This window comes from Scylla paramamosain, chromosome 15 (assembly GCF_035594125.1).
Source record: "Scylla paramamosain isolate STU-SP2022 chromosome 15, ASM3559412v1, whole genome shotgun sequence".
Classification (NCBI taxonomy): domain Eukaryota; kingdom Metazoa; phylum Arthropoda; class Malacostraca; order Decapoda; family Portunidae; genus Scylla; species Scylla paramamosain.
The window spans coordinates 4,851,569-4,923,657 of NC_087165.1; the positions used below are offsets into that span (position 1 = coordinate 4,851,569).

At 38.3% G+C, this 72,089-nt stretch overlaps 3 protein-coding genes across 6 annotated transcripts in view; 2 read left to right on the forward strand and 1 right to left on the reverse strand.

The window, feature by feature from the left end:
- Positions 1-1,317: 1,317 nt before the first annotated feature.
- LOC135107295 (tyrosine--tRNA ligase, cytoplasmic-like) lies at positions 1,318-18,092 on the forward strand. 4 transcript variants are annotated; one of them, XM_064016977.1, is made up of 7 exons: positions 1,409-1,545; positions 3,965-4,115; positions 4,371-4,573; positions 7,069-7,344; positions 10,732-10,929; positions 13,202-13,355; positions 15,419-18,092. In XM_064016977.1, exons 4-7 carry the CDS (start codon positions 7,081-7,083, stop codon positions 17,692-17,694), a joined length of 2,892 nt encoding a protein of 963 aa, XP_063873047.1. In that variant the 5' UTR covers positions 1,409-1,545; positions 3,965-4,115; positions 4,371-4,573; positions 7,069-7,080; the 3' UTR covers positions 17,695-18,092. The 4 variants fall into 4 exon arrangements, with proteins under 4 accessions (XP_063873045.1, XP_063873047.1, XP_063873048.1 ...); XM_064016978.1 differs by lacking the exon at positions 3,965-4,115 and having other exon boundaries at positions 1,478-1,545; XM_064016975.1 differs by lacking the exons at positions 3,965-4,115; positions 4,371-4,573 and having other exon boundaries at positions 1,318-1,545.
- A 29,711-nt stretch (positions 18,093-47,803) lies between these two features.
- Positions 47,804-67,231, forward strand: LOC135107296 (ras-related protein Rab-44-like). The gene is made up of 5 exons (XM_064016979.1): positions 47,804-49,947; positions 56,441-56,648; positions 56,982-57,163; positions 58,004-58,147; positions 61,396-67,231. The coding sequence occupies exons 1-5, from the start codon at positions 48,379-48,381 to the stop codon at positions 61,504-61,506; spliced, it is 2,214 nt and encodes a 737-aa protein (XP_063873049.1). The 5' UTR covers positions 47,804-48,378; the 3' UTR covers positions 61,507-67,231.
- Positions 67,232-69,922: 2,691 nt separating this feature from the next.
- Positions 69,923-72,089, reverse strand: part of LOC135107766 (probable glutamate receptor) — a 34,007-nt gene continuing 31,840 nt past the window's right edge. The window contains exons 5-8 of the mRNA XM_064018099.1: positions 72,068-72,089; positions 71,658-71,766; positions 70,481-70,588; positions 69,923-70,287 (exon numbers count right to left, since the gene is read on the reverse strand). The exon at positions 72,068-72,089 is cut by the window's right edge and continues 229 nt beyond it. Of these exons, the coding sequence (XP_063874169.1) occupies positions 70,237-70,287; positions 70,481-70,588; positions 71,658-71,766; positions 72,068-72,089 (290 nt within the window). The 3' untranslated portion in view covers positions 69,923-70,236. The remainder of the gene's footprint in view (positions 70,288-70,480; positions 70,589-71,657; positions 71,767-72,067) is intronic.

A 72,089-nucleotide genomic window follows, 5' to 3' on the forward strand; every position in this document is an offset into this window, starting at 1 on the left:
ATGATAAATGTTGATGTTTTTTTTCTTTTTTTTTTTATGTAGGAGAGGCACCGGCCAAGGACAACAAAAATTGAAAAAAAAAAAAAGCCCACTGAGGTGCTGGTCCCCAAATAGAGTCGAAAGCGTCTTGAAACCTCTCTCTTGAAGGAGTTCAAGTCATAGGAAGGAAGAAATAAAAAAAACAAATAGGAAGTTCCAGAGTTTCACAGAAAAAGGGATGAATGATTGAGAATACTGGGTAACAGAATAAGGGTGAGAGAAAAAAAGAAAGTCTTGTGTAGCGAGGCCGCGGGAGGAGGGGAGGCATGCAGTTACCAAGATCAGAAGAGCAGTTGGCATGGAAATAGCGGTAGAAGATAACAAGAGATGCAACATTGCGGCGATGAGAAAGAGGCTGAAAACAGTCAGTTAGAGGAGAGGAGTTGATAAGATGAAAAACTTTTAATTCCACCCTATCTAAAAGAGTGGTATGAGTGGACACCCCCTCCCCCATACACGTGAAGCATACTTCATACATGGATGGATAAGGCCCCTGTACAAAGTTAGCAGCTGGGGGAAGGGGGGGAGGGCGAGAAAAACTGGCGGTGACGACTCAGAACACCTAACTTCATAGAAGCTGTTTTAGCTATAGATAAGATGTTAAGTTTTCAGTTTAGATTATAAATAAAGGACAGACCGAGGATATTCAGTGTAGAAGAGGGAGACAGTTGAGTGTCATTTAAAAAAAGGGGATAGTTGTCTTGAAGGTTGTGTCGAGTTGATAGATGGAGGAATTGAGTCTTTGAGGCATTGAACAATACTAAGTTTGCTCTGCCCCAATCAGAAATTTTAGAGAGATCAGAAATCAGGCGTTCTGTGGCTTCCCTGCATGAACTGTTTACTTCCTGAAGGGTTGGACGTCGACAAAAAGATGTGGAAAAGTGCAGGGTGATATCCATTGCTGGCCGCGATAACGAAAAAAAATTATCACGTTAACCGATAAACCGATAACGATAACCTTATCGACGATAACCAATAATCGATAACTAGCGATACATGTATCGCTAGTTATCGCTATATATATATATATATATATATATATATATATATATATATATATATATATATATATATATATATATATATATATATATATATATATATACTCTTTAAATCAAAGAGTCATTACAAATTGGAGGAAGAGTGTCTTGAAACCTTTCTCTTGAAAGAGTTCAATCATAGGAAGGGGGAAATACAGAAGCAGGCAATGATTTCCAGATTTGACCAGAAAAAGGGATGAATGATTGAAAATATTTGAAAATAAATATATTGAGGAAACAAAAAGAACACTGCATGAATTTGAGTGGTAAAGAAACAAAAAAAAAAGTTAAGAGAATAAAACAGAAGACCCAGTCAGTAAGAAAGGACACGTCAAGGAGTGCCGTTACAAAGGCAATACGCCCGACCAACTCAACTCAAGAAAACCGTCCGCGTCCCAAGACCGTGTTCTCGGCCACCGACTGTGACAGCTATCTGTGTGTACCCCATGCTGCTGCTGGAAACAAGGTGAAAACTAATGCTATTTGCATTTCCGTGAGATAGACTGTATATATATACGTGTGAACTCTTCTTGGAACAATGGCATTGTGTAAAATTTGCTGTAATGTGCGTAGTAGTTTGACTCATATGTTAGGGTTAGTTCGGCTATTTCAGGATATACAGCTCACATGGTGTTGATCTCTGTAGACGCTGATGAGGAGAAAGTGAAAATCGAGTGTTATTATTAATGTATTCACAAACGTATGTGTAAGTCGGTAAGGGTCATAATCAATGACACATTGAAGAAACGGTATTGCATCAGACCTCGCGGAAAACACTGCATGCCTTCTTTGGACTACAGGAAACGGTACTGTCGAGACGACAGCTGCGCTTCAATATAAACATTGGAGTAGTCTTTTATCTCATTGTGAAAGGCCAGCCTGGTTAAACAGATGGTTTTATAACAGTTTCAGACATTACACGCTATCCAGTATTCAACTGGTTGGTTACCCTGTTAATCTGGCTAGTCATGCAAATAGAAGAAATTATCTTTGAAATATTGGGTTAGCGCAAGTCTCCAGGTACACCAATCCACTGGAAGTAGTCAAGGGTTTGGTAGAGTGAAGGACAGTTATGTGCATTGTGCAGAATCAGTGGATACAAGTAGGGTGTATTAATGTTTTGTTGGTAAAAAGGTAAATTAGAAAAATTATGGTAGGTGTTTGTAAAAAAAAAAGTATTTAGTCTTATGGAAGGCAGGTAGGATGTGGAAGGGTCTAGTCTTGATACTGATTAAGAAGTGAGTCCAGATGAGAATGTTGTGTTTACCTAAAAGAAGAGATAGAATCCAAGGCAATATCTTGGCCAGGCAATGAATTTCACAGACTGATGCACTTAATATTCTTCATAATAACTTTGTGTCACAATATCAAACTTGTATATCATATAGGACACTAGCCTTGCTGTAAATGTAAAAAAATCTTTTTGGGGATGAATGATATAGCTGTAATAACTCCAAGAATGTGTGGCATCTTGGATTTTCCATTGAGCTCTGCAGCACTCCGTCAGCTGAACCTAACCTGCACTCATTTGTGTTTGTTTAAAGCAGAGTACTGATGCACAAGCTCCAGATTTCATGACATGTGTGATATCATTTTCCAGTAATTAATAACGTCTGTATTTTTGGCCAATGACAAGACATGTTACCTTGTTAGGTTATGTTAGATTAGGATAGATATTAGGTTAGTGTCCTAAAGGGGGAGTCCATGGGGGGGCAGAACCCCACAGTGAGGTTAGGTAAAGATAAGTTAGTGTCCTTAAGGGGGAGTGTCCAGTGTGGGGGCAAAATCCCTCAGGTTAGGTTAATATCCTTAAGTGGTAGTCCAGGTTCGGTTAGTGTCCTTAAGCACACACCAAGGGGGGGCAAAGCCCCAGATATGTAACATTAGTGTTTGTTACTTAAAAAAAATTTCCCCCAAAAAGTGGTAGTGTTTCTCCTTTGGTTGTACATTTTTGAAGCTCCTAATTCACATATTTTCTTCCCTGCCCCAAAAATCCTGTGATTCCACTGTCCCCCTAGCTTGTTTGAGAGGTTTAGGGTAGTAAGGGGTAGGAGAGGGAGATGGAGCTATTAAAAAGAATTACCCACCTAACTGAGAAGATTATCCAGTCATTTTGCCCACATGCCATTTTGCCACACTATGGAGTCATTTCACCCACACAGTGGAGTCATTTCACCCACACTGTGGAGTTATTTCACCCACACTGTGGCGTCATTTCACCCACACTGTGGAGTTATTTCACCCACACTGTGGAGTCATTGGTTACAAGTGGCTTCATATTCCATTTCATATTCCATTTCATTTGTAATTGTCCATACAACCAAAACAATAATAGTACTGAAATAATAATAATAATAATAATAATAATAATAATAATAATAATAATAGAAACCAGTAGTAGCTTGTAGCTAATTGTGCTTGTCACTACTGTCATCACTGTCACCCATTTTTTTCAGTCAATCGGAAACTATAGTACCTGACGCTGGTAAACTAGTTCCCCTCCCTTGTTGGTTATGGAAGGGAACTAGCTCATCATTGTCAGGTATTTGTTCCTGACTGACTGGCCTTGTGTGTGTGTGCGTGTATGTTTGTGCGTGTGTGCGCATTCATGATTCATTTACCATGTTTTATAATTGCTTATGATCGTAGAATTAAAACAGTTCCTGGCAAGAAGGTAGACTGCCCAGACGAGTGTATTCAGTGCCTTGTACCTGTACAGGCAAGGCAAGAAGGTCTGCAGTGTGAAAGGTGTGGGAGGTGGCAGCACAGGAAATGTAATACTAGCGTATCTTGTGCTGATTACTGGACAGTTATGAAATCCAGCATTTCCATTGATTGAAATTGTAATACTTGCACCTTCATTGACAAACTAACCTCCCATCTAGTGGACGACCCAGCCACCCCTGCAATGGAACAAGATCCACATGTCCCTGCAGTTGAACGAGTCTTCATTTGATGACCCACCTGACTTCCCAATGGAACTAGACAATTCACTTGACAACCTAGCCACACAAGATACTGAACTGCAGCCAGAAAGTGAAGTTACATTCCAGCTTTTTGAGAAGGGCACACAGTGAGGTGGAGACAAGCTTGTTGACAGTCATGGGTACACTTACAACAAAAAAAATGCAGCAATCAAATATAAATTACTGGCACTGTACTGTCTGCCCTAAAAGTAACCTGTGCAAGGCACTAGTAACTCAGAGAAATGGAAAATTTATAAAGAACAACTTATGTCACAGCCATCCACCATCAACAGGCTCTGATATCACCACTAAAGTGACATTACAGGTAAAGAAACTGCCAGCACAAGACCTATTTAAACCAGCGTCTGCTATAGTGGATGATGTTCTACAAGAGATGGGGAATGCACCATGCCCTAGTCTGCCTAAGCCAGAGCACTTGGAATGATCATGTGAGGGTGAGAGGTCTTCATATCAGCTGCTGAAAGGGTGTGCTCATCTCAGTGACCCAGTGCGCAGCTGAATCTTCATGTATGTATTTTTCATTAAAAAGTTTCTTTTTTAATTCTTTGTCACCACGTTTGTTCTCGTCCCACAGAGTCATTCTGGCCAGGGGCATTATTCTTTCTTGTAATGAAAATACATGGTAATGATGATATATAAATACTCCAACAATGTATAGCAATTGGTGGACATGACATGGAATGTGTGTGGAAAATTAACTTATATGTGGGCGAATTGACTCTTATATGTGGGCGAAAAATCTTGAGGGCGAATTGGCATGTGGACAAAATGACCATAAACCCTGAGATCCTTCTGGCCTCAATAAAGCAATGAATTTGAGCAGTCTTTTATCTGTGCCTCCTTGTGGCTAGAAAGGGTGTTATGACAAGCAATTCCTCAGGGGAGATGCAATCTCATGGTGAATATTTTTCAAAATTTCAGCAAGTTGGCTCTAAATAAATGACCTTGTACAGAGTATAGATCAAGGGTCCTGAGATGCTTGCTGTAAAGTAACTAATTCAGTCTGTCAGTATGACAAGTCCAAGACTACTGAAATGATTGAAGCAGGTGGAGATTCCCTAGAAAACCTGTGTTCCATACACAAGAGATGTGTTAAAAAATACATCTGATATGGGTTTGATACACTGTGAGCATGATGTCCTGCAATATACAAAGAGTGTGTTTGAGAATATTGGCAGACATACTTGAGGCTTTATTAATTATAGTTGTAATGTGGGGATGGAGCCTGAGTCCACTAAGACACCAAGGTCCCTGTGTGAATCTAGCAAGGATATTTTGCGACCTGGAAATAATAGTTAGATAAGGTACCAACATGCTACCATGGCACAAAACCACATTGGAATCTCAGGACAACACACTTATCTTTGTTAAGGTCCAGCCCCCATGAGCTGGCAACTGAGCAAATGCCTGTGTCAGTGGTAGAGGTGGTGAAGGGCAGTATTTGAGAGAAATTTTCAGGTCATTTGCAAAAAATTTTAAATTCAGCCTGTTTCATTATTGCTCTTGGAGATTTTATGGTTTATTTATTCATTTTGCAATTGTGAACAATAGCAGATGGCAGGTGGTTCACATATCAAAAAGAGTAGCAGTCCTGACACAGAACCTTGAGGTACACCATTCTTGATTTCTCTGGGGTACTTTTGGCACACAAGACAGTTTAATGTATTGTTCTGCCTTGCAAAAAGAACTGATTTAATTTAATATAGAGCCTTGAACATGAATTATGCTAATTTTTTAAAACTGAAATAGCATGATTCACCACATCAAAAGCAGTTTAGAAGAATCATATAAGACTATATCCATCACATCCATCATCTAACCCTGATGTGATTTTCATATGTCATTAGCGACTGATCATCCACTGCTTGTTTGAGAATAAATTATTTTGTTCATGATGGTTATAAATGTTTGGTCACAGTCCTCTGCATATGCTTGAAACAGACTGAAGTTAGACTTGGGTTGAATGGGAACCTTCTTTAAGGATGGGTAACTTCACTATTTTTTTTTGTACTGTATGAGATATTTCATTTTCTTGTATTTGATTTTATTTATTTATTTTCTTTCTTTCTTTCTTTTTTTGAGAAAAGAAAAATGTGAATGTTATTTGACACTGCAAGTATACCTTATAAACAACAGAAGTTCACTTATATGCTTGAAAAATCTTCTGCACATTTCACATGAGGTTTCTTTCACTATACAGAACATATTTTATGGATATTTTTGAAACAGTCTTCACTTGATATAAACCTCTGTTCTGTTTAGGCACCTCATAGGCCTGTTCTTTTATAGGTAATGGAGAAATCCTTGGTTTCCTACTTATAGTAGATATGAATATAAGCAGTCATGACCTGAGAATGTGACAATTTTAGCAATACATTCACTGCAGTTGTGGTCATAGGGACTGAAGGGTGTGCCACCATACTCTGGCAACATACTCATCAACAACTGTCCAAAACCTTTGCATGAGGTGCACTTTGCCTTTTATAAATTTTGTAATTAGATTATTATTATTATTATTATTTTATTTTATTTTATTTTATTTTTTGCACTGGTTTGATACCTCAAGCAAAATAGCATTACCCATACAAATATTTCTTTCATTTAAAACTATGAGATATATTTATATGTAATGTGAAAAACTAAAACCAGATTAATTCTTTTGCAAAGTTTACTGATAACTTTTGTTGCATAGGTTGGTATGTCTGTCTGATTGGCTTGCAGTATTACTTACACTCCTCAGTCCCTCTAACACAATCACTAATCATCAGGGTCAGTTTGCTATTGCTATTGCTACAGCCAACTATACCTTATTATTATAGAAGCATTGATTCCACATAATGAATTTTTAGATGATAAAGATCAAAGATGATATTGTAATTAAAATAGTGCTCACAATAGAAGGAGGGACCAAATCAAAGATGTTCCTTTCTCTCCATAAGTGTATCTATGACAAGGATATATGAATTTCTACACATTACATTAATAGTGTCCTTATTTTTCAGGCAGAACCAAAAATGAGTACGGTGAAGCTCAGTCCAGAAAGGTTACAAGCCATCGATAATTACTTTTGCAATTATAGTTACATTGAGGGATCATTTGCAACACACAGTGACCGTGTGTTGAGTGATTTCTTAACACCGGTCATTGATGATCTGTCACATTATGTGCATACTTCAAGATGGTGGAAACACATTCAAACATTTGAGCTGCATGAGCTCCAGGGTATGGCTCGAACCATAGATGAGATCCTTGATGTACTTGGGAAATCAAGCAAAACGGTGAGTGTTTAATTATTTTCTGCCCTTTATTTAGAATTTTATTAATGTAAGTAGTATTTTCTTATTTTTTTGCTGACAAGTGTGTTAATAGTGATCCATTTGCATTACAATCCTTATATGGACTGGAATTACTGTTGGCCACTTATTGTGTGGTACAATCCTCTTCACTTATTTCTAGTATGAAAAAGGGGAGGGATTTGGCATTTGAAAATGATAATAAAGCATTTAGTGTTTTGATTTTTAAATGACTTTGTACCATATATATATATATATATATATATATATATATATATATATATATATATATATATATATATATATATATACATATATACATATATACATACATATATTGTTACAACCCAAATACCAGCCCCTCAAACAGCTACCACTTGCTCTCGGGCCAGCTTCCCCCAGGCTACTCCAGTAGCCTAGTGCAGAGCAGAGACAGATGAGCCCAGATCACTCACAGATTGTACACAGCATCTGCCTCAGGTTGCCACCCTTGCCTTGCATGCAAAAGCAATATATAAATCTAGACTTATCCCAACTGCTGAAAAGGACTCAGACACATGCTAGAGAGAAATAGGCAAAACTGATGCCACACAATAAAGCTTAATATTCTAGGAGCATACTGTCCCACTACTCTACAGAACATAACAGCATTCATGTTCAAGCTTAGCTCATCTCAAATCTCTCAGAAGATGGACCTTGTCCCTTGCAACCTGATGGATCCAGAGAGAAGAGAGATTGCAGATCATGAGACAGCACAAAACAAAATTATCTTCTGGCCACAAAAATGCACAAAACAAGACACCCACAAGGCCAGTTGCATTTGACTAAAAAGAACACAGGACAGGAGTCAACTTGATTCAGACGATGGAGCAGTAGGACCAGGTGGACCTCCACCCATCATGGTCAAACAAAGGATGCAAGAAAGACAAGTGCACATAACTGAGCTGGCGGTGGTACTTTCACATGCACTGAGAGACATTGAGCATGGTAGTCAGGCTTCTAATATTGGCCAACCCAAGGTACAGAACCATGAGGTACATGTCTAATACCCAGCCCCCTTACCAAAGATACTATAGGACTTAAACAGCAAGATATCACAACACTAGCAGTTCTGGTAACACACATGCTAAGCGCTCACTCAGCAAAGTATTTTTGGGAGAGCTAAAGTGCTGGATACCAGTATGAAAAGAAGTGGGGAGCAAAAATATAGGTATTAAAGTTAAAGAAATACTCCACTGAAATTACATAGAAAGTTAAATTTAACATATTAACAGTGTAACTAGAAGGAAATACGAATTTTAAAGATAAGAAATAGACCAAAAAGTGCAATTTGAAGCAATAATTTTTTCTGGCTTATACCTTGATGGTTTGTTTATATTCATCAGCTATCTTAGCAGGCAGCATGAAAGCACCTCTCATTGGTACTCCTAAATGTATTCCTAATTGGTCCAGAGATGAAGTTGCCTTGCTTCTCAATTTGGTTATGGAATGAAAAGACTTAAGAGAAAATTTGGGGCAAACCTAACAGTGCAAGACAAGAGAAGGGCATAAGCTGAGATAGCCACTGTCCTTAACTTAGCCTTCCCCCTGGTTTGAAGGTGGTAGGAGCAAACAGAAAAGAAGTTGCAGAACCTTCTTTGTAAGGGCAAACAAGGACTTGCAACAAGGAAAAGAAACCATTTCCAGACAGTTAAGATTGATTTTTCTCTTTCATTGGATCATTAAACCTGTTATATGTGTGCTTGTGTAGTATTTTTTATTTTATTTATTTATTTATTTTTTCTTTCTTTCTTTCTTATCCAAATATGTGTACCATCTATGGCTCCCACCACTCCAGGGAAGCCCCCATTTGCCATGAAGTCAGCTTGTTTTTGCTGAATGTCACCTAGATTGGTTAGGAATTTTATAAATCTCACAAAGGCTGGTGTTACAAGGGCATCCAAAGTCTGCCCTATCACTTGACTAATGGCATTGCTGAGATAAGCCAAGATCATCGGCACTGCAGAGCTGTATTTTCCCAGTACCCAAATACTGCAGTGTTTTGGCCACCTTCATTTCCACACATCTTGCCCTGCTCCTGTTGGTCTTGGGTGCGATGGCATCTCTCACCATATCGCACACCAGCAATAGCCCTCATAGTCCTGTCTGTACCTTTTTATGAGTTCATTGTCTTCATACACATTTAAAACATCTTATCTAGGATTATAAATCCTTGGCCTCCATCTCCTTTCTCCTTGTTGTGGTGTGTCCATCTTGATTGTAAAATTAGTTGAGAGACACCTCGTTCACAACACTTAACTTCATTGTCTGCTAAGTGTACTTAGGCAGAGTAGGTAAGTATTTTGGAAGGTAGGACTTATGCATCCTGCCAATACTTAAGTGTCAGATCTGAAAATTTCGTCTGCTAAGTGTACTTAATAATACTGAGTATTCTTCGTAGATACGTCCCCAGGCCCCCTATTAACTTATGTCTCTCTAAGGAATGTAAATTTAATAGCCTTAGATGGTATCCTCCCCTGAAATGTTCTCTGACTCTGTTTGCTTTTTCCTCTTTACTCTCCTCCTCATTCGTCTCCAAAGCAGCAGGATTTGTCACAGGTAAAATTATCTGCTGGTCAATCTGCTCCTCAACCACTGGTGGATTTTCTTTCACAAAGAGAGTGGAAAGACAAACATGGTGGTGTAAACACAATAGACTCATTCTCATATTCTTTTTTTTTACTTTATGTCTGTTATGCTTTGGATTACTAATATTCTTTTCCTCTCCTCCTCAATCTAGTACTTTATTCATATATTCCAAGTTTATATAAAAAATGCTCATATACACCACTCACACCACCATATCCATGTGTGCAGTATCTAACAGTATAGCCTACATATGGCAGTTTATAGTTTGGCATGAAGGCTTCCTCCTTCTGATGTCTAGGTAATTAAAAGGGTGGTGGAATCAGCATAAACACAGAGGAAGCCTCTGACTCTTGACTGAGTGCCAAGATGATGTACCAGTGCAGTACATCTTATCTGAAGTACTAAGTATAACTATGATGAACACATAGGAAAAAATAATTAATTTGTGTCATATCTAAATTTACATAGTAGTATTTGATTTTTCTCCTAATTCATTTGATAATGTGATAATGTTTCTTATAGTTTGGAAACCAGTCTTGCCATCTGTAAAGCTCAAAATGTTACTTGAATGTGTAGTCTCCAATCTTCATTTTTCTTTGACATCTCTTGTCATGTTATGAGAAATTTTGTTGAAGTATTTGACATGATTATCCAGAGTGTGCACATTGAAATTGAAATGATGTGGCTATTTAGACTTATGTAAGTAAATAGTTTGTATACTAATATATGTGTTATTTTATGTAGCCGGAGATGCGTGCAAAGGAACAGCTCTCTTTAATTTGCCGGCGACTGGATGAAGTCATTGGGGAGGATCGCATCGCAGCCGTCATCAAGGAACGTCCCCTCAAGATTTATTGGGGTACTGCCACCACTGGCAAGCCACATGTAGCATACTTTGTTCCAATGACAAAGATTGCTGATTTTCTTAAGGCTGGTTGTGAGGTGAGGCCCACACCAATTAGATTCTTATTTATACCACTTTATGATGATAATAATATACTGATAATTATTAATGTTTATTTATTTATTTATTTTTTGTTATCATTAATATTTTTAGCATTAGCTTTTTATTTTATTTTTATTTTAGCATTTTTATTTTAGCATTTAGCAACTAGTAAAGTAATGAAATGCTCAAGAGAGGTAGTGGTGAAAGGGTGAATGTATGATGGAATGGAGAGCAGCTGTAAGAGATGGACTGTTTTAAGTATTTGAGATCTTTCTTCATCTTTCACCCAACCTTACCAAATCTAGATTACTTCATTCTAATTCCAAGCTCCTTTCTCCTAACTCCAAGCAGAGGTGTATGATTTTAGCATAGCTTATTGGGTAGGTTTACCAGTTGAAGGAAGGTGTGAGATAGTTATGGGCAGAGAGAATGGAGGTGAATGAATTTAAGTATCTGGGAACATTACTAGGTAAACATGGTGAGATGAATGACAGAATAAGAGAGTGTTGTGAAAGCCATGTTTGTCCTAGGAGCACTTGCAGGAGTCATGAAAGGGAGAAATGTGCCTGTGTATGTAAAGAGGTAAAAGGAATATTGTTCTGCCAGCATTGATGTATCAGTAACCTATACATGAAACAGGTCAAAAGAGTACATGCCGTGGAAATGAGTTGTCTGATAGAGACATGTGTAGTGACAAGATGGGAGAGTGTGAGAGCAATAGAAGTGTATATAAGAGATGTGATATGAGTGTCTCTATAAGTAATATAAATTATTGTGTGATAGAATGGGTGAAAAGGAACACACAGATGGTATGGCCATATTGAGAAGATGAAGAGTAAATAACCTGTAAAGAAAGTGCATTGTATAACATACCACCTTTTACAGTGTCAAATTTAATGAAGCTTTCATATCCAAACTGATTAACAACCAAGGTGATAATATTGAATGTAAATAACAGCAAAATTGTCACAACAATGAAGATTTGAGAAAGTGCAGTATATGTAGAGTAGATTTTAAGTGAGTAGATTTTTGCCAACCATATAGGACAATATTTCCTCTTTCAACCATGTGATATGAGCAAGGTGGGAAAGTGAGTCTGTGTCTGTGCTTGCCACCTGCCACTTTGGTGTGAAAGCACTGTTTTACATGTCATTTATCACTTGCCACATACTGCTGTATATTAATTTTTTGGGGTGGGAAAAGATTTATGGAATAGGATGTGAACTTAAGGTGAATATAAACAAAAGTAAGGTGGAGGTATTTGACAGAGGGTAAAAGTCATGTTATTGACTTTGATCACCTGTTTAGAATAGGAATTGAATGCTCAAAGGAGTATGAAACTGGGCTGAGTGGAAAAAATGCAGGGGTACATGATTTTAAGTATCTTAGGCTTGCATGACTAAGCAATAAGATTTTGGGCTTGGGGTTGCTGGGAAGTGAGGTATTAAGAGTCAAAGTAAAAGCATTGTTGGGGTTTAAGAATGAAGGCACATATTTCCACATGTCTTTGCTGATCCTGTGGTTAGAGTTTTTACCTTGATTTAGGCAGCATGAAAAGATGCAGCATGAAAATAAGGCATATTGATTACAGAAGCTATAAAGTAAGAATGAAAATGACTCATTGTTCATCAGTTTATGAAAAAAATATAAAAAAGATCAGTTTCGTCACATCTAGGACATAAATACACACTGAATATAGCATGCACTAAAGTAATATTGATTGAAAAAAAAACATGGTTGATATGGTAGCTGCAAGATGATGTAATCCAGTGAAATGGAAGGATAGAATGCTAGAATTTGTGAGTGAAAGAAGAGAGAGGAAAATAAGATTGGAACTTGCTTGGAGAGAATGCAAGGAAAAAAATAAATGAAGATTTCTGTTATGTTCATCCTCTGGGGATTATACCTCCAACAACTACTGTGTCTGCTTTCTGGAAAAGACCATGATTAATGTAGTAGTTATTGGTTCTAGAATAGTATACACATAACCATTCATCAAGCACAGGTGCTTGCTTACTATCCTTTGTCCAAGTTTTTGTTATCAGGATGGCTTGCTGTCTTAGGTCTTTTCATAAAAAGAAAGAAAAAAAAAGAAGGTTTGACCCAGAATAGTAAGTTATCTTCTGTTCCTTGCTCATCCATATTCAACAGTCAAAAAAAAAAGATTTTCAATTTGCGTAATATGAAATTTACAGTATCTTGTCTGTTCACGCGTTGCATCTTCAGGAAAATAATTAATGAATAACACATGATTTAATAACTTTCCAGGTAACAGTGCTGCTAGCTGATCTCCATGCTTACCTGGATAACATGAAGGCACCATGGTCCCTTATTGAGTACCGCACTCGTTACTACAAGGCTGTTATAGAGGCAATGCTGAAAGCTATTGGCGTGTCAGTAGAAAACTTGCGCTTTGTCCAGGGTGAGTCTCTTTCTTCGTACTTCTTTTTCTATCTATCTATCTATACCTGGTGTCTGCAACAAAAGTTTTCATTTATCCCTGTCTTTGCATTCCTCCTCTTTATGCTCTAATCTTTTCATTTCTCATCCTCTCCTCGCATACCCGAGTATTGTTTCCTCCCAGGGGGGATCATTTTACTTGCATTCACCACATCCATCATACTTGTATACATTCTCTTAGCCATCTCACTTTCCTCCACTATATATAATCTAACCACTTTATTGTGCTGCAGTTGATAACTTCATCTACACCCCACTTCATATTTTGATGTTTACATAGGATTGGTGTTGCTATTTCATATGCTTTGATAAGTTATATCCAATAGCTTAATGAATCATTCATATGTCAAACTAATTTCTAAAAGTTAAAGTTGTTTTATGCAAAATCATTCCTCATTGCAGAAATTCTCCCTGTAACTAGCTGGAGATCATTATATGTGCACATAACAAATTTTCAGTGACTCATTCATATGTTAGATGGTCATCACAAATAAATGAAGGAAATTTATTTGAGAGACTGAGAAAATAGATGAGACTGAAATGAAGATTGAAAAGAGAGGTGGGCTAATGATGGAATTGATGGATGGGGTGAAAAAGCATATGAGTGAAAGTGTTGAAAGATGGGTGTATGTTCAGTGAAGCATGAGGGATGTGGCTGAATGGAAGAAATTGATTCCTGGCCACTCTGTGAGGGAATAAAGTAGCAGGCTGAAGAAGAATATATTCATTCTAGTATGGTTGGAAACTTTAGGCACTTTGTTTGATTTTCATACCTGCAGTACACAAATTAATTTTCTGTAAGTGTCCAGCACCTGGATTCAGAGAAAGCTCTGTATTTTCTTTGATAAATTTCTTCCCAAAATAAAGATGAAAACTGGTTTAACATACTGGTCAAGTGGATGATTTTGACACACATTATGTAAAGTACATTGCAGGCAAGATAATTTATGATAGGATGCAAGAGAAGGTGGCTCATTTTATGAGTTCATAGAGATACGGCTACTTAGTATATTATGGGCTAAGGCCAGGTTTTATATAATATATATATATATATATATATATATATATATATATATATATATATATATATATATATATATATATTATTATTTATTTATTTTATTTATTTTTTTTTTTCTCTCTCCTTGGATTAGGCTGACACATAGGTAGCTAAATACCTATCAGTACATAGGCCTGCAACTAAACAGAGTACTTAGCTGGAGTTTGGGTAGAAAGTCCGCCAAGATGGTAGTGAGTTAAAAAGGAGCATTGATGCAAACTGAGCACTGGCTGGAGTTTAACTGACTCTGCTCTTACTGAGCGGATAGGTTTGCTCTGGGATGGTGAATCCGCTTGATCCGGATCCTCATTAATTCATCCGCTTGTCACAGTGGATTGTTATACTTTGATTGAACTAATTCCCAGCACCATTATTTTTCTTGTTGGAATGATATTATTAAGGAATTCAACATTTAGGGGCAAACCCTGTGTAAATGAGGCATGGAAGGGGAGATAAGAGGGTGAGCTGTAAAAGCAGGCAGGTCATTGGGATGCTTAAGAGAATTACAAGTGGGAGGGGTTTAAGTATGAAAGTATAGAATATAAGTAACGCTATTATCCTTCTTATTCTAGTGTCTGAATTAGATAATAACATAGAATACAGTAAAATGTTTGCAAAAAAATATTTATTAGGGATCAGTCACATTTAGAGGAGCATGTTGGCTGTAAAGATGGGATGGAGAGAGTAATGTGGATACTTATGAGAATTTTGGTGTGAATGAGAAAGTGAATAGAGTGGAGAGTGTGGAGATTCTGAATGGATAAAACATATTATTTTGGACATATGTGAAGAATTGGCATGGATGAAATTGAAGTGCAAAATGTGAGAGAGAGGCCATGAACACTTCATTTAGTATTCCATCCAAATATGTGCACTTTTATTCTTACTGAGAGTGACTTCAGCATCGCTGCAGATTAGATGACTTAAGAGCTTAAAATAGAGTTTAATTTATTGTGTTATTACAGGACGGAATTATCAGCTGGGAAGTCACTACACGCGAGATATGTACCGCCTAGCTGCCATGGTCACTGAGCATGATGCTAAGAAAGCTGGTGCAGAAGTGGTTAAGCAGGTGGATGCTCCACTCCAATCTGGTCTGCTGTACCCTGGACTTCAAGCCTTAGATGAAGAGTATCTAGAAGTAGATGCTCAGTTTGGAGGAGTGGATCAGAGGAAGATCTTTATGTATGCTGAGAAATATTTGCCTAAGCTTGGATACCAGAAGAGGTCACATCTCATGAATCCAATGGTGCCTGGTCTCACTGGAGGAAAAATGTCTGCCTCAGAAGTTGACTCCAAGATTGATCTTTTGGATTCTGCAGATGATGTAGCACGAAAGCTAAGAGGAGCATCCTGTGACCCAGCCTCCCCAGATAATGGTGTGATGGCCTTTGTGAACTATGTAGTGTTTCCTGTGCTAGAGATGCAAGGGAGACCTTTCCGGATAGATGGTGAGGTATACTCAACCTTTGAGCAGCTGAAAGAGGATTTCATTAATTATAAGGTATCTGGAAATGATATAAAGTACTTTGTCATTGGTGTCTTGAATTCACTATTGCAGCATATTAGGTATGAATTTTCAAAACCTGAACTCAAAGAATTGGCAAAATTAGCTTATCCTGATTCCATAATGGATCAACCAACTCCACAGGCTAAGCAGGAAGGTGAAAAGCCTATTGTACATGAAATGAACATTGATGATCGAATACAGCTAATAAGTAGGAACCTGGTTCACCCATCTCCTGACTCTCTCAGGACTGTCCTTACCAAAACTCCTCATGTCTTGTGGTCAGTATCTCTCACTCGGCCTCCTGATTGTTGCATAGTGAGTCATGTGGCCAAATTACGGGATTTTCTTTCAGCTGGATGTCGTGTCACTGTGTTGGCTTCTGACGTTCTCTCCCATTTGGATGGGTGCCAAGTCCCATGGGATTTTGTTTCAAATATTGCTGACTACTACTTAGAGTTGATCAAGGCTACCATGACTGTTTTGAACATTGCAATGGAGAATGTTCAATTTGTCAAAGGGAGTAGCTTCCAGGAGGATAAGGAATATGTTCTTGACTTGTACAAGATGACTGCTCTTGTCACTTGCAAGGACTCTAGCCAAGCTATATCAAGTGTAGTGAAGGATCCAAACCTACTCTCAGCTCTACTATATCCTGACATGATGGCCTTAGATGAGAAGCACTTGCATGCTGACTTTCATTACTGTAGTAGCAAATATGCTCCAGTAATTGAGTTTGCTCAAAAGAGTCTTCCATTGGTAGGAGGAGAACCATGCACTCCTCTGATTAGTGATGAAATGCCATCATTGTTGAACCGAGCTGCCTTGACTCCTGATGAGGAATATATTGGACTTACAGAACAAGAGTCACAACTAAAGAAAAAGATCAAATCTGCATTCTGTGAGGAGGGAAATGTCACCTTTAATCCTGTGTTGTCTTTAGTAAGAAATGTTATCTTTCCTTGGCTAGAAAAAGAAAAATTTGTTGTGGTGAGGACAGAGGAAAATGGTGGTAATCTGGAGTTTGATTCCTTCAGCCCCTTAGAGGAAATGTTTAGCCAAAAGAAATTGCATCCAGGAGACTTGAAAAATAGTGTTTTGGAATATATGAAAAAAATTATTCAGCCCATCCGAAAGGCAGCAGAATCACCTGCTATGAAGAAGCTTCACAACCTGGCATATCCTCCGCCACCTAAGAAAGCAAAAGGTCCCCAGAAGGCAGCTGGTGGAGATGAGTTTGTTCCTTCAAAATTTGATATGCGAGTTGGAAAGGTAGTTGAAGTAAGAAGACACCCAGATGCAGAGTCCCTTTATGTTGAGAAAATTGACATTGGGGAGCCTGAGCCACGCACCATTGTAAGTGGTTTAGTCAAATATGTCCCCATAGAGGAGATGCAGGACAGAATGGTAGTGGTATTGGCTAACCTGAAGCCAGCAAACATGAGAGGAGTAAAATCAGCTGGTATGGTTTTGTGTGCCTCTGCAGGTGAGCCAGCAGTGATAGAACCTCTGCAGCCTCCACAAGGAAGCAGACCAGGTGACCGAATAGTGGCTGAGGGCTATGATGATCCACCTGACCCCGTCCTAAACACTAAGAAGAGTGATGCTCTAGCCAAGATGTTAGCTGGCTTCAGGACTGATGCCTCCCTGAGGGCAACATGGAACAAGATTGTTTTGGGCACTAGTAATGGGCCTCTTACTGTGTCAACTCTAAAGGATGCTCCTATAAAATAATGCATAGGGTGTATAGTGGTTTTAGTATATAAATTTTCAGACTGAAAAAGTTTACTTGTTATGAAGAAATAGAAATCAAAGTAATTTCTGGAAATTTCTGTTGGTATATCTTCATTTGCATATACAAGTGCCTTCTCAGTGAAGTGGTGATAGTGAGATAGTGATGCATCATAGAATGGGATTAGATGTATAAAGGTGAAGTGAAAATGGCAAAAAGAGAGGAATGAAAATCATAACTTTCTGGCTTGGATCACATAGTGTGCATGAAATAAGATGAAACAGTCTCCAGCCTTCCTCATACCAAAACTTAATACGTACAACTTATTTTCACATTGTTGGGTTGGGTCTTTGTGTCACATTTTTTTAGTAGTATTTAATAAATGTTTTGAAATAATAAAGTAAAGTAGTTTGTTATTCTTATATTATAGTATATATATATATATATATATATATATATATATATATATATATATATATATATATATATATATATATATATATATATATATATATATATATATATATATATATATATTAAAATCAATTGAAACAAGTTAAGAGAACTGAAGTATCTTGCAGAGTTTAGAAATGCAGAAACAGTGGATAGTGAAGAGGAAAGAAAAAAAAAGTGTTGGAGAAGGTATATGGAAGCAAGAGATCAAAATTTTACGCATGAGGCAGATAAGAAGTGTAAAATGTTAAGGGAGGCAAATCTATGAGTTATCACTTGAGCTTAGGGCATTACCATATGATTTTTTTTTTCCTTTTTTTTAGACAGCTACTAGCTAGTGGCAACAAAAAAATAAATGAAAAAAAAAGAAAAGCTTACTTTAAATGCCAGTCATGCACCTATTTCTCCAGATGGCCAACATGCACTTTCATGGATAAGGAAATATCTCAATTCCTCATTGTTTCATGCTGGATCTCCTTCACAAATAAGGTCGGTGATGAGGGTTATTTAATTTCGGTTGAATCAGTACCCGTCCAGCAATTCATATTGGACCACGCCTTTCCTTAGTTCTGTTTACGTTTCGATGAGTTGTCTCGAACAGTAAATACGGTGTAATACATTCGACAGGCTATATTTTTGCCAAAGAAAACTAAAAATATATAACGTTTTGGTTTATTCTTATCACTTCCTAACATTATGAGTTGCTATGGGCCAGAACACCCTCTCATAGTATTTCGGTCACTTAAAAACTACGCGATTTATTCTTTAGTCATAGGGTTTTATATATATATATATATATATATATATATATATATATATATATATATATATATATATATATATATATATATATATATATATATATATATATATATATATATATATATATATATATAGAATTTACTGGGAATTATGTAATGTAAGATGTTCGAATAACTGAATTATTCAAGAACACTTGAAGGAAAAACATAGATAACGCCTACATGAAGATAAGACAAATAAGTTGGGTGCGTTGTCACGTGCATCAGCTGTGATATAGGTGCGTGTTATCAGCGGTGCATCAGTTGAGGTGCCTCCTCCAGCATGTGCAGAGGGTACGCGTGACGGTGCGAGACTGTGTGTGGCAACTGCATGTGCTGCAGTCATGGGGGAGGAAACTAGCCATCCAGCCGTCCAGGTAAGGCACGCTGGATAAAGACAGTGTATGAAATGGTAGAATGGTAGCATGCGGCATCGGTAGAGTGGTGGTGCTTGTTGTGGCGTCCAGTCGATACCGTGTTGTCTCGACTCGGCTCTTGGCTTCGTCTTCGATGCCACACTGGCCGCACGCACAGACAAGCAGCTCATGGGTTGGGGAATCAGTGAAAATACAAAATAGGTCGAGTGCATTTACTAATTCAAGAAATGGGGAAAGAAACGCAGTTCAGAAACTCCAGAGAGTATGTCTTTTGCCAACACCGTGTTTGTATTTTGTAAACATTGCTGATACCAAATGCAGGCCAATGTAAAGGCCTACTTCCTCAGTGAAAAGAATCTTAAGAGGAGTAAGCAAACAGTAATTTACATGAACATACTTTACATACCTGTTTCAAGGTGAAGCTAAATAAGAGACATATACTGGCTTGTAGGAAATGTGTACGACTTAAATGAATGTTCTGCATACCTGCGATGCGTATTGGTGTGATACTGAGGACAATAGTGTGGAATAGGAGACATGACAACACAACGCATATTATTATTGTCGGTGATTTTTCACCATTTAAGAATGACTCATCGTAAATGCAGTATAAAAGATTTGTGATGATTACTTTCTGATTTAGTAACTGCATGATAACCATCTGCACGAACCATCTGCACGTGTTTGTTGCGGTAACTGTATATGTAAGTAGTGTACGTGCAACTGTTAGGCTAATTATGTAGCCTGCATATAGTTATGTTGACATTCCTTAACCACTCTTATCAGTGAGTCGTCTCCAGATTTCCTAGCTTTTCTACGCTGACATTTTTTTTTTTTTTATGTCGCAGTCAGGCTACTCGAAGTAAAAGTGAAAGTACAACGAAAGTAGTACTGGAATTGTTGTAATCCCATATTGAACAAAATGTAGTTACCATGTTACATAGGGTAGTTTTCCTTTTTTTTTTCTTTTTACGAATCAAAGAATCACTTTTATTTAAGTATATATATATATATATATATATATATATATATATATATATATATATATATATATATATATATATATATATATATATATATATATATATATATATATATATATATATATATATTGATCGTTACAAGGTTTATAGTGGAATAAACACAACCTACCAGCCTCCCTAGACCACATGCGTCTGGCAGGGAGGGGCAGCGCCAGACCCTGGTAAAGGGGCGCTTTGTGTGCTAATGTACTGTTCTATCGAATACCAGTAATCAAGGTGAATATATTTTTCCTCCAGTTGTTTCAGAATTTATAGATGCATGGGTACAACGGCTATGGATGTCATTTATGATCATATCTGGGGTAGAGTTGTGTGTAGAGAATGGTCACGTGAACGATGGAGGCTGTCACAACTACAGCTGAGTGACCTGGACATCGTTTTGGTTTACTTGATTTATTGGCCATATGCTTGAGTTATGGAAACAAATCTCTATATTAAGATAAACGTTTGCACAAGGTAATCCTGTATTACTTAAAAGATAACCGACTATTGGTATTTCCGTCAATCGAAGAAAATAAAAAACCACGAGTGAGCGAAGAATTATGACGCGACCCTGTGTGGCGCCTACCAGTGGCCGTGGGGGAGAGACGCGGAGAGAGCACCACCGCTCCCACCTTCCTGTGTTCTCGTCCAACTTGCACTAAGAACTAAGGTGTATTTCAGCTGAACACTACACATTACTATCATCTGTCATCTGTAATCACAAGCGAACTTTCTCAGTGAGAGCGAGTGAACAGGGGATCGGACACAATGGTGTGTGGAAGAGTGACTTGTTCGTTCACTTGAAGTTTGTTCCCTGAACTGGTCTGGTCATACAGCCTCCTGGAGAGGACTGAACACTGATAGTACTTCTCGACACCCGCTGCCATGACATACAGCGGTATCAACAACGGCGTCCAGAGACGCAGACTGGCGGTGAGTGGCTTGTAACTTCCGATGTAGTCGCTGTATCTGTGTGTTTTAGACGATATGGTAACTATGAATTCGTGCAGAGCAATAATTAGTTAAATTGTATATTTACAGTACGTAGATGTAAAGGAAGCAATATTAGCAAGAATGCCCCTTTTTTTATTGTTCTTGATGATATTGTGTCAAAGTGTTGTCAAGATTGTAATTTGTTATGATGAACACCTGCTACTGACATTTCCGTCAACACAGTTTTGTGTTTTCTTATTATAAACGATCTGAAACTTATTTTTTATAGTTACCAATAATATCACGAGTTCACATACTGCTGTAGTTATTATCTTCAGTTATTATCCTCAGTTTTGTAGGTGCGATATGTTAATGAACGACAATGGCTAAATAATGGTTGCATTTAACGCGCGTGCACACACACACACACACACACACACACACACACACACACACACACACACACACACACACACACACACAATACATAAATAGATAAGCTAAATAAATAAATAAATAAATAAATAAATAAACGAATGGACTGGGAAACTCACCGTGCCCCGGCCTTAGTACATTATGTAATCTTACTTCTATAACATGGTTTCTTCGGCAGGGCTTAAAAGCAACGTGTTTTTTTTCCAGTCTCAACAGGGACGTGCCATAATGCACGTATGCAAGATTTTCAATAACGTTCTATGAAGAGAACCTCGTAATAGTGAAGTGTGGTCTGCAGTTTGGGCCGCGTCATAACAGTCCACACCTTCAACGCCACTGCTAACCACATGGTGCACGCGAATGTGTTTTCAGAGAGAGAGAGAGAGAGAGAGAGAGAGAGAGAGAGAGAGAGAGAGAGAGAGAGAGCTCCCACAATCTTTTGTAGGCTTCGGGGCACATTTTCAATCGTGTAGGGCTCCAATCGGATAGTGAATAAGTAAATAAATAGAGATGCAATTTTTCCCTCAACAAACACACACACACACACACACACACACACACACACACACTAGCAGTACAGCTTCATTATTTCTTATAGCAATTATAGAAAAAAAAATTACTATGGCTTCCCCCTTTGAGGAAGTAATATGAAAAAAAAAAAAAAAACGCGTTTCATTATCCCCGACGCTACAGTTCGTCTTAGGTTCCGAACGGTCGCGCAGTAGGTTAGATTGGGTACCACTGCTGTCAGGGATAGAGAAAGTATTGAAAGAAAAAAAATAAAAAACTTAACCAAACCAGCGGAAAGACAACAGAGAGAGAGAGAGAGAGAGAGAGAGAGAGAGAGAGAGAGAGAGAGAGAGAGAGAGAGAGAGAGACTTAGCCTAAATCCAGTCGTGAATTAAACACATGATACACCTCGGGCTGTACAAAGACTATAGCGTAGCTTTCATTAATATGTCAATGATCACCACTTCCCCTAAATAAATAGATAAATAATGATAATAAAAAAAAGGAGAACCATGGATTAACTTTTCAATCTCAGGCCTTACTTTCTCCTGTTCTCACGCCAAACACAACAAATGATAGCGAATGTGAACGCATGGGAATGGAATAAAAGGTATATGAAGATGATACGTGATGGACCAGCTGCCATCTTTGAGACTGGCGATAACTGACGGCATGTTTTAGATAGCCGTGTGGTTGATATGATAGAGCTTCTCGCGATTATCAGCATTTGTTAAGTATGAAAAGTAGGGTATGGTGGCTCGCCGCATCCCGGGACACCACCTGTTGCGCCAAGAGACCTTTTTGTTGTTGTTGTTGTTGTTGTTGTTGTTGTTGTTGTTAATGTTGTTCATGATTAACAACAGGAATGATACAGTAAGCAGCTGTTTCAAGTTTGCTCTCTCTCTCTCTCTCTCTCTCTCTCTCTCTCTCTCTCTCTCTCTCTCTCTCTCTCTCTCTCTCTCTCTCTCTCTCTCTCTCTCTCTCTCATTTGCTGCCATTATTCCCAGCAAGTATTCATGGGGTCACAACAACAACGTTATGTGAATCCTGCCACTTGCCTGAATGGTTTCCACATAAGCAACTAGAGTGTTACTCGGAAAAACCAGACTGCCAGTGGCTCATGCCGACGTGAGGGGCGGGTCACGTGTAGTATTGACCGACACCTGGTTTTTCCCTGTTGATTTTCGCACATAGTTTGGAGCAGAATGTTGTATTGTTATTTGATCTATATATCTGGATAAAAAATGTGCAAGTTCTCATGACATTTTACATTAAAGTAAATTTAGTAAATAACTAAATAAATAAATAAGTTAATTAATATTAAAAACTCAAATATATATATATATATATATATATATATATATATATATATATATATATATATATATATATATATATATATATATATATATATATATATATATTTTATCTATTTACTTTTTTATTATTTTATTTATTTATTTATTTATTTTTAAGTATCCGCAGCTTTTACTTGATCAGCTTAGAAGTATATTTGTGAATATTTCAGAGAAAATATACTCTTGGGTGGGAGTATAATGAACTACCTCCAGAATTTCTGAAACTGTGCCGTAGGAAAAAAAAATAAATAAAAAAATAAATAAATAAAAAAAAGTAGCGTTACGTTCTCTCAGGGAACAAGTCGCTTTTCAGGAAAAAATAAATAAATGCAATCAATAAAAAATAATAATAATAAAAAGAACAAAAAGAAGCATTTAGCATAGTGTGTTGCGTAAATGCTTTAAGAAACTCGATTTCAGTTACCGGTAAACAGTGAAGGACTTTGGAAAGAGTCCCCCTTACGTGGAGCAGACTGTCTTGGCATGAAGCGAGTGGAGGCAAGAATATTATAACACAGTTGCCCATACCTGCGGTCGAGGTCATTGGATCCTGCATGTGACCACGCAGGCAAGGACTGGGATCACGAGGGGAGTTGTCATTTGAACTTTTGTAGCCGTGGCCTGCCAGACAGAGGCGACAGTTATTGTTAAGAGGATGGACACTGAGCTGCGCATTACCAGCATTTCGGTTAGTTCCCTGTCCGGTGTGTCTGGCAGGATACAGAGCATAGTGACACGTCTTTATGCTGCAGGGTGAGGCTGAACAAGACGGGGTGTAGGCTTACTGTACCCGTACATTCCGGAGAGAGAGAGAGAGAGAGAGAGAGAGAGAGAGAGAGAGAGAGAGAGAGAGAGAGAGAGAGAGAGAGAGAGAGAGAGAGAGAGAGAGAGAGAGAGAGAGCTTGCCGTGAAAAGCAACACAAGAGCTGAGAGAACAGGAACTGAAGCACCATTCACGAGCCGCTAAAATGCTGCAGCAGTAATGCCAAGAGACTGAAAGGTGCCTGTATGTTTCACCAAAATAACCTAAACCTAATTGGCGCTAGCGTCGAGGGGAAATTCCAGGAGGCTCTTGAATTCCACTACTTTGTCAGGAGGAGGTGGAGGAGAAGGAGCAGGAGAAGTAATAAGAATATGCTTCCTTTGTTACTACTAGTACCTGTGGTGAGACTGGGAACACCTTGACGAGACAGGTGTGTCGGGTCTCATGTCACGTAGAGATAGTGGTCTTCACTTGTCTCTTGTACCGCCTCTCAGTCATTTTCTCACTCTCTCCGTACCACTTTCTCCTTCAAGCTTGCTAAGGTCGCTCAGTGTGTTCCAGCATTGTAGCAGCATTTTCATACCAAGTCAATACGGAGCCTTGAAACGAGACGAGACATGGATGGAGATGATTGGTGGATAGAGGTAGGTTTTTTTTTTTTTTTTTTTTATGTAAGAGGGTCTCTGGCCAAGCGGGGAAGAAAAAAGCCCCCTGAAGAAAATATAGGAACTGGCACGTGTAAGATTGATGGCCTTTTGTAGCTTCTCTGATTTTCTTACGTTCTTACCATGGCCTTTACTTTGAAATTCTCTCATACGAACTGATTTTCAAAGCAGATGAATAGTAGGGTTCTCATGGAGGCTTCCCTATCGGTGGAATAATATAAACGCCTTTGAAAAATTCCAATAACTTCCACTAGAGCCTGTCAAAAGTGGGCAAGATAAGATGCTGAGATGTTTGACAACGTGATCCCAGATATTAAAGTGTCTGCTATTTTATTTACTGTATTTTATTTTATCTTATTTATTTAGTCATTCCCTTGTCGCTTCTAGTCTCGCCTGTGGTAATTAGGATAAGTTAGGTTCCTGTTTCGATGACGTGAGTGATGTATACCTACCTATTTTATTTAGTTCAGGGTCTTGTGTGTCAGTGTCTATGTGTGTCACTTCTCACGGCACTGTGCCTGGGGTGTGATAACCTACTTCGGTTCGGTTCACACTCCAGCAAGGTTGTGTGCGGGATCTTGTGGCTCTGATTGTCGTGCCGAGTGAGGACGATTGTTGCAAGTTAACATTTCCATCTTAGAATTTCGATTTATTATTTATCTCCAATCTATTCATCGAGTGTGTGCGTGTGTGTCTGTGTGTGTGTGTGTGTGTGTGTGTGTGTGTGTGTGTGTGTGTGTGCAACGGGGTAACAAGAGTGTGCATATATGCAAAATGCTTCATTTGTTTCATCTTCATTTATTTCTGTTGCTTCGGTGTTTTTTTTTTTTTTTTTTTTTTTTGGTGCTTTCTTGCATGTGTCTTCTTTTCAGTAATACATACATATACTTAAGTGTAGTGGCTCTTGTTTTTTGCATTATTTCAAGCCACGTGGTTGTTTGGTGTTAATTCTCTCTCTCTCTCTCTCTCTCTCTCTCTCTCTCTCTCTCTCTCTCTCTCTCTCTCTCCTCTTCTCTCTCTCTCTCTCTCTCTCTCCTCTCTCTCTCTCTCTCTCTCTCTCTCTCTCTCTCTCCGTAATGTACGAGTATAGATGAGTGTGACAGTTTTGGCGCCAGCAGGCATTCGGCAGGTTGACAATCTCCAGTCTATATAATCATGACCTATAGAAGTAACTTTCCATACTCATACAGCACATAACACTTTCCTGCAGTCTCCCGCCCTGTGTATGTGACGAGAATCCCTTTACGATACCTGACGCCAGATACATTTTCACTAGATCAGACATAGATTGTAAGTACACAGTGACAGTGGAAATCTGTTCTGAAACTTCCTCTGCTACTCACCGTGGCTATACTATACGCGCATTGGGACAGTGAGCAGGAAGGTGGGAAACTGTTCTTCTTCTTCTTCTTCTTCTTCTTCTTCTTCTTCTTCTTCTTCTTCTTCTTCCTTCTTCTTCTTCTTCTTCTTCTTCTTCTTCTTATTATTATTATTATTATTATTATTATCATTATTATTATTATTATTTGTTTTTGTTGTCGTTGTCGTTGCTATTATACTCGGTGAGGTTTCAAGCATCCTCTCTTTATCCATGTTAAGACCACCCTTGTCCAATACCCAATAGCCGTTCAGGGATGGGGGGTGGGGGGGATGACGGGCGCCGCGCTCATCACCCTCGCTGGGGAAACAAGATATCGAGTGAGTACAGGAGAGCAGTATTGCATGCCGTTATATAACAAAGGGTGCGTGGATACCTTAGTAAGGGAAAGAGCCTTCACAGCGATTTGATCACAAGGAACCTTAATGTACACTTGGTCGTGCTGCAGCATGTCGCTTCATTAATGACGGAACTCAACTGAAGCTTCTGAGCGATATGTTTGGAGTAGACTCAGAGTGGACCGCAGGATTTTGGTTTCAGTGAGTCATTCCACCAGTAAGATTAATGAGTTGTCGTATCCCCCTTCAGGTCTTTGTGGTACTGTACTGTAAATTTACATGGTTTACATTAATAACAATGCAGATATTTGTGATGTACTTGCAGTTGACCATACTCTTGTAGTGGCATTAAACATATGTATATTTTTATTGATTTACCACCAATGCCGTACTTCTTCGTACATTGCTCGGAGGCTTCTTGTTTTCTGAAGCATATTATGTGGGGGAGTATAAGACTCTATATTGAAAATGGCTGCTTTAAGAGTAAGGCTAGAGTGAAATTGGAATAACTGTCTTTTCGTGCTATAGAAATCAATGTCACCAGTTCATTATGCGTTCTCACTAAATTGAAGCACTGGAAGTACGAAACAAACCGAATATCTCCAGTTCAGGTTGCCCCTGAAAGCCATTACCGACATTGTGTTAGGCACTGTTATGCTTCGATTTTATGATCATCATTATTAAGACAAACATCTCAACCTTTTTTAAGTTTATGCTCTCTTCTGGGAGCTTTTGTGAAATTTATGTGCCCTCGTGCCTAGGACGATTAATTAAAAGAATGCGTGAGTGTTTCACGTTTTCCTCTATTTTTTAACACTGAACATTTATAAATAAAAACCTTATGTCTATTATGAATACAGAAAATAGCTATTTGGTCCTAAATAATTGTTATATATGGGCTGAAATGTGTAATGGAACGAAATGCCACAGTCTCAAACCTGTGAGGCGCTGAGTTTAATGTTCTAATATAATGCATAAATTTAAAATTTCGGTTTGAATTAATTTCTTACGTAACACACCATTTTCTTCCTAAATACATCTTTTCCTGTTGTGCACTCTTATACACACTGGCCATGTCATGCATGTACATGTTACCTAACACACAGTTTTCTTCCTAAAACATTTTTCCTATTGTGTCCTCTTTCACTCAGTGGCCATGTCATGTTCTTCCCATGTATCCCACTATTTCCAGGTATCTTTTGAAAGTTAATATATCCTGGGTTGCACCACGCACCCAGGGTGACTGTCACTGACATACGTGATTAGTTAGATTTGAAAAATTAGATGATTCCTGCATGATGCATTGTGTTCTTCACCAATATGAAGATCTGCCATTTGTTTATTACAGTAGACCAACGTGTGCTTACTTTGAAAACTTTAACCCTTTGACTTCGTATGATATAAACAAAATTTGAGTAACTAGATGCTTGTACTGAGCGAAATTAAAAGTACATTTACTATTAAAGCCTGAATTCCTGTATCACTCCTGTTGGTGCCAGTGGTGCCTTTCAAGATCACACAAGACTTGCGTCGTGCTATATCAAATTTGAGAGGGAACCATAGGAGCCAAAGGGTTAAGAGAAGATTAGATCACTTTATTGACAGGGATGCCATATGGTGTCGCAGGCATACAGGATCCTCCCTCGTGTAGGCCTACTAGCATTTTGCAGGCTTCTTATCCTCTGTTCTATTATTAACATGTTGCATTCAAGAAGAGAGTAGTCTGCGTGAAGAAAGGAAACTTTTGTAATATGAAAAAAAAAGATGATCTGATAAATGCAGCTTTCATACAAGGAGAAAATGTATGTTTAGTTTGTTGATGGATCTGTGTGTGTGTGTGTGTGTGTGTGTGTGTGTGTGTGTGTGTGTGTGTGTGTGACAGAGAGAGAGAGAGAGAGAGAGAGAGAGAGAGAGAGAGAGAGAGAGAGAGAGAGAGAGAGAGAGAGAGAGAGACTTTAGTCCTTACAATCATCCTTAATCTTGTCTAAGGAAAAAAAAAATCAGGTTTCTGCGATAAGTAGACGGATCTGATTAACAAGGAAATATAAAGATAAATAAAGAATAGGATAATTGGATATGTGATGGAAAGTTCATTATGGTGCATCTGGTATGTTTTTTTTTTTTTTTATGTTTATCAGTGAGGCGAGGCATTTCAATCACGTACAGCTATTTATCTTAATTAGTGAGGCAGAGTAATAAAGAGACGATGTTTAGACTGTGTAGTGATGGGCTAAATAAACCTGATGAAAGTCAACAAGGATGATTTTTGGACGAGGATAGTCAGACTTGCAGACCCTTTGGTGATGATGTAAATATGGCTGATAAGAATTAGCAAGAAAAAAAAATTGTGCGATCATAGTCAGACATGCAGACCCTTTAGTGATGACGTAAATATGGCTGATAAGAATTAGCAAGAAAAAAAAATTGTGCGATTATTGTCAGATATGCAGACCTTTGGTGATGACGTAAATAGTGGTGATGAAAGTTAACAGGGGAAAAAAAAAGTACAAGTATAGTCAGATATGAAGACTGTGTAGTGATGTCATATAGAAGACTGGCAAACGTTTAACGTGATGAATTTATGCACAGTATGAGCTTCCTTTACTGTTTCTTGTATCTAACGAGAGTGCCATGAAATATGTAATAACACGAAAATTATTAATATAGGGATGCCAACAGAAAAAAAAAAAGAAAAAGAAAACGAGAAATGTAAAATCCAGCGAAAGAGAATGTTATCAATTTTAAAGTAAAAAGACCCTCAGCGAACTGTATAAGTACAGATGGATACATTTTGGAGATTCATCGCGGTACAAATTGGTTGCTGAGAAAATAAAAATAAGACTACAAATATAAGATATGATTTTTGGATCGTATACAAAACCAAATTATTTACCAGGTATTTACCAGTGCGAGTCTTCGTAAACAGTACAGATAAATTAATTGATTTTTTTTTTTTTTTAGGTAATGCTGCGTAATAGATATTAAAACATACAGTGAAAAGACGTGAATACTTTTCCTCCATACCCATGAAAATAAAGACCAATATATATATATATATATATATATATATATATATATATATATATATATATATATATATATATATATATATATATATTTATATATATACAGAGAGAGAGAGAGAGAGAGAGAGAGAGAGAGAGAGAGAGAGAGAGAGAGAGAGAGAGAGAGAGAGAGACCACGATCAGTAAACAATGGTGCAGTCAGTCAGCGGAACATGCACCAAAATAAAGGTTTTCATAATCTGACCTCAATTCGAGTAACTTACTCAAGTCCAAGAAGATTAAATGTTCTCTGCATCCATTCATGGAGCAAGATTTCAAGCACAGTGTTCTGTTTAAGTTGATTTCTTTTTTTACAAATAACACACACACACACACACACACACACACACACACACACACACACACACACACACACACACACACACACACACACACACACACACACACACACACACACACACACACACACAGACTAGTGAATATGCAGCAATAAGCTAGTATGGAATCCATATCTGAAAAAAAAGAAAGAAAAAGAAACACGTTGAAGAGATACTAGAGAAAGTGCAAAGATCAGCTTGAAAGATCTTAGCTATGAAGAAAATGCTTAACGTGCTGAAGCTCCCAACACTAGAGGAGAGACGAAAGTGAAGTAACATGATTATGATGTACAAATGTGTTTCTATACATTAATCTTACGTATTTTGTGGTACCTTAACAACCAGTACTAAGAGGACACAGTAAGAAGTTGTACAAAAAAAGAGCGAAGAAAGATATGAGAAAACATTTTTCCTGACAGCAATCAGCCAATGGAATGCATTGACTGATGAAGTCGTGTGTGCAAGGAACATTCATAACTCTAGGGGTAACTATTACAAGTTACCTTAATGAGACGGAACATAATAGCTTGACTCAGTCCTGTAAAAATGCAATTAGGTAAGAACACACACACACACACACACACACACACACACACACACACACACACACACACAGACACACACACACTTAATATATATTTTATGTGACATCCAGCATCATTAAACTTGCACGCCCGAACCCCACCTTGTTGGAGCCCGGGTGCAGCTTTTGCCAGGTTTCAGAATCGAGAAGAAAAGAGAAAACAGATGACATAAATTGGTAAATCAGAATGGTAAACAAAACAGATATGTATGGGCACACGAGCGGCACCTACAGCGTTCCGAAACTTGAGAGCATTGTGTTGAATTCAGGCTGCAGTTCTATCAGGAGCTCACGTTTCGGAGCGCGCGTGCTTGCTTACAAAAGGATGATAATGTGAGTGAAATTAAATAGTAGCACTGGTAATGTGGTGGTGGTTGTGGTGGTAGTCTAAGTGTTGTAATGAAGGAGTCATGTGGGGCGACAGAACAATGAGAACCGTGCTCTGTCCAACTGTGGCCGAGTCAGTTATACAAGTGTGAATCCTGTGTTTGTGTTAGGAGTCACGACGATGACTGGAAGGTGGCTCGCTTGTGGCACGGGAGGGCTATGACGGAGCAGGAACGACGTAGGTAGTTTGAGCGTCTCTTGGAAATTGTCCCTTTACTGCCTCTGTGCTCCATTCAGTTGATTGATTCTGTGGGCAGCACTGAGGGGAGGCAATTCTTTTATCGTGATCTTGAATGTGCTATAAAGGCGATTTGCTCCACTGAAATGTGACTTACTTTCGTCCATCGCATTCCTCAGCAGTTTGTAGTTGTGTGCAAACAAAACAAAACAAAAATGATAATAATAATAAAGATAAATAAATAAATAAAATAAATAAATAAAAAATAAATAAGTAAATAAAAAATAAAAAAATAAGAAAAATAAATAAAAAATAAATAAAAACAAATAAGATAAAATAATAAAAATAAATAAATAAATAAAAATAGAATAAAAATAAACAAATAGATAAAAGAAGTAAATAAATAAATATATAAAATAAGATAAAATTAAAATAGAAAAAAAATGAAAATAAATAAATAAATAAAAGTTAAAGTGAAATAAGTAGCGGCATATTTCAGGGAAAACGACTTACGTACGGAAGGTGGAGATGAGACAATGGTACTGAATAGAAAGGAGGAGAGAGAGGCACTACCTTTGTCTTGTTATGAAGAAAACATACTGAAGTGAAAAGGTGAGGAAAGACCGCCTCGCCTTACACTACCAGAAGACGCGTGAAAGAGAGAGAGAGAGAGAGAGAGAGAGAGAGAGAGAGAGAGAGAGAGAGAGAGAGAGAGAGAGAGAGAGAGAGAGAGAGAGAACCATATCTCTTTACTCATACAAATGTGAAAAAAATATCTTTTCTCTACACTGCTCTTAGAAATGTGAACACACTGTTCTCTCACGACACTGGTATAAAATTGTGAAAGACGGGCTGATGGCAGTGAGGGAAGTGTTATTCAGTTCATTGTGGCTGGAAAATAGTGGCGGTTGTGTAGCAGAAAGGGGTAAATTATGTTTTGGAGATGAGGCTGTGTGTGTGTGTGTGTGTGTGTGTGTGTGTGTGATGAGAGAGAGAGAGAGAGAGAGAGAGAGAGAGAGAGAGGAGAGAGAGAGAGAGAGAGAGAGAGAGAGAGAGTGTGTGTGTGTGTGTGTGTGTGTGTGTGCGCGTACGCATGTAAGGCTTCTCTTGCCCCTCCCACGTCTTTTCTCCAGTCATCAGACAAAACAGCGGATTAGTCTTCCTCGCTTTTCTGTTAAAATGGCACGATACAAATCAACGCACACACACACACACACACACACACACACACACACACACACACACACACACACAGAGATCGGTGGCTCAGTGGTATTGTCTTCTCCCGTCGCTTGGCAGGCTTAGGATAGCGCCCCATTCAGCTTCCTTAAGGTTTTCACTGGTGGAGGGGAGGGGGGAGGGCAGCGAGCACTGACGGCCATCCTGTAGCGTGTGGTGTGTGGAAGGCCTCAGCTTCACCCATTGACTACTGTATGGGCTCTTAAGCTTTCTCCAGAGTAGTATAGGTGGCTAGTGATCATGAGTCATAAGAACACAGCAAATTAGGGAAGTTGCTACAAGCCATCAAATATTCGCATGACATTTCTTGTATAAAACACGCTTAGCTAATTCCGCCTATCATCCCACCATTCATAAATTTGTCTGATCTTTCTAAAGACGTGCTACTTCACACACACACACACACACATTGCAGTTACGTGTAGGAGGTAAATTAGGCGCATATACTCGCATGTACCGGAGTGATGGTCTGTATGTATGACAGTGGCTCCCAATCAAGACCATGGCCACCCAGGTCATCATGAAGTGTTTTAAGGACGCCTAGTGATGAGTCTGAATTAAATAAGAAGACTCATATAAATACAATGGAAGCTTTCTTGCTTAATTCACTCTCAGTTTTTATTGAGAGTGAATTAAGCAAAGAATTTCATACAGACATAGTGAAACCTTCTTATTCTTTAACTTTTCTTTAGTTCATGGTGTCTAGACATTAATTATTGACTACTGCTATTGAAAACCAAACAAGAAAATTGCATACGATGAGTGCCAAGGAGAATAATGTTTTGGCAAAGATTTACAAAAGAGAAAGGATTGCGAAACATCCTTGCAGTGTACCGCCGCCAACAACAAGCTCTTCTCCATACAAAGCTTCGGTTTCAGCTGCCCTCCCGAAAATTCTATTGTTACTCTCTCACAAGGGGGAGGTGAGGGTAGGGTGGCGGTGAAGTGACCAAGGACGGTTGAATATTTGATACGTCTTCACTTCAGGCTATTTTTTTTCATTTAACTCAGCCTTTTCATCCCCTTCCCTCGTTCCATTTCTCGTGACTCCTTCTTCCTCTTTAGCGACGCATATTCCAGCTTCTTCCTGCCCTTCTAATAGGAGCAGGTCTTCGGGGAATCCTTTCCTCCTGCTGACATTGTTAACTTGCTTAAAAAAAAAATGTAGCTTCTGCACGAGTAATTTTGGTATCCACGCACACGGAGGAACTCTTGTATTCGTAAGATTGTGAACTATCTCCTCTCCTGGTTAGTTAGTTAACTGGTTAATTGGCTAGGTAGGTTGTTAGTTAGCTAGTGAATGAGTGAGTGAGTTAGTCAGTTAATTAGTTACGAGTAGATGGTTAGTTCATCAGTGAATCAGTTTGGCTGGTTGGTCTGGTACTTTTTTTTTTTTTTTTTTTTGTGTGTGTGTGTGTGTGTATGTGTGTCTCCTGCAGTTCGACATGCACTACCAACATGGCCTATTATAGAGAGGAATTTATGCCAAACAGTATTGAAGTATTTCCTTAGATAAAACAGGTGGCTCGGTGATCACCCCATCAAACAGCAGGAATTACAGTAACTATACACATTTGTACGTACACCTATACACCTATACTTACGCAGTATATGGCCCCTACTGATTCTGGGTTGCTGCCTCTTGAGAAAAGCAACTTTAAATATAAATTCGGTTCTTGGTGGTCTGCTCTTTTTTTCTTTCTCTTCACGGCTTTGTGCAAAATCTAGGAAATCAGGGCTCCCATAATGGTGTCTACTGCCAGATGTCACAGTGGAGGCAGTGTTATGATTAGTCACTCAGCCACCTTACTCACCCAGCCTGTGAGCGCGTGTGATTACCATGAATTATCTCCGCTCAGGGATACCGAGGGAGCCAGAAGTGCCATTTAACATCACAATAATTGAAATATCTCTTGAATTATAACCTTAGTGAATACATCATTACAATTAACTCGTATAAATGTGTTTCCATACAGACTTTTCTTTATTTTTTCTTAAACTACCATGAAGCGCCTCCTGAAACATTCACAACATATCAAGATAGGCACCGGTTTTCTCTCCATCACTGCCACATTTGCTGATCATATAATTTTTGTAGAGTTGAAATGAAGAATTGTAATATATTTGCTCACAATTATAACCTCTTATTAAGTAGTGAAGTGTATGTATGGATAAAATAAGGAAAAAAGGAAGAGCTGTGGAATATCCAGTTTTAAGAGGGATTTCAGCCAGTCTTCACCAGTAACTGTCCACCACACAACACCCAGGGAGTGGACATGGGCATCCCACCCACACACCCTACTGGAGGAGCATCTTCCTCCACCTCTCACTGACTCCACTTTACGTAACTGGCATGATGCTATCCCCAGTCTTGTGGCGGCCTACATTGAAAGAGAAGTGATATCCATTGTTACTGTTGTACAGGGATAGCAAAAGTCATGACAGATGATGCAGTCAGTCATCATCACAACATTTGCTATCAAATAAAATAAGAAATGAAGAAGTGGCAGCTGATCGTGTCGCTGGCCTGGCTATTACTCAACACTCACCAATACCTGTAGGAAGGATTTGCTGTGAAATATTCAAAGATTAAACTTATACTTAAAGCCACGACCGCAACGCTATTCAGGCGCTAATATCTCCGGAACTACGCGGCCGATCGTAACGAAATTAGCATCATATGATAGCACAACTCTATCAATTTTATATGATATAGCTTTCATCTCTTCTATTGGTAACTTAAAAAAAGTAGAAGGATGTTGAAAATGGGGTTTCTCAAAAACTACTCAACCAATTTTAATGAAACTTAAGAGATGTCATGTTATAATTTTGATAAAATTCCTTAATTTCAACTTTTAAGTAGTGCTGCATATGCGCATAATCAAAATTCCAACTCTTAACTAATTAACTGATCAAGCTCAAATTTTGTTGTTAATAAGAGTAGTACAAGTTATAAAAAAAAAAAAACGTCACATCTGCAACACTGCTGCGCATGCGCAAGATACAGTATAAAACTTTTTGTAAAGTGACCGTCAGTTTTCTGCGGTTTTCACCAACTTCCTTTTGTCTCAACGAGAACGGATACATACCAGTGAACACAGAATGAAATTCCCTTTCCAACGGTGTATAGCACAATCATTAAGCTCTCGCAAAATATTGAACTAGAGTGATTTGAATATTAGGCAAGTGTGCGATGTGTGCGGTGCCTGAAATTGCCGCAAACTTTTCAACTAATGAACTGACAAAATTCAAATTTTGTGGGTAATAAGATTAATACAAGTTATAATAATAATAAAAAAAAAAACATGTCAAATTTGCAAAACTACAGTGAATGCGCAAAATACATAATAAAACTTTTTAAAAAACCGACCGTCACATTTTTGCAATTTTCACCAACTTTTTTTGTCTCAGCAAGAGCGGACACATACCACTGAAGGCAGTGGTATATGGTATATGGCACAACCATTGTGCTCACGTATAGTTTTGAGCTAGAGTGATTTGAATGTTAGGCAAATGCGCGACGTGCGTGGTGCCAGAAATTTCCCCCCCTCCTCTCTCTCTCTCTCTCTCTCTCTCTCTCTCTCTCTCTCTCTCTCTCTCTCTCTCTCTCTCTCTCTCTCTCTCTCTCTCTCTCTCTTACTGAAATACCCTTCCCAGTGATGCATTAACTGATAGGTTCGCGCGTCCATCGCCTTCCGAGGCGTTTTACTGGTTTTATTATAGTGATCGTTAGAAGTTTCGCTCATGAAAAAAAAAAAAAAATGATAATAAGTACAACCACTAGAAATCATTACTATATATTCGATGACACCTTTTTACTGTGAGTGCAGTCATTCAAAATTCTCAACGTATACAACCCATTACATAACCCGAAAAGAGCCTGTAGCAGCCAAAGGGTTGAGTCACAGCATTTCACAGGTACAGGTGGTGGTGGAGAGTCTTGCCTGATGTATACTCGTTTACTGCTGTCTGGTCTTCAACTCGCGCAGCTTCTTTTTCTACAGATTTATACACAATGAAGGAAACTCGCCAGTCTGCATCTCTTGACCACTGGCGGGGCTTTACGTGACTATATCTGACACCTCGCTGTTCGGGGAGGGTCGTCGCACAGTGATAGTAAAAAAAAAAAAAAAAAAAATAATAATAATAATAATAATAATGATAAAATAAATAAATAAATAAATAAATAAATAAATAAATAAAGTAATTTAAAGTGCGTTCTTTGAACTGCATGTCAGGCTTATGATGAAGGAGAACGGACGCCTGCATGGGTGACGTGTGTTAGTAGTAATGGAACTCTTAGGAAGAAATGAAAGACTTTATTAGTAACTGTACATGAATAGGAATTAGTAGGAGAGGCAAAGAAGGCGTAGATAATGGTGGCGATGATGATGAGAGCGACAATGATGATATTGATGACGACGATGATGATGATGATGATGATGATTATAATGATAATGATAATAGAGAGAGAGAGAGAGAGAGAGAGAGAGAGAGAGAGAGAGAGAGAGAGAGAGAGAGAGAGAGAGAGAGAGAGAGAGAGAGAGAGCATAATATTATCCCGTTGCCATCAGTGAGAATATATGTGACCTATCACGTGGCCTGGATCGATACCTTTATTTATGTCACAGCGTGGCAGCAGAGATCGAGCACTGATAGAAGACAGCTTTCAACACGACCACTGTGATAACCTGCCTCGCATTCTCCCACTACTTGAAGCGAATAGTAGTATATAATATTGTCACTGTCAGATATTTAGATGTTATGACAGAATACATTGGTAATACAGCGATGTTACTTAAGCTTTTGTGTAATCTGATGTATGCGTATTGAGGGATGCTAGTGTGTGTGTGTGTGTGTGTGTGTGTGTTACTGCGTACATCATTGCTCTTATCTAATTGTATTTGCACATGATGAGGTCAATCTTGTCTTTTTAAAGTTAATTTGTTATATTAATCTTTAAAGTGTGTGTGTGTGTGTGTGTGTGTATGTGTGTGTGTGTGTGTGTGTGTGTGTGTGTGTGTGTGTGTGTGTGTGTGTGTGTGTGTGTGTGTGTGTGTGTGTGTGTGTGTGTGTGTGTGTGATGCTTTTAACGCAATAGGGTATGAAGGGTGATGAAGATAATCCATCACAGACACATCCATCTCGTGTGTGTCCCAGGCACTTGTCAAATGGCCTACTTTCATTAATTATTCCACCGCGGTTAGATGGCCTGGCAGTGTGTCTTGTTTACCACACGCCACTCTCTCATCGCCATGTCAGCGGGTCCGTGTATCTCTTCATCGTCACCATTTGTTCATTTTTACGTGATTTTTAGATTATTTTCGACCCTAACTCTCCTTATCTTAATAACGTTTTTAATTTTCCTATCACCCTGAATAATTTTGCCACTTAATTTCCTTACCCTCACAATTTTAGTTATTTTCTTATAATTTCTAAGTAATTTTCCGTCCTCACTGTATCATCTGAAGATAAACGTATTTACTCCTTTTTATATGGAGAGAATATGCATTATACCTTAAGAAGTAAATGAATGACGTGTTTTGAAGTTATATCTATGAAGGAGTCTTGAGAGCACAGCAATACGTGCATCATTGTTTTTGTGAGTGGAGGATCCTGTAAAGGTCTTGGGTGCTTAGCGAAAAGGTTAATCGTTCTAGTTCGCTGTAGGAGGTATGACTGATGTGTGTGTGTGTGTGTGTGTGTGTGTGTGTGTGTGTGTGTGTGTGTGTGTGTGTGTGTGTGTTTGTATGCATGTCTGGGTACACTTGAAATGGGCAGGATCAGGAGGGTAGGCTGACTGAGGTACACACAAGTGGACTCATGAAGACACACTGGCACTCGTAAATAAGAGACAGTCGAGGGTCAAGGGGGTGCATGAGCCTGGACTATACGTATGGGCTGTATTCAGAAGCGCTATGCTTTCCATTTTCAAAGATTACAAAGATGAACACCCGGGTTCTCAAGAGTGTTTCTCCTCTTAATAATGTAGAAATCTTGTTAATATCTCACTAGAACCGTAAAAACACCCTTAAAAACCTGTGCCACTTCAACTAAACTAGAGCTTTGAAAGTAGTAGAGGTGCGGCGCGGAAGTGTTTCAGAATACTTTTTTTTGTGAGACGCAACAGTGTGTGGTGAAGGGTGCACGCGGGTGCAGAGGGCTGTATTTGTCTGGCGTCCCTGGAGAGCTCAAAGGTAATGAAATTGTCAGTATTTTAACAGTCAGAGTCAGCCAGTGGTGGTTCCAATTCATTCTTCTCTTCCTGATTAAAACGCTCTCCTGGTGTTGAATTTCCCTGGTACAGCAACAGGTGGGGTAGTGGCGAGTATCTGACGTTGTCATGGCGTTGTCAAGATGTAGTCGTATTTCACTTCTGAACTCGCTAACTGCATGCCATCTCTCATTTCCGTGGTCTCGCTTTACAAGTTTATTCTCTCTCTTCCTTGTTCTGTTCACCTCATAAAATTGCAAGAGTGAACCAGCATCTTCACTGTCTCGTTCTTAATTATCACTTTAAACTCAGGGACTGCCACGTGTAGACCTGATGGCTTCTTACAGGTTTTCTTACTTGCTTATGTTCTTGACTCCGTAACTCTGTAACCTCTCTCTCTCTCTCTCTCTCTCTCTCTCTCTCTCTCTCTCTCTCTCTCTCTCTCTCTCTCTCTCTCTCTCTCTCTCTCTCCTAGAACTTCAGCTGTCTCAGGAAAGGAATATCAAATGAACTCTACTGACCAACTTTTTTTTTATTTACTTTTTTCTTTACCTTTCTAATAACTTGTTTTGGGAGCAGCAAGTGAGTGACCTTTTTTTTTATTATTCAACTAATTAATTTCCTTAACTCGTTGTGCCCTTGTGGTAGCCTCCCTCGCACATAGAAAAATAAAATCAAACAGGACAAAAATTAGGAAAGTAAATAAACAGGTGAATTAATAAGCCTTACACCGCTTACATCCTTGATAACCAGGATTGATGATGACTACTTTATCGTGTGCAGTGTGATTCTGTATGTGCATGATTGAGGGCGTTGTCCCTTTCTCGGTGTCTGTCTCTCAAAAGTTTTACTTCCAACATGGTCGATTTTGGGCCTGAACCATCACAACGCAGAATAAGTCGAGAACCTACACCTTAGAAAAAAAAAAAAAAAAAAACACCTGTCATCATTCAGCGTTAAGTCAGTCGAAAGCCTACACTTAAAAATGAAAAAAAGAAAAGTCTTAATTCAACGCTTAAGAAATCGAGAACCTACACTTAAAAGAAAAAAAAAAAAAATACCATTCAATATTGAGGACCAAGAACCTTCAACTTTAAATTACCCCATCCCTCCCCATAAAAAAAAAAAAAAAAAATCAAGAACCTACACTTAAAAATGAAAAAAAAAGAAAAATCATCATTAAAATCTAAAAAAAAAGAGAACCAATCAAAATAACTAAAGTAAGCAAATAAAAACATAAGTAAACTATGAAAAAAAGAAAAAAAATCGTAATCCAACTTTGGGTCAACACGAACTTACACTAAAATCAGGAAAAAAAAAAAAAAAAAAAAAAGAGAACATTCGGAAGATATAAGTCCCGTCAAGTCACCAGCCCAAAGCCAGTCAGTGTTAAGTGGAGTTGTCAGGTTGTCAAGTAGCTACTGCCGTAACCTTGAGGGCACGTAAATCCTTGATAGCATGTGGCGGGATCATTACTTTATCGTTTGCTGTCATCCAAAAGCTGCAATCTCTAGATAAGGTGGATTGTGTGTGTGTGTGTGTGTGTGTGTGTGTGTGTGTGTGTGTGTGTGTGTGTGTGTGTGTGTGTGTGTGTGTGTGCGTGCGTGTACCTGCCAACTCGTCGAGAGGAAGCAGGTGTGTGTGTGTGTGTGTGTGTGTGTGTGTGTGTGTGTGTGTGTGTGTGTGTGTGTGTGTCGTTTGTCATGTATTGGTTTAGTATGAGTACTCGTACATGACACTGGTATGAGTGTTGATGTATATGTTTGGTATTATGGTGTTGCAAAAATATGGAAGTTAGTGTATTGTCTAAAAAAAAAAAAAAAAAAAAAAGAAAAAGAAAAAGTAATAATATTGTTAATACTATCTCATTTAAGCTATTCACACACACACACACACACACACACACACACACACACACACACACACACACACACACACACACACACACACACACACACACACAGATAGATATTTTATTGACCACAGCCAGGAGTCACACAATAGATTACATAGCCAAATGAACATAACTTCACAAGTAAACAAAATATATGTAATTATCAAATCCATAATTACAAAACTCCATACACCAACTAGAAATGACGGTTCTCTTTTTCATAATTATAAACACACACACACACACACACACACACACACACACACACACACACACACACACACACACACACACACACACTATCTATAAATGCAAAAAGTCAGATTCAAAACGGTAACATGGCAGATAATACGAAGTTCACGTGTTTAGTCTGAGCTGTGAATTGAGTTGTGACTGAGTGGGGAGGGTCCAACAGGGATGACTTGAGCTGCTCGCGAACTCCCCGGCCTGCTGCTGTCCGCCCCCTCAGTGACCGCACAGTGGCCCGATGCTGCAGGATTGAGTTGCGTCTTCTCGTGCCTAATCAACGCTTGTGGCTGTGTCTCACTGGCCTTGTTATTAAAGTTTTGATTGGATTTGTTTATGTGTGTGTGTGTGTGTGTGTGTGTGTGTGTGTGTGTGTGTGTGTGTGTGTGTGTGTGTGTGTGTGTGTGTGTGTGTGCGTGTGTGTGTGCGCGCGCGCTCTTTTCGAATTTCTTAAAAGAGTTTTCTGATGTTTTATTTATTTATTTATTTATTTTAAAGTGTAAATATTCAACTTCTCTTTCGTCTCTCTTCTCTTCCTCGGTCTTTTATAGATCTTTCAGAATCCTCCTCCTCCTCCTCCTCCTTTCCTTTGTCCATTCACAAACAAAAACTGTATTATCACCTCAAAATCAAAGAAAAAAAAGTAAAATAAAATAAGTAAATAATTAAAAGTCTACATACCTGTGCTGTTTGAAGAAGTGACGTGATCTCAAATTGTGTGGCGAGGTGCAGGCGCTGTGTAAGGCGATTACCACGATATTATGATCTCTGTTGATATCAGTCCTCTTAGTAGTCACGGTTTTTTTTTTCACCTTTTTTCCTTGTAAATGCATTGTGAGAGAGAGAGAGAGAGAGAGAGAGAGAGAGAGAGAGAGAGAGAGAGAGAGAGAGAGAGAGAGAGAGAGAGAGAGAGAGATTCTTCCTCCCTTATCTAACCTCGCAAGACATTTTTTCGTATTCATTTCTTATCTTCCTGGCCTCATCAGGTTCCTTTCTTCTTCCTCTGACGCTTCAACATTTCTCTCTGGAACACAACGCCCTCGATCCAGCAGCATTCAAAGACAAGGTAGTGACCACAGGCTGGTGGCAGGGCCCGGCGTTCCCTTCCTCCCCCCATTAGGCTCAGGTTGCCAGCCAGCATCCCGCGCAGGTGTTATCTGCCGCCCTGATTTTTCATCCTTAGGTCTTGGTTTGCATTGTTGTTCTTACCTCAGTTTTTTTTTTTTTTTTTTTGAGTTACTTTTTTTTTTTTTTTTTTTTTTTTTGTGTGTGTGTGTGTGTGTGTGTGTGTGTGTGTGTGTGTGTGTGTGTGTGTGTGTGTGTGTGTGTGTGTGTGTGTGTGTGTATCTTGCATCATTCTGGTTTATCTCGACATCTTGCCCAGTTTCATTGTTGGAAATCACATTGTTAACATTTTTCAATTGGTTGTCAGCGAAGTTATTCATTCGTGCAAGATAACACACACACACACACACACACACACACACACACACACACACACACACACACACACACACACACACACACACACACACACACACATATTTTTCCTAAACTGAAACAACTGAAGCCTTGGTAAGACAAATGTAATAATAATACTGTTTTCCTCTTTTCTTTTTCTAAGTTTCTCCTCTCATCATGCAACCGACACTCGTGCCCATCGCCTTGCTGCTCTTCTCACTTTGCGCCTGGATGGACTGGTTAATATTCTGCTTAATTAGACACAGATATTTCCTCAACGCAAACTTATACTGTTTCTGTTTGCTGTGCCTGTCGTTTCACCCAGCGTCACAAGCTTATTACGTACACACTGAAGTATGACGTTCAGGACTACAATAAGTTATGTTGCCGTGCTGCTCATACTGCTGCTAATCATTGTAAGACTAAAACTGTCTCTTCATACAGCCTCACAAGCTAATTACTTGTACACACTGGAATAGGACGCTCAGACATGAAATAAGTTCCCTCTGTGGCCATACTGCTACTAACAGCCATCATCGTGAGTGGGGCGTGACTCTGGCGGGCTGAATCTGGACTTGTATATATTTTCACTTTTTTTACCGTTTCCATATTTTCAGACGGTGCAGAGATAGCAGCCTAACCTAACCATTTACAGCCGAGTGTAACCGATAGTCACTGGTCCTTTCCACCACGGCATGCCTCACTGAATTGTTAGGGTTTATCTCCAGCTAACTCCCCCCTCACGGCAGGAGTCGTGTGTGCTGGAATATGAGTCATAGGAATACTACCGTTTGCAGTTTATGTTGTCATTGTCAAGACGCCGTGTTGTTTGGGAAGCGATTCCATTCCATATTTGTTTTTTTGTTTTTCAGACAACTCTTCCAGACAGTATTTTTTGTTGCTTCTCAGCCGCTTTCCTCCCGTAATGGCAACTTGTTTTGTTTTCTCTTACTCTTCTCTCCCAGATGGCGGTTTGTTTCGTTTCTCAGACTTTTCTTCCATAACGTACCTAATTTAATTTTTTTTTAGACTTCTCTTCCAAGAGGTAATTTGTTCTCTGACCCTTCCTCCATAAGACGACTTGTTTTTTTCAGACTATTTTCTTCCAGACGAGGATTTTTTTTTTTCCAGGCTTTTCTTCCATAAGCTTCTTTTTTTCTTTTATTTTTATTTATTTTTTTTTTTACCTTTCTTCCGCCAAGCAGTTTGTTTTGTTTCTCGGACTTCTCTTCCGTATAGGCAATACGTGTTGTTTCCCAGTCTGCTCTCTTCCAGACGGCAATACTTTCACGAAGATGTAGAATACGCATATGTGATGGAATCCTTTCTCAAATTAGTTCTTGCGTTACGTCCTTTGTTATTTGAATGGGATGCACACCTACCCTCACGTTACCAACTCCTTAGTGTTTCTTTGGCTGCACCCTTCCAGATGACGATACGTTCACGGAAGCAGCAATGCACACTTATTGAGTTCCCTTTTAAAATATAATCCTCGCATTATTACTTCGCATTACGTTCTCTGTCATTTGAATGGGATACACGCCCAGTCTCACGTTACCAATTCATAAACAGAAACAGGGGATCTTACTCTTCTCGTCTATTCCTCTTACCCGCCGTCACTCATATCCTGGCCGCAGTGCAGTACCACACCCCTCACCGCGACGCCTCTGTTCTGAGGGCCATATTCTTAAAACTCTTTGGCGTCCTGTCTCGCCTACTTTTAACAGGCTGTAGCAGAAATTACTGAGGCTGTCAAGGATTTTTCATGACTGCAGTGAGTGTTTAAGAAGCATTCTACATTATCATTAGGAAGAAGCCCCATGAGAATCTGACTAATCCTCTCCGTGGCCTTTGAAAGCAGTGGTCATGAGGGAGAAAACTGTTTAAGAGGACAGGCATAAGAGTTGCACCAGTACTTAGACCAGTATTAAAAAACGCTATGTTCTCTTACGACAATTAGGCCATAGAGATGAATAGCCGGGTTCTTAAGAGTGTTTCTCCTGTTAATAATATTGAAATCTTGTTAATACGTAACTAGAACTAAAAACCGGAATAACTTTAATCAAAGCCTTTTGAAAGTAGTTGAGGTGCGGCACATAAGTGTTTCAGAATATGGTCCTTATTAGAGCCTTTCCTACCGAAGCTTGTACGTGATCGATTTGCTGCTCGCGTTGGTAGTCATGGTAGTGCGGGGTCATAGTGTAGCAGTCGCTCAGGGGAACAAGGATCCGTTCTCTTCCTGCCTCGAATATCTTGCTGGGACAATCGATTAGAACCTGATCACGAGAAATGCCTCATATCACCGCCTCTGATTGGTCACTATTGCTTCCATCTGTTTCCCTCCATTGTGCATGTTTTGCTTCATAATATTACTCATGAAATAGCGTGTCTTTCTGCATTGGTATCGGTGATTTTACGTGATTGTTTATATTTCCCATGATTCTCTGTATATACTCGTACTTTGCCTCATATTACTGAAGGAATAATGTTTTCAGCATTTATATTGATGAGTTTACGTATGCACATTGTTATTTATTTATTTTTTTCCGTGACTTTCTGTGTCAAGATTCCAGAGATCAGCAAATACATATGGCTTAGACTTCCGTGAGAGAGAGAGAGAGAGAGAGAGAGAGAGAGAGAGAGAGAGAGAGAGAGAGAGAGAGAGAGAGAGATGACAGCTAACACATTTGGGAACACCCACTCAACTTAGAAGGGTGATGGTCTTGAAGGGGGACGAATTAGTACACGGATATAGAAAAACCATACCTATCGAAGCGTTGTCAAGCTTTAGGTGACGCTGGAACTGGTGACACGCACTGGACACTAGCCTTTTATAGTGGCTTTGTGTGCCTGAAAACCTGAAGGAGTGAGGCAGAAGGGTTTACATACGGGTCGTGGCCGGTCAGGGTTGCTGGTCGTGGCGGGATAGGCTTAGGGCTTGTGAGGAATGGAGGGATCGGATTCTAGATGGAGCCGAGGGGGAGGGGGAGGGGCGAGGTGTAGGTGAAGCCGAGGGTTGTGCCAGGTGCAGGACTGGGACGGGGAGGAACTGTCACTGGCGGATCATCTTCCTTCACATGACGACACTTGATACGCCACCACCACCTCCTCCTCCTCCTCCTCCTCCTCTCACAGTCATCCCCCGTGTGTGTGTGTGTGTGTGTGTGTGTTCTTTTCCTGAAGCCCTACAGAAAAGGAGTAGGTGCCCACCCACCCACCCAGCCACACACTAACACACACACACACACACACACACACACACACACACACCTGTTAGTATGCTGTAATAATGGCTTCTTGTCGCCTGTCTCTCGTCCCTCTCTCTTTTCGTCCAAGCCACAAGCCACAACAGGCATGAAGGGTGTGGCGTGTGGCGCTCTTGGCCGCTTTGTTGTGGATCACATGAGAGGCGAAGGCGACGTCACGAGGCGCGGCGGATCAGGGGCGGGCTGGGGGGTCGCTCAGTTGGAGGTGGAAGCGCGGGGTGGAGGGTTAGGTTGGGAGAGGGGGAGGTGAAGTGTCGGGGAGGAGTGATGACACTTATTAGGGACAGCGATCAGGGTGTAAAGAAGTGTTGATAATATGACGGGAAAACACACACACACACACACACACACACACACCACAGGGAAGCTTTAATTATATTAGTCGTGCATCGCCTTACCTCGCTGCGTAGAGGACGGGAAATTCTTTAACTGTGTGACGACAGTGCACTGGCGGGAGGATGCGAGGACATGCTGCAGGGTCATGAATTCCTGCAAATGATGCAATTATAACCACACTAAAGTTGCTTATGAGTCTGAGATGAGCGCTAAAGCCACGCACAGGTATAGCATGTGCTCTCATCCTTATCTTACATACATTTAGGTAAAATTATTCATGAAGAACCTGTTTATTAGTCTTTCGTCCAGGAAGGAAAGAAAATATGTGGATGTGAATATTAAAAATACGAGTGTCTTTTATACGTGATCATAATGCTGTCAGCCGACCCTGTGAGAATAACACACTGACGCAACCTTATTTATTTGTTTTTCCTCGTCACTGCGAAAATCCTTCAGCCTACGAGGGCTGCACGAATATGAGATAACTGAAGCTGGGATTTCCATTAAAACGACATATGTCAGAATTGTAAGATAAATGAAAACATACCAATGAATACATACCCCAGAGTATTAGTTACATGTATACAATTAACGTTAGGGTATATTGTCTTCCAGAGAGAGAGAGAGAGAGAGAGAGAGAGAGAAGTATTCTTTTTCTCAGGCCTCGTGATTCTCTGGCATAAATTTCCTGGTGTTGCTGTCAGCGCGTGCAGCATCACGGGGAAACTGGTCACTGCCGTCGCCAGACCGTGCCCTCCACAGCCACAGTAAAGGATGTTTTAAGAATAATGCCGGATCTTCTTTTTTATTTATTTTTTTTACCTCTTTTATTTATTTATAATAATAATAATAATAATAATAATAATAATAATAATAATAACAACAACAGAACAGACCCGGGTGTATTCATGTGTCATTCAGACCACGCACTGAAGTTCGTTGATTGATAACATATAAGTACGTTTCAGGTTCCTTGTGTGTTTCATTCAAATCTTCAAGCTACTCGTGCGCACTTCTTTTCTTCTTTTCTTGTCTTTTTGTAAACACAAAAGAGAGAGAGAGAGAGAGAGAGAGAGAGAGAGAGAGAGAGAGAGAGAGAGAGAGAGAGAGAGAGAGCATCGGCTACAGGGATTGTCATTGTGAACATCTCGTGCTCACTGGTTCAGTAATTTACCAAGGCGTATGGAAGGCTTATTGCAAACTTGAAAAAGCTTAATAAATCAATTAGATCAAATAAGTAAGTAAATAAATAAATAGATAAATAAATAAATAAACACAGTCATGTGCGAGGCCAGAGGACACGGTGTACAAAATATTTGTAGCAGGCGCAGCAGCAGCAGATGATTAAGGACGTGGGAGTCCTGCTGGTTCATGAACAAACTCATGTTGATGAAGAAAAAACGTTCTTTAGCTCAACGGCTCTCTTTTTACTAGGAAGTAATACAAAGTGGTGAAATTATCAAGTGAAGATCCAAATATTCCTGGATTAGGCTAAATCCTCAATGCTTCAGGATCCTAACCACACATCTGAGTATAATATAGGATGACTATTCACGTGATAACTTTTCAGCCGCACATTACTGCCACATCCACTTCATGTACATTTTAGAAGGAAGTACAGCTCGCGTTAATCATAAACCTGTTTTAGTGTCTCCCTTCTTACACCTAAGAGTTGAAGGTTTTCTTTAACGTCAGCAAACAGTTTATGTAACACGCTGGTAAGTAACACAACTTTGGCACTTCAGCAAGTGCTCTCTTGACTATAAGGAGTTCATTCAAATTGTTGTCGTGTTGTTCATTTTTATGTTTTGATGAAAAAAAAAAAAAAAACATAACTGAAATATTTGATATTCAAATGTGTGTGTGTGTGTGTGTGTGTGTGAGCGCGGTGCGCGCGTAAAGCCTACCCCTACCTTTCCCTTCATCCTATTCCGTAACGTCTTCCTTCCTTACTCCCCTCCCCTTCCCTCCACTCCCTCAACTCCACCCTCGCTGGCTCAGCCTCGCCATGGCCTCCGCCACAATCGCGCGCAGTCGTACGTGTGGAGGCGACCTCTCTCCTCCTTACAGCTCGCTGCTTGTCACTCTGCCCGAGCCTGACCTGACTGTGACCGCCCAGAGTTAATGCCGACCTGATTCAAGACAATCTCTAGCGGCAGATGAGTGTTGGGGAACGTGAGGTCGCCCATTGTGTGCGGTGGAAGGTGCGTGTCGGGAGCTGGTGGTTCGGGAATCACCGTGCATAACTCCGCCGAGAAGGTGGCTCTCCCGCATGTATTGAGACCACTGATACACTCTTGGGTCAAGGATTAGGTTGGCCGAGCGTCAGGGAGGGGGAGGCCTGCTGTTGTGAAGGCGAACATCGGCATCGTGCAACGTTGGTGAGTGCAGCAGACAGGTGGCGGTAACCTGTCGTGCTGCCGTGACGCTGGTCTTGGGAAGTGATGAGCACCCGTTCCACCCGCTCTGCCACAGTAGTCGAGGGAGTGCCGGCCACGGGAAGGTACAGTGACGGAGCAGCAGCACCTCGGGGTTCTAGACACGTTGTTGTGCCCCCTCTACTTTACGACCAACAAACACCACCTAATGAGGCTGTTGATGAAGCCCCCACCAGTGACACCCTAGACGAGGATACTTACCTGAAACTGTGTGAAAACTTGAAGGGTCTTAAGCTGGGGGACACCGGACTATCTGATAGCTTTGATGAGTCCTTAGAGCGTGAATCCAATACCACTGGCACTCAAGATAGTGACACCGAATCCTTCTACTCAGTGCAATCTCATCGTACCGAGTGGGGCGCCGATAGCTGCGTATCATTTGTTCCCTCAGACTCCAACAGTGAATCCACCCTTTACGACTCAGCTCAGTCCCTCCAGTCCACTTTACCCGCCCGAAGAAGTCCCTTTCACTTTGTCGTCGGTAAGGAGGAGCGTGGATATAAGGAACACCGCAGTAGCTTAAACATATTACCTGGACAGCTGTATGTAAGTGACGCTCTCGTGGAGTACACCAGTTGTCCCGACCTCTCCCCCCTCGAGCAGTATTATCGTGCAACCACCGGCTCTCTTTCGCCACCTCCCGCCCCGGCACTCACAGGCATAGTCACTAGAGGCACCATGAGCTCTCTAGATGGAGCTGCATCCCCGAAATCGCCCAGATCTCCCAAAATCGGAGAGGAAGGGGAGAAGAAGAAAAAAGGGCTTATGTCGTCCTTCCGCAAAAGCCGCAAAACAGGCCGCAAGCTCCGTCAGCAGAAGAAATCAGCCGAGGTGGACGCAGCATCTACAAGCACTGGGGTGAACAGTGATGGGGAGGTATTTGACTCCGAGCCCAGCGCTCCCAACAGCCCAGCATGTGCCAAGAACACGGCTGTGGGCAGCCATGGAGATGGAGAGGATACAGACGATCCCTCTGTGGTGCCAGACAGCCACGAACGGCTCAATGGGTCAGCCTCGTCCCCAACTCCGGCTAAAAGCACCAAAGTGGAAGAGGGGGTCAAGAAAGGTGAGGAAAAGGAAGAAAAGAAAAGAGAAAGGTCCAAATTTGGGAGTTTCTTGCGTAAGGAGAAGAAAACAAAGGCAGATTCTGCATCCAAGTCATCGTTGGTGAGTAACAATTCCGCTGCTTCCTCCCAGGGCACCGATCCTTCTCAAGCCAGTGCCGATGGAGTCTCCACATCTGATTCTGCCGAGCTCAAACAGGAGGAGAAAGAAGACACCGCGAAAAATAATAGCGAGCAGACGGCTACAGGGGATGACTCCAACCGCGAGCCTGCGGGTGCCACTCCCACCCCCACTGACACGGCAGCCCGGGCTGAGGCAAGGGGCTCCTCCTTCCGGCCTTACTCCTCCTCCGTTCAGTTTGTGAGGAACTTCACAGTGAACACCAACATGCCCAAAGACGAGAAAGCTGTCGAGACAAAGCCTGAGCCTGGCCCTGACACCACCGTGGAGGCTGACAAGACAGTGGAGTCTGCCGACGTGAAGAAGAGCGTGAAGCCTGCCAGTACTGAGGTAACGTTCACTTTCACTACTTCTGTTACTACTGCTTCCGAACAGACAGAGTCATCTCAGCTCCAGCAGGCCTCCTCTCTCAAGCCGATAAAGGTGATGACAACACCACCTGCACCCACGAGAACTGTGGTGCGCCCTTCAGGTGGGAGGACCGCCTCCACCTCTTCTGCTCGATCCAGATCCCCAACTCCTCTCCCCAATAGGCGACTTTCCCTCGAAAACGTATCGCTTTCATCAGCTCCCAAACCCTTGCCCATCGAGCGACCGATCTCATTAAGTTCCCGCCATGCTGTCCCGCCGCCACTCACCATCACCCCGCCCGAGGAAGAGGCAGCTCCTCCTACGCGGAGTGCGGGTGCAATGGCGGCCCCAGCGGCAAGGCCTGCGGCGAATCCCGCCGCAGCCCCTGTTCAGACCGCAGTCGCGGCTCTGGCCACTCCACCATCCAGCCCCGAGGGGCATGCAAAGGATGCACGTGAAACCCCAGAGGGAGACCGTCTGGAAGGGGAGCGGAACCCCTTGCTGGATGCGCCGGGTCTCTCAAGCGACTCTTGGGTATGGTGACTGTTCTTAGCTTACATTCTGCCGTATTGCTGTAGATATTGTGCTCATCTCGCCACCCGTAGTGACCTCTGCCTTAAACTGGCGTAAGAAACGTAATTCTTGCGGTGCTGATGCTTTTAACTTTCCTTGTATGTAGTCTTTTCCGCATGCCTTGCAGCGCTGGTGCAGTGTTCCGTGTCGGGCAGCTGTTTGAAGTGCTGGAGAACTTGTCTCTCCTTTGCTGGCCTGTAATATTTGCATCTATTTGTGTACCAGCAGTATAAGAAACGCCAACAATCACTGAAGTAAAGTGTAATCACGCTACATCAATTTACAAATGGCAGGCAAACAGTAGTGAATCTTTTCCATTTTAAGATTGAAGGAAGGAGCAGGAGGCGAAGAGGTATCAAGTGAAAGACTGTGGTAACATGATTCTCCATCTTGATCCTCACATCACCACATCCTCTCAAATGCCGCGCTGAAATGTCCGCTCGAACTTTCGAATTCCCTTTCCCCCCACGCTCTCTCCTTCTCTCTCTCTCTCTCTCTCTCTCTCTCTCTCTCTCTCTCTCTCTCTCTCTCTCTCTCTCTCTCTCTCTCTTTGTAGCAGGTAATTTGAATAGATATTTCGTTACAGGTTTTAATAGGAATTTCACCTCCATGATGCTGAATGGCCATATGACAGTGACATAATTGTATCAGAGCTGATTAAGTAAGCAAGAAGTACGGAGATGTTGCTATTGAATTTTGTAAGACGAAAAAGTGCTGGTCTTGTGTTTGGAAGATTATGACGACACTGGTGATGGTGATGATGACGATGAGGAAGAGGAAGAGGAAGAAGAGGAGAAGGGGGAGGAGGAGGAGGAGGAGGGGGAGGAGGAGGAGGAGGAGGATTTAAAGTATTGCAGATTTGTGCATTTAAGAGCGAAAAATGTTCTGTTAGTGTTAGATTTGAACTCCAAAGGATGATAACATTGGCGATGATGATGTTGATTATCATTGTTATTTGAGGCATTGTACATCTGAATATTCAAAGGCGTAAATCGATCTCTTAGTGTTATGTTTGGATTCTCGAGAATGATAACAGCAGTGATGGTAATGGCGATAACAACGATGATGATTCAGAACATTGCAGATTTGTACATTTTAAGGAAAAAAAAAAAAAAAGCATTGTATTAGAATTCCGTTTGAACTTCAGAGGATCTTGATGGCAACTGTGATGACAATAACATTAGTAACGATGATTTAGAGCACTCAGGTCTGTATATTTTAAGAACGAAAAATTTTATATTCGAGTTTTGTTTGGACTTCAGAGGATCATGACGACGATGGAGATGACGATAATAGTGACGATGACTTAAAGCACTGCAGGCTTGTACATTATACTCGTAAGGTGGAACAATACAAAGCTTGAGTGGGGTACAGACGTGAGTGAGTCAAGATGGCGGAGCTTGGCTAGATTTTGTAAGGCTTTACAGTGTCTGAGGAGTATTGGAAGGTCCTCAGTGTCACTCTTACTGGCAGGCACCACTTGCCAGCCCCGCCCAAGGATACATCCCTGTACGGGCATCGCGTTTCTAGCTGTTTCACAAATTTTTTTGTGGTTACCATGCACATTAATAACTGATTACTCCACCTGAATGTTTCCGTCACTACAAGGATTTTTTTTTTAGTGTCATTTTTGCCCGTGCTGAAAAGAGGAGGTACTAAGTAAAGATGTGTGTGTGTGTGTGTGTGTGTGTGTGTGTGTGTGTGTTTTGAGTGGTAGGCGGAGCGTCTTGCCCCTTGTAGAGCTTCTTAGGTGTTTCGTAGGGCGTGTAGAGGCAACACGGAGGCTTCCTTGTCTTATCCCCCCATCTACACCTGCACCCCTCCTCTCCACTTGTACTGCTTGCCTTGCAAACTTCATCGCTCAAAAGTGTGCCTTTACTTGAATCCTCAGGAGTATGTATTTTGTCCTGGGACTACAACCAGCTAACTCGTTTTCATTCTTAATTAATTTCAATGTTTTATCACGACTTTTTTGTAACAGGCTGCATTGGAAGTTACTGGGGTTTCTAGTGATGGTTTAATAGGGATTCTATATAACTGTTGTGAAAAACACACCCATCAGAATCCAAATAATCGCCTTGTTGGTCTTTGAAGCAAATCCTTGTACAAGTTCTAAATATTTTTAAATTCGGACAAAGATTGTGTAAGACTGTTGGATAAGGCTTAAGGTGTGTTAGATTAATTGTCAGTTACTCAGTTTTCTTATCTCAGAAAACAGTACTTGTCAACGTGAATATAGCAACACAGGGGTTTATGATCCCCTGGAGAGAGAGAGAGAGAGAGAGAGAGAGAGAGAGAGAGAGAGAGAGAGAGAGAGAGAGAGAGAGAGAGAGAGAGAGAGAGACTACACCTGCAAGTAGATGATTGAATGTTGAAATAAACCTCAAACATGTGCATCACAGACAAATAACATCCATAGTGTGGCATAACATGCGTGACCCGTTTAAACTGGACATTAAGAAGAAATGGAGGCAGGACAACACGAGTTTCGCCTTCAATCCGAGTATTGCACACAAACACACACACACTCACACACACACACACTTGCCGTCACGCGGGATGAGGTTCACGTGTAGCGTAGATCTTCAAGGTTGTCATAGATGAGCGAATGGTAATATTGGCCTCCTCGAGCAAGATGGCGCGTGTGGAGCGTGAAAGATTCCCTGCCTGCACATGGGTGTATGCTGGCGATCATGAGTCATGCACGTTGTAGTCGTCGTTGTCGTGGTCGTTGTTGTTGTAGTTGTTGTTGTTGTTGTTGTTGTTGTTGTTGTTGTTGTTGTTGTTGTTGTTGTTGTCGTCGTCGTCGTTGTTGTTGTTGTTGTTGTTGTTGTTGTTGTCGTTGTTGTTGTTGTTGTCGTTGTTGTTGTTAATATCATCATCATCATCATTAGAGTCTAATGATGTCATTGACAGTCATGACAGTCATGACATGTTAGTCATGACAGGGATTTGCAGCCCATGCGATTCGTGGCGGGATATGTGCTACTCAGCTTTCATTAATGCAATGTGCAGCTCTGTATCTACAGAAAACCCACAGTTATTGAGCTATTTTAAGTCTCTAGTGCTTGGCATAATTTGGAAAAGGAATATTTAAAATCAACATTTATAATTGATTTATTGTGATATAAAGCTAGCAGCTATATGAAGATGGCAGAAAAGTTATCATGACAGTATTCCAGCACCTATTGCACAAAACAGCCACACCAGTGGCACAAAATAAATGAAAAAAAATATGAATTAATAAAATAAAATCATTGTGCATACTTAGAAAAAAAATGTTCTAGAGATAATAAACTTGTTGCTGGTTTCTATATATAGAAATTTTACACATTGGAATAGGAAACAGCATTCCATATTAGAAAAGCTGATGTCTTAAAACAAATTGCCACATTTAAATTAGGTTTTTCCATAGTCTTTGAGTGCCTTTAAGGGTACATTTTGGAATGCAGACTTGATTCACAGCTCTTAAGATACCTGCAGTCTGCACATTGTCAAAATTTGTTAAAAGTACTTCATTTGTTATCTAGACACTTGATAGGAGATAAGTATGGTGAAGGGATTGCAGGTGATCCATTTGATTTGCAAAGATGACAGAGACCCTGGCCAAACAAAAGTGTATTGCAGCAAATAGTGGTTCTCTTTTAGTCCTCTGCTGGCGGTCACACTGCCTTTCAGAGGAGAGAATGGTGAGATCACATGCTGAAATGCTTTTAGATTAGATTTTTGGAAAAGTAAGGCTGACAGATTTAAAACTAGGTCTTTGCACTTTTATGGGATATTGTGTGAAACATATTAGTTTACTATATTATGGAAAGGTAACATGTTGAAAAACTGTCAATTAAAAAAAAAAGAAAGGAAATTATACAGTCATGGGATTGTTTTGTTTTGTCAATTTTACTATGAAATACTACTCCAGTTATTTTGATGCTGGATGATGTTACTAAGTCTCAGCATTTCAAAGAAGTATTGGTAGTTATTTAGTCATTTGACTGGTACCTTTGGCTCCTTGGACAAGAAGAACTGACTGTAAGATGTGATATCCCATGGTAGGTACTCATATCGCTAAAAACAGCATATTGGCACTAGTTCTGTTATAGTGCAGCTGTAGACAAGCTGTACTCAGATCCTAATGGAGGAAACTTTAGTTAAGCAGTATTCAGTTGATCTCCATGCATTATAGTTGGTAAGGATCCATCTGTGTTTTCTCCCCAAGAGGCCCAGATGCTAAGATGTCAGGGAATACATGTGAATGTGGTTGTGAATGTGGATGAAGATACCTTTCTTTTAGCTCTTTTTTTTTTTTAAGGGATGTTGGTCCAGTATATAGATAGATGCATAACAAAGAATATGCTTGTACTTAAGTGCAACTTTTTTACACTGATGTAAGAGGTATAATTTAGAATATGACCTGCTTATTTGATTTTCTTGTACAGTACCTATATATATATATATATATATATATATATATATATATATATATATATATATATATATATAGAGAGAGAGAGAGAGAGAGAGAGAGAGAGAGAGAGAGAGAGAGAGAGAGAGAGAGAGAGAGAGAGAGAGAGAGAGAGAGAGAGACACACACACACACACACACACACACACACACACACATATATATATATATATATATATATATATATATATATATATATATATATATATATATATATATATATATATATATATATATATATATATATATATATATATATATATATATATATATATATATATCCATTTCTATGCTGATGATACCACCCTGTACTTTTCCACGTCTTTTTGTAGATGTCCAACCCTTCAGGGAGTAAACGTTTCATGCAGGGAAGTCACAGAATATCTGACTTTGATCTTTCTAAAATTTCTGATTGGGACAGAGCAAACTTAGTATTGTTCAGTGCCTCAAACACTTAATTCCTCCATCTATCAACTCAACACAACATTCCAAATAACTGTTCCCTCTTCTTTAGTGACACTCAGCTATCCCCCTCTTCCACACTGAACATCCTTGGTCTGTCCTTTACTTATAATCTAAATTGGAAACTTCACATCTTATCTCTAGCTAAAACAGCTTCTATGAAGTTAGGCTTTCTGAGACATCTCTGCCAGTTTTTCTCACCCCTCCAGCTGCTAACTCTGTATAGGGGCCTTATCCGTCCATGTACGAAGTATGCTTCCACTCATACCGCTCTTCTAGATAGGGTGGAATCAAAGGATTTTTGTCTCATCAACTCCTCTCCTCTAACTGACTGTTTTCAGCCTCTTTCTCATCATTGCAATGTTGCATCTCTTGCTATCTTCTATCACTATTTTCATGCTAACTGCTCTTCTGATCTTGCTAAGTGGATGCCTACCCTCCTCCTACAGCCTTGCTGCACAAGACTTTCTTCTTTCTTTCCTTCCTATTCTTTCCATCTCTCTAATGCAATAGTTAACCATCACTTTCTCTGGTAAACTCTGGAGCTCTCTACCTGCTTCTGTATTTCCACCATCCTATGACTTAAACACCTTCAAGAGGGAGGTTTCAAGACACTTGCCACCACCACTTTAGACCCTATTCAGGGAGTGGCAACTTAGTGGGCCTTTTTTTTTTTTTTTTTTTTTTTTTGCTGTTGCCCCTCCTACACACAAAAAAAAACAGAGAGAGAGAGAGAGAGAGAGAGAGAGAGAGAGAGAGAGAGAGAGAGAGAGAGAGAGAGAGAGAGAGAGACACACACACACACACACACACACACACACACACACACACACAAGGTATGAAAAATAATTGCCTGGATAATACAGTGCAACAAAATCACATGTCCAAGTAGCTGAGGTTGCAGAAAGTAAGTAGCTTACATGACAGTGCCATATGAAATTTGCACTTAGAATTAATGATATTAATCATCAACAGACAAACTCCAGCATAGATAAGCGGGAGCATCTTTACAAGATCCTGGTGATTGGAGAACTTGGCACTGGGAAAACCTCCATCATCAAGCGTTATGTTCATCAGTTCTTCAGTCAACATTACCGTGCCACCATTGGGGTTGACTTTGCCCTCAAGGTGCTCAACTGGGACAACAACACTGTGATCCGCCTCCAGCTGTGGGATATTGCTGGTAAGGCTGAGACTGACTTTATAATCATCTGAAAACATGACAATATTTACATCAGCACATCATCTTCTGTTATGGAGACTCATGGGATGCTAGTAACTGTAAGCTAAATTTTTAATTTTTGGCTTTATGTGTATAACATATAATATATCCAAGTCTTTATGTAATTCTCTAAAGTAGTGATTATTTACAAAGTGTGTGTTTTTGTGTGTGTGTGTGTGTGTGTGTGTGTGTGTGTGTGTGTGTGTGTGTGTGTGTGTGTGTGTACTGAGTTGCAGTTTAATTAAGCAATGTATTAGATTCTTGCTACAGACTTTTATGTTCTTGATTTTGCAGGTCAAGAGCGGTTTGGGAACATGACACGAGTGTACTACAAGGAGGCAGTTGGGGCTTTTGTAGTGTTTGATGTAACACGTTCACAAACTTTTGATGCAGTAACCAAATGGAAGACTGACCTGGACACTAAAGTTACCTTGGCTGATGGATCACCAATTCCTACTGTCCTTTTGGCTAACAAGGTGGGTCAGCAGGCCAGATTAAACTTCATCATTGTGGATCTAACAATACTTGCAGATTGAATTGGAATTTCAGTGGACTTTGATATGTTTTCAGGCAAGTATGGATGCTCCAAAAGCAGATGGTTTAAAAAGGTTGCTCTAAAAACATAGGATCTAAGGAATTATTGTTCCAAAAACAGATATTAACTAAGAATAGGAACCATTGAGACACATCATTATAAACTGTGCTTGAGTTATTTATTAGCAGGGAAATGCACGCTGAGTGTATGGATGGGATTTATTTAACATTTATGTTTAATGTATTTATAAATTCTCTCATAAAAGATATTGTATCTCTTCAGGAACCATTTTAATATGAAACTGTCAGCTGTCCTTCAATCAAAAAAATTGATTTCATTCAGATATAACAACTAGAATTCAAACAAGTTTGTAATTTGATTTAAGTTAAATATAAGTGAAGATTTAATATAATTTGATCTCATTTAAATATAAATGAAGATTTAATATGATCAGATTTAATATATACATAATTGAACTGAAGTAAATTAAAACAGCAATTTCAGTATTTAGGGAAAGTTTCTTACATGGCTATATCATTCAACATTTTTGTTATTCTTTTCTGTTACCATGAAATATGTTATTCATTATTATTTAGTGATTTTTTTTTTTTTTATGATAATCAAGCTTGTTTATACATGAATTTATTTCTTGTATTCATGAAAATATTTTCTAAAACACCATTGCAAAAAGGTCAGCAAAAAACTTGCAGATGTATTGTGATAACTTAGGTTTACTAGGTTTTCAAAATACAGACATGACTAACTTGTGTGTTATTGACAGTGTGACCAGCCAAAGGAAGGTGTTGTAAACAACCCAGCACGGATGGATGATTATTGTAGAGAAAGAGGTTTCAGTGGCTGGTTTGAGACCTCAGCCAAGGAAAATATCAACATAGATGAGGCTTCACGTTTCCTTGTCAACAGAGTGAGTATTTCATATTTATTTGTATTATTTACTCCATGGAGTGTTTAAGGTTCTAGAATGATGCAGTGGTTTTAAGGAATTTTACAAATTTTCATCAATATTAATTGATAGCTTAGGACAAAGTGAGTCCAATAAACTCACATGTGTGTTTTTATGAGAAAATTCTTAAATGTTATTTTACAATTTACAAAAAAATATAACAAATGCACATTAATTACTGATGTAACATTCCATTTATACTTATATGTAATTCTTCTTATGCAAGCAAGATGTTTATCAATAGATTGGTATTTCATCATAAAAATCATCAATTATTGTTATTGACATTACTGTATATACTGGATTATAAGGCGACTGGTTATATAAGATGACCCCCAATTTCCAAGGCAAAAAATTTGGTTTTGAGCTATTATCGCTATATTAGGCGTCCCCCCCTCACACTTTAAATGTTGTAGGATGCTTTTGCTTACATGGTTGGCCAAAGGATAATGGATTGCGTCATACACTGGTTTACTGCTGCCCCAACACTAGTAGCTCAAGATGTAAGAAGTTAAAGGAATTAAAAACTACATATTGTATGCATATTACTTTTACTAAACAATACTCTGAATTTTTTAAACGTAAAGAAACATTATAGTAAACACCAGCACCACCATGCTGAGACGACTGATACTTTGTTCCAACAATTACCTCAAACATTCAAAACATACATATTTATTTAAAAACCTTCAAAATCATCTTCAACTGATACAGCAAACATGTCAAATATATCTTGAGATACGTGTTCAAAGGCATCATCATACGGGTCAAATTCTGTATCCCCTGGGTTGTCGTCTGCAGTTTCATCACGTTTCCTTCACTGTGTTCTGGATTATCTTTAGCCCACTGTAGTGCAAAAATACATATTTTATTTCTTGTCACCACAAAACCACTCTGGCAATGCTCATGCACCATGTCCGCAACATGTTTTTCCAAAACTGGCCAACGTGAGGAGAGTTCTCTTAACACACATTTAGTCCTCGGCATGTTTTTTTTAGTGCGTCTTCCTTCAATCTCCAATCTCTGACCATCTTCTCAGTTACATCATACTATCTTGCAGTAACACCACTGTTATTTTGTTCCTTGGCAAGGATTACCACTTTCAATTTGAAGCTTGCTTCATATTGTCTTCTTTTGGTTGGTGGTTCCATAACTAGGGTAGTGCTGCTGGCTAGCTGAAGTGGTGGTAGTCAGGCAGTAATATTCTAGAGACTACTACAATGGATGGCTTGGCTCACACCTTGTCACTTGGCTTTAATTTTTAATGCTATTAGCTGCGAAGGCTATGATTGGCTAGTTTAACATTAACAATATTTATCGGTGTCATGATTTCTGTGAATAGGCAACTGATTGTTGTAATTTGGCGGGCTGGGTGCCTGCCAACCTGCCTGTGACATTGTCAGTAAACATTCGACACCTACAGAGCTAGGGTGGGCCTGCATACCTGTGTGTGTGGCTGTGGAATGAATTCCAAGGTACAGTGGCGCTGCATATTCATCACGGAGTTATAGGTTTGTGTTTTATTCTCAATGTATAAGATGATCCTTAGATTTAGAAGCCTTAAATTTGGCAAAAAATCTTGTCTTATAGACCAGTATATACGGTATGTAAGTACATAATCTCAAAGATAATGGTCAGGGTTACACAGTAGTTTGTATAATCATGAATTGCATCATTATACTGTAGGAATTCACTCAACATAATGGTGCACTTATGCATAAGTAGTGAATGAAATATGACAAAAATCATCTTAACACTGTTCCTGTAATATCCTATGAGATATATAATGCCTGCTTTTCTTTAAAAATTTTTGAATATCATGCAGTTCTTTCAACCTTTGGGCTCCATTATTCAATTCCTTCTCCACATGTAAGGCAAAAAAAAAGTAGATTACTAAGAATTAATATTAATATCACTACTGAGAATAATATTATCACTAGCAGTCGTCCTGTCACCACTCAGTGCATAGAATGAATGTATTATCTACATTCTTATATACAGCACAGTGCCAAGTATAACTTTCTAGCCCTGGGACACTACTACACTGTGTATCATTATGATGGTCTTATTACCATTTACTGTAAAGCCTGTTAACTCTATACTCTCTTTCCATCATTTCAACCTTGTATTAAGGCTATAGCTACATACAACTCTTATAGACAGGATAATCCAGTCCCACAGTTTCTTCATATTATCTTAAGTACTCTAATAGTAATGAGCTCAGCACTGATCTTTGATGTACCTTTAGATTTACAATAAACATTTCCTTTCTGACATGATGTATTCTTATGGCTATTCTTGAACCATGTGAACAGCCTCATTTTATCTGCAAAAATTACTTTCCAAATCAGCTGATATAGTTTTTTGTTATTGTTGTACTTGTATGGAACAAAACTGAAGTACACTGTATTTTTTTGTACTCTTTGAAGTGTTGGTGTGTTTCTTTTTAATGGTTTTGAATTTCTGTGTTTCTTATGCTTTATTACAGTACTCTCTCCATTTATACAAATTGATAATAATTCTCTCTTGCCCACCATGCTATAGTGCATAATCTTTAATATTTGTGTCACCAAGTGCAATTCTGTTGTGGTATCTACAGTACATCATGAGAAGGTTCTCAGTATCTTCACAGTGATTTGTTATGTATTTGAATTTTTTCACGTTTCAGCTGAAACTTATTTTCAATAGATGCAGGGCATGGAGTGGACCCTCTGGGTCTATGTAAGTTATCCTATTCCAAGTTAGACTAATTTACCATTCAAATATGATGCTGTTCCTCATACCTTTGCCATTCATCACATCTCTCACCTGATGATGCATTACTTATTCACTTTGCTTTCAGTTCGGCTTATCAGGAAGTCATCTGCCTGATATCAGGTTTCTCATTTAGTTTTAAGGAATTACTGCAATTTTTGTTTCATACTCCAGATTTCATCCCTTTTACAATGGTTACTTGTTGCCTACCTCTGGCATAAACAATTTTATTTATGACTGTGATCACAGTCATCATATTATGCTTCTTTGGAAGTATGATTTCTTATCTCTCATTTCTTACCACATTCAATAAAGAGAACAGATATCATGGATTTAAATTATTCTTCTTATTTTTTGCTTTCACATTGTTTTGCATTTGTGAATTACTATATCAGCTTTATATTCTTGGATTCTTATATCCATGCATTAAAATTATCTATGACATCTATCCACAGATCTTGAACAATGAGAAGCAAGGCATGATGATGACAGAGAGCTTGGATGCTGACAAATTCTCAGTGGATGGGAAGGCCAACCAGGTTGACAAGGGTGGATGTCTCTGCTAGTGATAGGTGAGGGGCATATTTGACCATGGAAAATGACTAGGGGGGAGATTGTTATTTTGCCTTTTCATCTAATTTTAAAACATTTATTCGTTCATTGCAGATGAATGCTAATATTTGCTTAGGACTTTGCATCTATATAAAAGTTTGTGGTGAGATACATGGCAACAAAACCTCTTGAACCTTATGAATTTTTTAGAAGTCTTTTCTTTATTGTAAGCAATTGTTACATAATTTCCTGGTGGATCCATAAGGCATCTAATGAAGTGATGGTGTCTGTAAATCATCACATGTGTGGAGGACAGAGCTGGCCTTCCTCCCTCACTGTTCCTGAGAGCATGAGTCATTTTTGTCTTCTAGGATTAACAGTTTATGCATTTTGATAATTTTGACAGGACATATCTTTAGGCTCTTTAGTCATTGCCTTTTATCCCTAGTTTTGTTTATCATATAAAATATCTGTAGCTTACTTGTTTTCTGATAATTTTATATAATCCTAATTGAATGTAGACATTTACTGCTTGATTCTCATTTTAACAACTAGAATAACACTCATTTCTAATGTTGCCTTCAGTCTGAAGTATCAAAATGTTTATTTAATGTTTCTTATTTTACAAAAAAGTGAAATATTAAAAAAGCTGATCTTATTAAAAGTATGTAAAGTAGCATTAAGAAACCCAACCTGAGCCAGGTGTTTTTGTGTGATTGAAGCTGCAACAAAGCACACCTGTGGCTGGTGCTGCTGAGTGTACTGGTAGGGACTGCCAGGACCAGGACTGGATCTGCTACCGTCTTGACATGTGGTGTGCAGTGTGTTGGAGTTGCTTAACTATGCTGCCACAAACTTGACCGTGATCCCCCTGCCAGACTTGAATTGACAGTGTGTTCATTGATGCAGCTCTGTCTCTAATAGATGAATGCATTTAACTCAAGGTCTGAAATGGCTGACCATTACTAATTTTTATGCAGGAATATTTTTCATATCAGTAGAATTTTTGGACCAATTCATGTGATAAATCATGGTGTACAAATTTTATATTATGATAACTGAAAATTAATTCAGTATAAAGAGTGACAGTTACTGTCATCTGAAACTAGAAAATTGTCATAATTACAATCCTCAGCTATATTATGAAAATTTCTACTTGCCATTGTTTGTCAAGATTACTTAAATGGTATCTTATTCCAGTACTATTTCTAGTCTGTAAAGGTCATTATGCATTTGTATTTTTAAATAATGCATGTGCACATTTGCTGATATTATTATTTTCACATGTTACTTTCTCATCTAATGAGATTTATTTACATGTATTATTGTTTTATTTGTTTGTTTTATGAAATTTTCTTGGAATGAGTTATTGATTTTTTTTTTATCTTACACCATTTAATCTTCAGATTTCTTTTCTTTCATGGTGCCTATCTTAGCGAATCTGTTTTAATGCAGCTAAAATAACTGTACTATTTTTATCAAATTATCTTGTATGGATTGCATACATATGTACATACTTACCATCATACTAGTTCTTGCTCTTACAAATGGCAAAAAGTAAATTCACTGAATTGCATCAATGTGCATCATACTCAGTAAATGCTTTTGTGAGGAGAGCAGATTCATTGTGTCTCATAATGACTTATTTAATTATTTATGAAAAAGAAATCTATACAAAGATTTACCTCCTTTCCTTTTTTTTATTTTTTATTTTTGCATATTAAATAATGTCTTTTTATTGTAATTTTTCTATGAGGATAAGATCTTTTCTGAAATTAATGAATGGCATAGCATTTGTATATTTATATAATTGGCCCTTCATGACATCATAGGAATTTACCTATACATTTTGCTTAGTGGTCACCTCAGGATTGTCATGGGACATGGATGGATCTCAAGTGTCTAGTTTGCCATACACTGGAACAAGTGTTATGTGTTTGGTTGTAAAGACATGAAATGCATTTTTTAAAAGGCAACCTCATGCTTCAGTGCTTCAAATTGAACACAGCTGACTTATAACTAATATCAGTTCAAAGCCATTGATGTTATGTTTTACCTAGTTCAATTTCTCTGTTGGAGTAACTGTTTCAGAACTTCAAGATTTTTTTCTGTGTCAGCAATCTTAGAGAAACACGTGATCTTCCATCATGAGTTTCTCTTCCATCTCCAAGATGTAAACATTGTAAATTTATAGATATACCTTGAATATTTATTTCCAAGATGTAAACATTGTAAATTTATAGATACATCTTGAATGTTTGAAGTGCCTAGAGCCAGAGTGATATAGGTGTTAAAAATTAACAATGAAGAAAAACACTGTTTTAGTTTTGCAGGTTTCAAAATGTGATATCTTTTCCATGGATTGAGATAGAAAGTAATGATTGATATCAACATATTCTGTAATTTATGCTCTTTACAACTATTTAGTTGAATTACATTATGAAGTTACAATTAAATTACATTATTGAAAATAAATAGATGACTGCATTTTTTCTTCAATATGATTTTGTTAAGGATATCACACAGCTATATTAAAATTGTATCTAGTGCCCACACATTCTTTATTTCCTTTATTCTATCAAGTTGTTTTATTTTCTCTGTACTAATAGGGGAATCACAACCATTAAGAGTCTTCTCTTTAGTGAATTCATCAATTTTATGTAGAAAAATGTGAGCAACATGCAAGCACTTCCTAAGATAAACACAAACAAAGAGTATGATACAAGTTTAAAAGTGAAACTGGAAGAAACTAAAAAAAAGAACTAATAAGCGTTATGAAAATATATTGGTTTTAAAGGATAATAGAATATAAAGGAATAATAAAATCATTCAATACTTTCAAAGCTCATGTAGGCTTCCTTGATACTTGTTTGTCTTTTAGCAATATTTTCTTCCATTTTTCTTCCTCTGGAGGGTCCTGGCTCCTCAGGAGGTATGCTGTTGTCCCCCATAATAATGAAAGGCTTACATTTTGTGTGAAAACAAAATTAAGACAGCAGCCTGTCATTCAAGGGTAGCAAGTAGGCTGGAGGGAGGGAGAGTGTGAAGTGTGTGGGTGTGGTAATGGGGAGGTGTCCTGGCATGACATGTCACTTGTCACATGTCATTTGCTGGCTCTTCCTGTGCTGCTGTGGTGAGGGGGTTACTTCTCTCTGGCCCCAGCAGCTGATAGCTATCACTCAAGCACAACAAGAAGATTCCATGGATAATTTCACTTGGATGGATTTTTGACCCCATTACAGGTCCATTCTGACTTCTACACTCTCTCCCATCACGTGGGAAGACAATGCAATAAAAATAATAATTTTGGCCACAAGGTCACTTATGTCACTCTGGTTCTGGGCACCTCTTTTGCCCTGTTAGTTATTTTTCCCTTTTCAAAAACCTTTAAAACCTTTGGTTATCATTAGGTAAGATTTTATGCTTATTTTAAGTTTTATCCATTAATCTTTTTGAACCATTAGCTTACACTGGTTGACTAATTGACTAATTTCCATGCCAACACACATCAACATTCGTCCAGTAGAAAGCTTCAGAGTGCTGCTGAAGCAAACGAACCTGTAATGAATACAATAATTCAGGCTGTTTTACCCTTGATGCCACCCACTCTCACTCGTCCAATATTGTATATTAAGAAATGTATTTTAGATTTTTTTGTATTAAGACTAAGGTTAGATAATTAATTACTGAAGTTTTATGTCAGCCTTGTTTCTGTATTACATTTGAAAAACCTCAGCTAGCTGGCATCCAACAGTATGGTATTACCATGGAACTGGTATAAATGATAATAAAGAAACTGCAATTTTTTGTAATGAAAAATTGAAAATCACAAATACAAGTTTAATCGGCCATTTGCTGATGTACTTAGTTAAAGTTGTGGCATAGCAGTGTCTGGCACCATCACACTCTATCATTTGGCCATTGCTGGTGTTTCAGGGGCAAGTGCCAGTGTCATTGGATACTAGCTATCTAACTATTCTCTTTATCACCTCAGAAATTCAGACAAGTTCTGCTTGACAGTCTTACCTCAGATGCATATTGTACAACTTATGGTTACGCAAAGATTTTGAATGTAAATCCAGAGTAACTTGTGCACTTGAATGATTTGCTCCCAATCCTGTCATTAGTGTAATGCTAACCAGTCACTAAATTTGAATACTGACTTAATTCCCTTGGATAATGATAAGCAAGTCCCTTGATATATATTTTATTCTTTAATAAGATCAGGGTTTTAACTACTTGAAGAAAAAGCACAGGTTAGTGCTATGCATTTATTATAAATTTTTAGGGAAGGGGATATGTATTCATAACATATGAGAATATACCTATGAGTATATGTATATACATATGATATATACTTACTCAATTATTTTATGCCACTTGCTTGCTGTCAAGTACATTTTTTTTATATATATTCAAGATATAAAATAGAACCTCATTAAAAATAATGTTTTGTAAATCAAGAAATACCTGATGTACAAAATAATGCTTTTGTATAGCTTCCTTTTCATCGTAATTTCCTCTATTTTCAGAGGTTTACATTATCTACTGTATTTGGTGTTGTGGACTCCAGTGCAATAATCTTACTACCTGAAGATATTTGAACATACAATCACTGTCACTGGGTAATTTCCTCTCAAGCTGATTTGCAAAAATATTTCCTAGCTGTTTTTGAAGGTGTGGTAAACTGACTCTGTATTCTTACTAAAATTCTTATTTATCTTGAAAGTACCATACTATACAAATAGAGGTAACTCACTATCTTGCAAATAAATAAGGCTTGCAGGAAAAATACAAAATCAGAATGTCACAGGTTTCAAAGGAAGATAAGAATATGATGGGCAATCAGCAGATGAGGGCATCACTCAATGACTGTTGCAATGTTCAAATGTCTCCATGTGGCAAAATCTCTGTGCTGCAATCCATGATGCAGAGCCTAGTTATATCATTGGTGGGTTCTTTATTTGAACAGTAAAACCAAATGGTAGTTGCTATGAAATAGTCTGGACTACACCTTTTGCTTAGCCACAATAGGCTTAGCAGTATTCTTTAAAAGTTAGCATAGCTTATAGACAAGATGTGTTACCTTAATTCAACAAGAGATGAGGTCACTATATGGTAGATTGTATATGAATTCAAATACTTGTACATTATTCTATTTGGTATAAATTTTTAAATGCAACAACATTGAAAATGAAATAGAAATAAAGATTTGTCCCTTCACGGCAGTGAGACTGATATCATTACCTGTTCAAATATGAAATAAAAGAATTCTTATTGAGAATAGAATTTGGATGAAATCTTTACTTGTAGCTCAACTGGAACATTTGCTTTATTTATTGTAATATTCTTATTAATATAACACTTGTACTACATAATATGGTTTTAATAGTATCAGTCATGAATGTGATATTACTTAGAGACCAATGTTACCATCAATCCAGTCACAAAGCAGAAGATGTTGTGGTGCAAGGCTGATGAACCAACTGGTGATAATTTCTTCCCATTACCACAACACAGCACTGTGTGTATGTGTGTGTGTGTGTGTGTGTGTGTTAAAGAGATGTAATAGCATTGTGCTGTATATAAACAAAAACTGTTGAATATTTACTTACTGTACCCGTGGTTATTTCATGAGACATTTGGGCAGAGCCCATCCTGTATTTTGTCACTTGTTACAAACATTCTGGTATTTTGTGTGTATCCTTGCTGCAGATGGCAATAAATATTGCTTCATAATACTTTTTTTCATGAGACATCCAGTATTTCTTTCTAAATTATCATTTCCAACTGAATGATAAGCTTCCTTCCATGCATTAGATGCCCTTTATGAGATATCAAATTTTAACAACTATTAACAAAAAATAAATACCTAAATAATATACTATTTAATTTTACATTGTACAATATGTAAAGATATATTTTATGATAGTGATCTTGATCAGTATGCATTTTGAGAATACAGTGGAACCTCAGTTATGGAACATCTCCCTTTCTGAACAACTTAGTTTTCGAACAAAAATTTTGACTCACAATTGCTTCAGTTGCTGTACCATAATTCAGTTTTCAAACAAAGTTTCTTGATTTCAAATACTACAAGACATAGCAAAAGATGTTATTTATTACTAATTTGTAGTTTCTGTAAATATTCCCTTTGTTTTTATATATTTGGAGGAGCAACATAGAGGGTAAGACAGTAATTCAATCTTTTAAATAAGTTAAATGTGAGCCTATTGAAGAACTTTGATGTAAACAAACAAGGTTTGGCACTCAGGAGTAATCTTGAGCTTCCTGTGGCTCTCTCTGTGACTCACATTGCCATCACTACTGCAGAACTGCATTTTCCCAGTAGCTATTCCTAGCAGCAATATGTCTAAGTGTTATAATCACCTTAATTTTGGCAGTGAGTGGGTTGCTCCTCTCTGTGTTACTCTGTAAGGCTTCCCTCATTTGATTGGTGACAAAGAGAGTGCCTGCACTGTCTAAAAAATATCTTTTGATGAGTTTTGTGTCACAAAGCTCATTCACTATATCCTTTATGGATAAAAATTTTTTTAAGCTGAAGATGTTGTAGAGCAGCCATCTTAGCAGTGGGAGCATTGGTCATTACCCACTAAGAAATGGTGGATGGGTGTCTGAGAATGAATTAATCTGTTTTACATTGGTTCCTATGGGGAAAATGGTTTAAGTTTTTGAACGTTTTGGATTTTGAACGGCATTCAGGAACGAGTTAAGTTTGAAAGCCAAGGTTCCATTGTATATCTACTCATATATATATATATATATATATATATATATATATATATATATATATATATATATATATATATATATATATATATATATATATATATATATATATATATATATATATATATATATATATAATTTATTTATTTATTCATTTTCTTTTTTTAAGTATTTGCCCACCTTTACTGCCTGTCCATAAATTATGATGTATTCATCTACAGTAGTGTACATTAGTGTACAGTGCTGGTTATTGCATTATGCTAGAGTAGACTTATAAATCATGTAATTATGAAATAGTTTCTCTTAATGGTGGTCTGTATATGTAGAGGTACCGTATCTATTACTTTTGAGTCTTACCAACACCTAAGTATGATTTTGAAATGATTGGATAGTGGAGGGATGAGAGAATAATGGAAAGCTGTAGATATGTAATATCATCATAAAGTATGAGGAATTTCAGATAAAGTTGATGAGTTCTATAAAACTGAGATTTTGAGATTGGTTCAAGGGACAAAGAGGTTAATAAAAGTAATCAGACAGAAACAACCAAATTTTATAAGTAATATAATTTAGGGTCATGAAAAGGAAATGTTTTTTTCTTTACTTATACTCCTGTTTTATTTGTACATTTTTAAGCTTCTTATTTACAAATATAGTTTCTTTTCATTTATTAGCTTATTTACTATCCAGCAAAATAAAATGGGTACACAGTTGCAGTGCTGTAAGATGGCACATTCCATTTTTCCATTTTCTTTCCTTTAGTCCATATTTTTTAAAATGTGAAACTTAATGATAAATGATGATTTGTTGCAAGAAACTCAAAACTGCTCAATGACACTTTCTGGATATGTACTCATAATTATCTTTATATAATTGGCACTATAGTAGTTATTCAAACCCTTTGGACCTGTACAAATTATTTAGTACTTTAATCTCCTGTCCAAAAATTTTATTATTGTTTCATCCCACTGTAAGGCCAGTATTTCTTTCACAGTCCTACAAGCTTGTGCTTAATACCTACTTGCTTATCTCAGTCATTAGAGAGTCATCAAACATGGCAAGCATGGCTTAAATTAGAATTTTTTCCTTGAAAATCTGTAATATTCACATATATATTCAGTTACCTTATGAAATGATGCCTAATATATATATATATATATATATATATATATATATATATATATATATATATATATATATATATATATATATATATATATATATATATATATATATATATATATATATATATATATATATATATATATATATATACCATGACAGCTTTTTTTTTTTTTTTTTTTATGTAGGAAGGATACTGGCCAAGGGCAACAAAAATCTAATAAAAAAAAATGTTGTAGTGACTGAGACTACAGAGACCCTTAAACATTACATTGGTACTGTACCTGATATTAATCTAAATTCTGACATCAAAGGTGGTTCATTTTACACTTCTGTGATAGGGATTCAGTCCTTGGCTAAAGCACCTTTAATGGCTGAGCATATCATGCCCAAATCAGTTTCTCATTATTTCAGTGATGCTTCAGATGGGACATGTTAGTGGTGGCAATTGGCAAAGATTCCAGTTTGCTTGTTGTGGCTTGTAAGACAGTGTTGATAAGGGATCCAACACAACTTATTAGGTATTTTTCAAGAGAATGTTCTCAGCTATGCTGTCAAAAAGAAATGGAAGAGAGCTTGTTCTAGGCATGAGTAACACCACCATAAATTGATCTAAATGAAGGCAAAAGGTTAAGTAGTGATGAGAAGCTTAAAGGCTCCTGAAATTTTACAGGGACTTGGCAGTCATTATGGTCACTATGTATTGTGCTATGTGTATTTTACGTGTAATGGTCCGGGATTCCATCCACGGTGAAGGTACTTCTCTTGACTGAGCTTATCTCACCTTCTGATCAATTTTCATTGTTTCTATGATGCTCCAAAGAGAGGCATGATATAGTCATGACAATGGTGGCATGAACCACTTACTAATGTCAGGATACAAGTCCAGAACTCTTAATCTTGGTGACTTGAGATGTGCTTGACTGAGTGGAAAGAAAAGTAAATTATTAAAATTATGATTAGTAATTTCATTTATCTCAAATAAAGTAAATTTGCATAAGATTATATGATTATCACTGAGAAAGTTGTAATATGACAAAAACAGACCAAATCAACATACTTTGAGTAATAACTGTAAGAGTTTCTACTTACATTAACAGACCACCCTATACACACCTGATTTCTGTTGTTATACGTACTCCTTTGAAAGAACATTTTCTCTCCGCTCAAGAACAGAATGCTGAGACCAGCACCAAAACCCAGGGCCACAAATGCTGTAAAAACCTGTAAAGAAGCATACAGTGGCTCCTCAAAAACTGCTCTGTTGGTTGTTTCCTAAACACACCCCAAAATTTCCTTCACTCACAATGCATATTACTTTGTTACATTTATATACATACATTGAATCTTTACTATTGCTCAACACATGGAATTTCACTGAGTAAGCGATGCCATGTCTGACATGGAAACTATTGGTTTTGAGATACAAAAATAATAGTAACTGAATAATGGTAATATTGAGAATAAAATATAATGATGATAGTAGTAATAGTAGTGGTAATAATAATAATAATGATAATAGTAATAATAATAATAAAAATAATAATAATAATAATAATAATAATAATAATAATAATAATAATAATAATAATAATAATAATTATTATTATTATTACTATTATTATTACAAATACATAGCATTTATAGTTATACTAATATGATATAAAAATTATCCTTCATTAAAATGAATTAATAAACAAATAAATTGTGGCAATGATGAGCATCATAATTTCTTAAAATTAGTTGCAAGATGACACCTCACTAAGTTCTATATTTATGTAGATCTTGTAAGTGAAGTTCTCTACCTACTGAGAGCTTTACATTCTTTATCAGGAAAGTTTCCAGTTACTGAAAATACCAGGGATAAGTGTAGTTTGGGACTTATGCAAGTAGAGTTCTTCCATGCTACAGTTTGTTGTTTTGTGATAAGCATCTTTTAGAACAAAATACCAAGAGCTTAAAATTCCAGGCTTTTGTCACTTTGACTATCAGAGAAGTAAAGATGCCACTGCTGCTTACATGAAATGTGTATTCTGTCTTTTAAGTGCCAAATAAAAGATACAAAAACAAAATTAATTAATTGAATTAAATGGAGAAATTTTGTGCTGGTTTCCTCACTTCTTACTCCCCTCAAGAACTCTGATGTATAAAAATTTAAAAGGAATTGCTAATTTTCAAACTGACATAACTGTAAATAGAAAGTTGATACGTAATAAAAATGAAAAGTCATATGAAAATAAAATATAACTGAGTAAACAAGTAAAAGCTGCCATAGTAAGAAAATCTCACACACCTGCTGAAACCCCAAAGGCATCACAGGGGAATTAACACAGTTGTAGGCACTTGGGTACCACTTCCTGGCTAGCTTTTGAAGGACTCCTGACTCCCTCAATCTGATGATGCTGTAGAAAAAATAAATAAATAAAAAAAATAAATAAAATAAATAAATAAATAAATAAATAAATAAATAAATAAATAAATAAATAAATATATATATATATATATATATATATATATATATATATATATATATATATATATATATATATATATATATATATATATATATATATATATATATATATATATATATATATATATATATATATATATATATATATATATTTATATATCAAGATATGAAACATAAGTAATGAAATTGATATTTCCCTTTACTTTCACTACAAACATATTTTCGCTTACTGGAAATCAAAAATTCCTGTGT

What these genes read in the sequence shown, in the direction of transcription:
- LOC135107295 (XM_064016975.1), top strand. Translation starts at nt 1,333, where the DNA reads ATGAATTTGAGTGGTAAAGAAACAAAAAAAAAAGTTAAGAGAATAAAA. An exon ending in ATGCTGCTGCTGGAAACAAG is followed by an intron (nt 1,546 to 7,068) that starts GTGAAAACTAAT and finishes CTTATTTTTCAG; the next exon opens with GCAGAACCAAAAATGAGTAC. An exon ending in TTCTTAAGGCTGGTTGTGAG is followed by an intron (nt 10,930 to 13,201) that starts GTGAGGCCCACA and finishes ATAACTTTCCAG; the next exon opens with GTAACAGTGCTGCTAGCTGA.
- LOC135107296 (XM_064016979.1), top strand. Translation starts at nt 48,379, where the DNA reads ATGAGCACCCGTTCCACCCGCTCTGCCACAGTAGTCGAGGGAGTGCCG. An exon ending in TGAAGCCTGCCAGTACTGAG is followed by an intron (nt 49,948 to 56,440) that starts GTAACGTTCACT and finishes AATCATCAACAG; the next exon opens with ACAAACTCCAGCATAGATAA. An exon ending in CTGTCCTTTTGGCTAACAAG is followed by an intron (nt 57,164 to 58,003) that starts GTGGGTCAGCAG and finishes TGTTATTGACAG; the next exon opens with TGTGACCAGCCAAAGGAAGG.